The 72,089-nt window shown below is 45.2% G+C and overlaps 2 protein-coding genes, 1 long non-coding RNA gene and 2 pseudogenes across 5 annotated transcripts in view; 4 read left to right on the forward strand and 1 right to left on the reverse strand.

The window, feature by feature from the left end:
• The window catches only part of CRB (chloroplast RNA binding protein), a 4,669-nt gene extending 4,626 nt beyond the window's left edge, over positions 1-43 (forward strand). Inside the window, exon 10 of the mRNA XM_048672236.2 lies at positions 1-43. This exon is cut by the window's left edge and continues 326 nt beyond it. The gene's annotated coding sequence lies outside the window, so the exon portion shown is untranslated.
• A 5,993-nt stretch (positions 44-6,036) lies between these two features.
• Positions 6,037-9,722, forward strand: LOC125555563 (putative glycosyltransferase At5g03795). Its single transcript, XM_048718471.2, has 4 exons — positions 6,037-6,650; positions 7,938-8,164; positions 8,289-8,637; positions 8,757-9,722. Exons 1-4 carry the CDS (start codon positions 6,264-6,266, stop codon positions 9,426-9,428), a joined length of 1,635 nt encoding a protein of 544 aa, XP_048574428.2. The 5' UTR covers positions 6,037-6,263; the 3' UTR covers positions 9,429-9,722.
• A 22,002-nt stretch (positions 9,723-31,724) lies between these two features.
• Positions 31,725-34,189, reverse strand: LOC125506712 (wall-associated receptor kinase 2-like; annotated as a pseudogene).
• A 2,383-nt stretch (positions 34,190-36,572) lies between these two features.
• LOC125507745 (putative disease resistance protein RGA1) lies at positions 36,573-40,608 on the forward strand (annotated as a pseudogene). Its single transcript, XR_015603896.1, has 2 exons — positions 36,573-40,443; positions 40,547-40,608. The product of XR_015603896.1 is annotated as a putative disease resistance protein RGA1 (transcript).
• A 2,315-nt stretch (positions 40,609-42,923) lies between these two features.
• LOC147967882 (uncharacterized) lies at positions 42,924-45,584 on the forward strand. Of its 2 annotated transcripts, XR_015603898.1 has the most exons (4): positions 42,924-43,397; positions 43,471-43,912; positions 44,164-44,281; positions 44,898-45,584. It is a non-coding gene; the product is annotated as an uncharacterized LOC147967882 (long non-coding RNA). The 2 variants fall into 2 exon arrangements; XR_015603897.1 differs by having other exon boundaries at positions 43,471-44,281.
• Positions 45,585-72,089: the final 26,505 nt, after the last annotated feature.

Raw genomic sequence — 72,089 nt, forward strand, 5'->3', positions numbered from 1 at the left:
ACACCTAATTCTCTCCTCGTGCCATTTGGTTTATTTCGGTTCAGTTTATATTGTTTATAATAAATATCAGTTTTCTAAGAACGGAACCCGAATTTGATCACTAATGATTTGGAAACTGAACCTAATAATATCGGTTTTCTAAGAGTGGAACCCGAATTTGATCACTAATGATTTGAAAACTGAACCTAATAATATCGGTTTTCTAAGAGTGGAACCCGAATTTGATCACTAAAGATTTGAAAACCGAACCTAATATTATCGGTTTTCTAAGAACGGAACCTGAATTTGATCACTAAAGATTTGAAAACCGAACCTAATAATATCGGTTTACTAAGAACGGAACCTGAATTTGATCACTAAAGATTTGAAAACCGAACCTAATAGATTGAAATATTCGGTTTAACTGGATTGCGCATAGTCACATGCCAATCGAACAGGGACCTCCTATTCAGGAGGGGGGGGGGGGGGGGGGGGGGGCTCCTTTGTTTCTTTTTTTCGTTTCTATTTTTGTTCTTTTGCTTTTTAAAAAACGTTTGGGATTTCAAACAGTTAGGTATTTCAAAAAAAAGTCACGAATTAAAAAAATGTTCATGCTTTCCAAAGATGTACATTTTTTTATTTGATGAATATTTTTTGTATTTTGATGAACGAATTTCCATCTATATGAATATTTTTCCATTTTTGGTGAATATTTTTTTAATTTGATAAATAAATTTTGAATTCAAGTTTTTTTTTGAATTGTATGATAATTTTTTAAATGTATGAACATATTTTGAAATGGATGACCCTTTTTTGAAATCTATGAAGATTTTGGAAGATGACGAACATTTATTAATATGATGAATAGACTTTGAATTCAATGACCACATTTTGAATTCGATGAACTTTTTTTTTTCAAATTCGACGAACATCTTTTGTGAACAAAAAATGTTCACGGAAATGAAAAAAAGAAAATGAACAAAAGAAAAGAAAAAACGAAAAGGAAAAAAAGAAAACAACAAAAAAAAGATAAACAAAAAACAAAAAATGAAAAACAAAAAAGCCGGTCTGAGAATGTTCCCAAACACCGGACGAGGGATCATGCGATACCTGGGCCGCCCTGAATTCAAATGACCATTGGGGATGGGGGGGGGGGGTGCATTTGATCGGCAAATGTTGACTTACACGGAGAATAGGAATCCAAAGAGATGGTGCTGACTATGGGCCTCAATTGTTTTTGCATGGGACTAGATGAGCCTTAAAAGTCATTAGGGAATGTAGAGAAAAATAAGCCGATAGACATGTATTCAAAACTCAAATGGGCAACACTAGCCGCCGGTCGACCGGCTCCAACCTCGACCAGGGCGATTCCTATTCCCCGCCCGGATCGAGGGATAGAGAGCAAACGCGCACCCCGTCGCGTGAATGGGCCAGACCGTTAGTCTGTTCTGCGTTTTTCTGTCTATTTTTTTTCATTATTTCTTATTTCTTGTTTTCCTTTTTCTTCACGGTTTTTTTTATTTTATGTTTTGAAATTCCCAACAAATTACAAATTTGTAAACCCATTTTTCAAATCATGCGCAATTTTTTAACACGTGAACGTTTTTGAAAATCATATATATATTTTAAATTTTTGAAGCATAGAACATTTAAAAAAACATGAACATTTTTTAAACTTGTGAACATTTTTTAAAGACATGGGTATTTTTTAAACTCACCAACATATATCGAAATTCATGAATAATCTTTGAATTAGCGAACATTTTTTTAATTCATGAACATTTATTTTGGTCACTTACTTTATTACTGGTTTGCCGGTGTTTGAAAGCACACCAAACATGTATTAAAAGATATTCTCGTAGATAGGTGTGAAACATCATTTATTCTTTTTGTGATACTAATATATGAAGTATATTTTCCACCAAAAATATATAAACTATATTTTATCATGTATTAATGTGTATAATACTCCTCGATTCATTAGTGTTGGTAAAATTAGCGATATTTATTTTGTTCTCATGAAAATCATATCTTACTGAAGATTTGAGGTAGAATTTTATTGATGGTTATTTGGTGCAGATTGATAATATGCCATATCTTGGCATCATATTTATTATTTTCTACATTTGGTGTGGAAGCCCATTCGACGTGGGCCATCCATGGCAAACCCTATGTTTGTGTAGACCGTTTCCACAGCTTACATGCGTAATGCGTTGTGTCGCTATGTTCGGCCATTTTCGCTGTTGTATCGAGCATTTTTTTGTTGTTTATTTTCTCGTTTCGTATGGCACTGTGCGTGTGCAGGCGCATATGTGTCACAGGGAAGACGATCTCAGTTTTGATATATAGGTTGAGGTTCACTCACCCGATGAAATGTACTGCTGACACCTAATTCTTAATCTTTCCTCATGGCATTTGGTTTATTTCGGTTCAGTTTATACTGCTTATAATAATATTGGTTTTCTAAGATCGGAACCCAAATTTGATCACCAAAGATTTAAAAGCCAAACCTAATAATATCGGTTTTCTAAGAACGGAACCCGAATTTGATCAGTGAAGATTTGAAAACCAAACCTAATAGATTGAAATATTCTGTTTAACTGGATTGCCCATAGTCACATGCCAGTAGAACAGGGACCTCCTATTCCCCGACCCGTGCAATGGAAAACGAGGTAACTTGGCCCGGCCCAGGTGCAGGGCCAGGCTCCCTTGTTTCTTTTTTTCGTTTCATTTTTTGTTCTTTTGCTTCTTTAAAACAGTTCGGGATTTCAAACAGTTCTGTATTTCAAAAAATATTCACGAATTCAAAAATGTTAATGATTTCCAGAATGTACATTTGCTAATTTGATGATGAACACTTTTTGTATTTTGATGTACGAATTTTCATTTTTATGAATATTTTTCTGATTTTGGTGAATATTATTTTTAATTTGATGAATAAATTATGAATTCAAGAATATTTTTTGAATTGTATAAACATTTTTTAAATGTATGAACATATTTTGAAATGGATGAAGATTTTGCAGATGACAAATATTTATTAATATGATGAAAACACTTCGAATTCAATGACCACATTTTGTATTTGATGATTTTTTTGTCAAATTCGATGAACATTTTCATAATTTTTAAAAAATGTTAACGGAAATAATAAACGAAAAGGAACAAAAGAAAGGAAAAAACGAATATGAAAACAAAAGAAAAACGAGAATGAAAAAACAAAACAAAAAAAATGACAAATGAAAGAAAAACAAAAAAGCAAGCCTAGGAATGTCGAAATCACTAATTAAGGAGTACTTGTTGCAAAGAACACTCCACTTTTCCAGTGGCGTATATGCAGTGCGCCACTTGTCGCAACCTGTGAGTTTTCCCTTTTTTCGTAGATCCGTTTATTCAAAACATTTTATGTTTTAAACCGTGCGTCCAAATCTCGAACCGTTTTCATCATTGGATTCCTCGCGTTAAGATCTTCAAAATTAGATCCCATGTTGATAGGTTTGACGAACTTTTTTTTCATGAAAAAACCGGATAAAAAAAACGGGCGAAAAAACCGAACCGGAAGTACGGTTTTTTCCCTTTCCGAAAGAGGCACGCCCATGCCTCTCGTGAAATCACACCCGTGCCTCTTGTGGAAGCAAAACCATGACTCTCGTGGAAGGAAAAAAAACATAAAACATGTTTTTTTCCCGTTTCCGAGAGGCACGACCGTGACTCTCGTGAAAGCACAACCATGCCTCTCGCGGAAGCAAAACCGTGACTATCGTGAAAGAAAAAAAACAGAAAACGCATATTTTGTTTCCCTTTCTAAGAGGCACGGCCGTGACTCTAACGAAAGCACAACCGTGCCTCTCGCGGAAGCAAAACTGTGACTCTCGCGAAAGAAAAAAAAACAAAAAACATGTTTTGTTTTCCCTTTCCGAGAGGCACAGCCGTGACTCTCGCGAAAGCACAACCGTGCCTCTCGGGAAGCAAAACCGTGACTCACGCGAAAGAAAAAAAAACAAAAAACGCGTTTTTTTTCGTTTCCGAAAGGCACGGCTGTGACTCTCTCGCTAAAGCACAACCGTGCCTCTTGCGAAAAAAAACCGTGACTTTCGCGAAAGGGAAAAAAAGAAAACATGTTTTTTTCGTGCAAAATTTTTTTTATCGAATTTTTTTTATTGAAAAGCTAAGGAAGACCGGGAGAAAACCAAAACGTCGAAAAAAATCAAAAAAAACCGTTTAAAAAGCCGAAAACGCGTGTAGAAAAATAAAAAAACAAAATCCGAAAGAAACATCCAGATGCGACACGTGGCGAATGGCTGAAAGCGCGCCAAATGGCGCTGATCGTTGCGAGGCTCCCGAAGAAGCGCTCGTTAACTAGTTGCTCCCTAGAAATGTTCCCAAGACTGGAAGATGGAGCATGCGCTACCTGGGCCGGCCCGGATTCAAACAGCGACCATCGAAGCGAGTGCATTTGATCAAAAAACATCGACCTAAGCGGAGAATAGGGATGCCGAATAGAATACGTTGAGGCATTGAGAAAGAGGTGGTGCTGACTGACCGTGGGCCTCACTTCCTTCTTCCATAGGAGCAGTTGTGCCTTAAAAGTCAGTCAAGCATGTACTCCTTTCGTTTTTTTAGTCTATATATAAGGTTTGATCAAAGTCAAGCTTTATAAAGTTTGACTAACTTTATATTAAAAAAATATAAACATCGACAATATGAAATTAATTTTATCAGATGCATCATAAAATGTATTTCCATACTGTATAATTTTAAATTTTAATATTGTAGATATTCATATTTTTCTATATAAATTTGGCCAAACTTTATGTAGTTTGGCTTTAACCAAATCTTATATGGGAAGTAAAAAAAAACAGAGGGAGTAGAGAAAAAGAAGCCGATAGACATGTATTCAAAACTCAAATAGGCAGCATGAGGTGCCAGTCGGCCGGCTCGAGCCTCGACCAGGGCGATTCCCATTCCTTGCACGTGTCGAGGGATAGCGAGCAAACGTGCTCCCCCGCCAGCGTGAATGGGCCGGACCGTTAGTCTGTTCTGTGTTTTGTTTGTCTATTTTCTTTAATTTTTTTATTTTCTTCTCTGTTTTTATTTTTAATTTTCTACATTTTTTAGTTTTTTCAAATTGCCCAAATTTTAAGAATTCGTAAACAACTTTACAATTCATGTGTAATTTTTTAATTCATGAACGTTTTTTAAAATCATATACATTTTTTAAAATTTGAACATTTTTTTTGAAATTCATGAACATTGTTTTTCAAACTTCTGAACATGTTTTTGGAAGTCATGAATATGTTTCAAACTGAGAAACACATTTTTAAATTCACAAAACATTTTTTTAATTTGTGAACATTTATTCCGGTCACTTATTTTGTTACTGGTTTGCCGCTGTTTCAAAGCACACCAAACATATTAAGAAATATTCTCGTAGAGAGGTTTGAAACAACACTTATTCTTTCCGCGATACTAATATATGAAGTATATTTTTCACCAAAGATACATAAGTTATATTTGATCGTGTATTAATGTGTAAAATACTAGTCAATTCATTAATGTTGGTAAGATTTAGCATTTATTTTGTTCTTATGCTAATCATATCTCACTGAAGATTCGAGGCAGAATTTCATTGCTGGTTTTTTTGGTGCATATTGATAATACGCCATATATTGACAACATATTTAATATTCTCCACTTTTTGGCGTGGAGACCTATTCGACGTGGGTGGTCCATGGCGACCCCCTATGTTTGTGTAGACCGTTTTCATAGCTTACATGCGCTGTGTCCCTATGTTCGTCCATCTTCGGTGTTGCATTGTGCATTTTTTTTTGTTTATTTCTTGTTGCTATAGGAAGTTTTAGTTTAAAACATGTTTTAGTGAAAGTTGTAAACTGTTTAAGGGCCGCAGTTTAAGTCCCACATACAAGGACCTAAATGCAAAATGGGGCAAGTGAAGGGATCTGGGTCAAAAATCCTGTGGGAGCACGGTGATAAGCCATGTGTTTTCGGTAAATCCTGTGGGGCCGGCCGTGTTATAGTTCCGATGCTATGCTTTTATTTGCTCCTTTCCTTTGCGAGCGAAGAAGGCAAACTCTCATCCTTTTCTTCTCCTCGATGGCGAGCATCAGCAGAGCCTAGGCGCCTAGCATCCAGTTCCATCTCTCGAATACGCCACCCTGAGCCAGTAGCTTGGTGCGGCCGCGATCCGGAGGAGAGGTAGCTTGCTTGTCATGCTCGCCGGCCGCATCCTTGCCTTCACTCGGAGCCGGAGGTAGCCGCCGGCCATGAGAGCTTCTCCCCCCTCCTCCTCGCCGTGCCTGCATGGCCACGGAGGCAAGGTGGCGTGTGCCGTGGCCGCCTGCCTCGCGCTCGTGACCTTCCTGGTGGTCGCCTTGGATCCCAGGACCGGAGCTTCGTCCTGGTTCCTCTCTTCCTCGTCTTCCTTTCTCTCCTCCTTGAGGCCAACCGCGAGGGGTGGCAGCAATGGGGGCGCCGCCCCTCTCTTCGCGACCTCCAGCTACGCTGCTGCCGGCGGCAAGAACAGCAGCGTCAAGGCGGTGCTCTTCCGGCAGCAAGACGCTGCCGGCGGCCACCCGGCCGTGGCTTCCGTCGTCAGCGTCGGCGACCCACCGCCTCACGTCTCCGTCGCGCCGGCGCCGGCGCCGGCTCCGGTACGGATTTCTTTTCTCGAGTAAACTTTAATGTAAAATTATTTCTCACCTTCCTCGTTTCAAGTTACCTCTGCTGCTGCCGTGTGTGTGAACCGGAACTGGTTTCTGGGTTTCCGTGCCGATTGGGTGCGTGGAAGCCATGCATGCGCGCGACGCAACGTTTTCTTGTCGTGGTTTGCTACTGACATACGTATGGGTTACAGCAGTACACTGTTGAAACCAGTTAATTCCGGGCGGCCGATCTCGCGCCCTCGGGTGCGGTGCTGCTCTCTCGCCACGTGCCCCCTCGCGTGGCACCGTTCCCTTTGCTTATCCGCCGTCGTTGACCAGGGCGTTTAACCTATCGCTTTCTCTCACCTTACCCCATCTTCCTCACAATCCACGGCGCATCCACGGCCACCGCTGTCGCACGGCTGGAGCTGACCTAATCGCGCGGCCGATCTGGAGCTTGAACCGGTCGGCCGGCGCCTAGCGCTGCGTAGATAGAAATAGTTCAGATTTTGTTCATATGGGGGCGTTGCCGACTTGATGTTGGAAATTGGTTTTAAAAAAACTTGACATTGGAAATCTGCACATACTGTCTTTATATCGCTTTGTTTCTTACTCCCGTTTGGAGCGCAATAATTGTTTTCTATTCCTATGAGAAATGAACTGCAGCGTATAAAAGTCCCATGGATAGTTTAGTTCATGATTTAGATGCATATACACTCAAGAAGAAAGATGCATTCCGCTTTCTTTCCTTTTTTTTCTAAGAGAGAGAGAAAGATGCATTCCGCTTTCTTTCCTTTGTGAGTGAAGAAAGACATTTTCGTCCCTTCCATGCATGGGCTTGGCTTGAAGGCACATAGTTATGGAAACACTTCCAGATTTGCGAGAGGACCACACAACTAGGCTAGGGGTTTCGACGGTTTGATCCAAGTCGGCTAGAACTTGCCCTCACGCTATTTTTGCACAAGCTTGAAATAAACAACTCAAATGGCATGCCGAATTGATTCCTTCGCAACGTTGTTGATCTGGCTGTTGCAAGGATGATCTGTGTTACTTATGCAGTGAGCATTGCACCCGAAAGTGGAAACTTCTAATTGAGACCCCTGTTTTTGTTTGTGCGTGATTTAGAGCTGTCAATGGGTTTACAATCTTTAGAAAGTAAAGTTTCTCTATAGTAATGTTTCGGATCAACTGGGCTTGAAAGGCTTTGTTATTGTTGTTGTTGTAACCTACTGATGTTGCAAAATGACTTGGACTAGGTCTCTCGAGTTACTTACATCTATATATATTGTGTTGCAGGAAAGTGGATTTGACGATGCCGCTAGCCCCAACGGCACGGTTGAAGTAAGGGTGCCATTAATGCAGGGGAGGGTGGATGCAAAACTGGAAAGGGTAGAACTCGGTCTCGCAAAAGCTCGTTTAGTGATAAGGGAAGCTATCAGAAACAAGGACAAGCGTCCTCCACTAACCGACATGGATTATGTGCCGGTTGGACCGGTGTACAGGAATGCCTACGCATTTCACAGGTACACAAATTCCTTTTGCGTCTACACACTCTACCATTAGTCATTACACAGTATGAAATGGCTAAGGAGTAGTATTGGAAAGACACATCTGACATGGGCGCTGTTTGCTCATTTTGGCACGTAGGAGCTACTTGGAGATGGAAAAGCTGTTCAAGGTGTACGTGTACGAAGAAGGCGAGCCACCGGTGTTCCACGACGGTCCGTGCCGCAGCATATACTCATCGGAGGGCAGATTCATATTTGCCATGGAGATGGAGAACCGGATGCGCACGAGGGACCCCGAGCTTGCCCATGTCTTCTTCCTTCCCTTCAGTGTCGTCAAGATGGTGAAGATGATCTATGAGCCCAACTCGCATGACATGGAGCCGCTGCGCCGGACTCTCTCGGACTACATCGACGTTCTGTCCACCAAGTACCCGTACTGGAACAGGAGCCTCGGCGCCGACCATTTCATGCTCTCCTGCCACGACTGGGTAAGCATGCAACCTCACTCACTGTAGCATTTCAGGAGTTTGTCGAAGACATGCAACTTCACTCACTGTAGCTCAGGTGTGCTAACCGTACCATGCACGTATGTATGATTGTGTATCAGGGGCCATATGTGTCGTCGGCGGACGGCCATCTCTTCTCCAACTCCATCCGCGTGCTGTGCAACGCCAACACCTCCGAGGGCTTCAACCCATCCAAGGACGTGTCGCTGCCGGAGATCAACCTCCGGACCGACATCATAGCTGATCAGGTCGGCGGGCCATCAGCGTCGCACCGCCCCATCCTGGCCTTCTTCGCCGGCGGCGACCATGGCCCCGTTCGGCCACTGCTCCTGCAGCACTGGAAGGGCAAGGACGCCGACGTGCAGGTGAGCGAGTACCTGCCCCGCGGCGTGTCGTACATCAACGTGATGCGGCGGAGCAAGTTCTGCCTGTGCCCCAGCGGCTACGAGGTGGCCAGCCCCAGGGTGGTGGAGGCCATCTACCTCGAGTGCGTGCCGGTCGTCATCGGCGACGACTACGTGCTGCCCTTCAGCGACGTGCTCAACTGGCCCGCCTTCTCCGTGCGGGTCGCCGTGGCGGACATACCCAACCTCAAGACCATCCTCGCCGCCGTGTCGCCGCGGCAGTACATACGGATGCAGCGCCGGGTGAGGACCGTGCGCCGGCACTTCATGGTCAACGGCCCGCCGCGCCGGTTCGACGTCTTCCACATGATCCTCCACTCCATATGGCTCAGGAGGCTCAACGTCAGGCTCCATGCACAAGACTCCTGAAATAGTCTTGGGTTTTCTTCTTTTTTATTTAGGGAGCGTCCAACAACCAGTTTTCAACTGGTTTTGGTTTGGGTCTAGGCCAAATTTCTTGTCCAGTTATGATTTGACACATGTCTACCTGCCTAGTTTTGCATGGTAAATATTTGTTTTTGGTTTGGGTGTTGGGGAGTGTCTAACAACCACAGTCAACTGGTTTTGCATGGTAAAGATTTGTTAGAACTTGGAGTGAGGTGGGGTGTTGGGAATGTAAAAATCAGTTCAAACTTGTCAGGATAAAATGGGTTGCTGATGAAATTCTTGGTCTTGTGTCACCCATCCTGCCTTTGTCAGTTTACCAAACTGTGGATACTGTTCAATCCTACTATTTGTCAGTGGGAAGATGATACAGTTAAGGCTTTCTTCCCGCTTTAGCAGACAAGATTTTGTTGCGAGGACTTTACTATCTGGCCTTATTTTAAAAGTTTTGATATTGGAAAGAAGAGTACATTGATATATTGATAGAGCGTAATTTAGTAGATGTTCGTGCACTTTTAGCTAGCATGATAGTACCTATGATACTAAGAAAATTATGCTCTTCCACTTTTCATAGAATTTACACTTATGGATTGAATTGATTCTTTTTTTGCATGTCTCGGCGTAATTGTCATTGCAATGGGATATATCATTTTTGGCAGATCTCAGTTCAAATCCTATGTGCCTAAACCATTGGTAAAATATAAACAGAGGTAGTAATTAAATCTTCTGCATGTATCTATGATTTTTTTTAAGACATAATATAATAGACCAAGCATTTAGTTTACATATACTCAAATTCCCTTTAGTTTATTTGTATAGGCGATGAGCTTCTTATTTTATCACTACCTTCCTCTGATTTTCTCTCTGTATATTATCATGTAAAATATTTCTATTTATGTCAGACTTTCAAACTATTATATTTTCTGTTATCCCTATTGTTTTTATTATTTGTCTGCATATTTTTCTTTTCAATTTGCGTTTTTGCTGATAATCTATATCTATTATATAATTTGATGAATGATATATATTATTAATCCAATTATTGATCTTTATACAACCAAATCTCATTGAAATATATTGCATCAAGTCCCGCCGTAATGTGCGGGGCATTATCTAGTTTTATAGGCGAACTCAACCTAAAACTGCAGTATGGTTAGATTCAGGCCCGGTTATTCTTTTGTATTTGGACCATGCTGGCCTGGTTTTAATACAGATTACTTTTAAATAAAAAAACAGGAGTATATAAAGTCGACCCGTCTCTTCTGTGAAGTGTTTTATCGAAATTTTCGCAGAGAAAAGAAACTGAGGAAAAGCGGTAATTTAAAGTTACGCTTTCGGAACATCTTTAGCGGCAAGTCAAAATTATCTTTGAGGGATCGCTCTCGCCCACATCGCCGTCCTGCCGTGGAGCTTCCGACCGGCGGCGGCCGCCGCTGCGTCAGCCGTCGTTTAGGGACGGCGGTAACCAAGGCCGCAGCTGCGTGAGGCACACGTCTTGAACCCCGAAGAATGAGCTGCTGCGGCTCCTGCTCCTTGGAGACGCCGGTGCCGGTGAGTTTCGGGCGACTCCCCAGTGTCCGACGCGGCTGGCGGGCGAGCGGTGCGCCGGCTCCGTCGCGCGAACCGCGGCCGTGCCACGCCGTCTCTCGCGAATAGCTTCGAATCAGGCGGATGATCCCGTGCGTGCTGGGGCCGTCGACTGGACCGGCGAAGCCGAAGAAGAGGTCGAGGCGGACGGATGATGAACCTGTGCACGGGGGTTCTGTTACACCGTGGTAAATCCATCTATGTTTATGCACTGTCAATTTGGTCGAGGTTGCCGGGTTTCTGAAGGTAGTCTGCTGAATCTTCAGTGGAGTATTGCAAAGCAACTTGGATCACAGATCTCAACAAGTTAACAATATCTTTGTAGCTCCATTTTGCCTTGGACATTTGGAAATGTGTAGAACAGGCAAGAAAATTTGTTGAATTGATTAGGAAAATCACAGGCGTTCTTTTGCTAGAATCTTTCACTGATGAATTGGTTACCAAAATTTGTTGAATTGATCTAGCAACAACACAGGATTGATAGTTTTTTATCCCCTTTCTACAGGTTAGTGTAGGATTTCTAGTCTCAGAGCGTGGGAGATCACTTAATCGCACACTTGAGTTGATTATATTTATCATGACGGCTGCAAATTCCGGGTTATGGAATAAGTAAGAAATTGGTAAGAAGTGATATGCAGATCTCCTGCATATTCTTGAAACGAAGAATAAATAAGAAGTATTAGTGTCAATATGTACATACATCATAGATTTTTTTCTTTTCGAAAAGGGGGTCTCCCCGGCCTCTGCATCAGAACGATGCATACGGCCATCTTATTAACCAAAAAAAGGCAAAAGTGCCAACAAGGTTCCACAGTCTCCAGCTAAACAAAAAGGAAAAAGAGAAATGCAGCTCACACAGAGCTACAGACGGCTAGATATACAAACTAGCCCAAAAAAGAAGCCACAACCGGCTGGCTAACAATAGATAGGGAAACTAATTGCCTATCCTATTACATGACCGCCATCCAAACCGGTTGAAGATATCCCAAGCGACCATCTCCCAACGGATAGATCCAGTAACCAAATGCTCCCTGGCCTCCATCGGAGTGAGTAGCGACCACGAACGGATCAGTGCCGTAGCTCGGAAAATAACCTGCAAGAAATGAATCCGTGATGTTCTGTTAAAAACCAAATCATTTCTGCAATTCCAGATAGTCCATAACAAAGCGCAAACTCCAACCCGAATATGTCTTGCGAGAACAGGCCCAACCCCATTAAGCCATGTCCCAAATAAAGTATTGACAGAAGTCGGTGGAGTAAGATTAAAAGCAATATGGATCGTCCGCCAAAGAACTCTAGCCAGCGGGCAATCAAAGAATAAATGCTTAATCGTCTCATCCCGATCACAGAAACTACACCTAGTAGGTCCTGTCCAATTGCATTTAATCAAGTTGTCCTTTGTTAAAATAACTTGTTTATGGACAAACCACATAAACACTTTTATTTTTAAAGGCACCTTGACAGCCCAAACAAACTTGGAAGTTGGAATAGCAGTCGAATTAATAACATCAATATACACTGATTTAACTGTAAATACTCCAGAACTAGTCAACTTCCAACGCAATATATCGGGTCGGTGAGAAAGTTGAACCTCCATCAGTCTCCTAACTAGATGAAGCCATTCTTCCCAACGATTACCCGCTAGCGACCGTCGAAACTGAATATTAAGGGGGATAGATTGGAATACTGTTGCCACAAACACCTCACGTCGTTGAGCAATCCGATATAGAGACGGATATTGAATGGCTAAAGGTGATTCACCAAGCCAAGTATCCTCCCAGAAACGAGTACTTGTACCGTTTCCAATAACAAATCTCGTCCTATTGAATATAGATTGTTTGACTTTCATTAGTCCCTTCCAGAAAGGCGAGTCAGTCGGCCTGACTGCGACCTGGGACAATGTTTTGGTTTGGAGGTACTTGTTGCGGAGGATCTGCGCCCACATGGCCTCAGTCCCGGAGGACAGCTTCCACAACCACTTACTAAGAAGACATCTGTTCTTGGCTTCAAGATTTTCAATACCGAGACCCCCTTGGTCTTTCGGTCTACAGATGATGTCCCATTTAGCAAGCCGGTATTTTCTTTTAAGTTCATCACCCTGCCAAAAGAAGCGCGACCGATAGAAGTCCAGTCGTTTCGTAACACCAACTGGGACCTCAAAGAACGATAAGAGAAACATAGGCATACTCGTGAGCACCGAATTAATCAATATCAACCGGCCTCCGTATGACATGAGCTTACCCTTCCAACAACTCAGTTTTTTCTCAAATCGATCCTCGATGCACTTCCATTCTCTGTTTGTTAGCCTACGATGGTGAATCGGGATACCAAGGTTGTGACGCCCGGATAATTAGGCTACAGTAATCCCACGTTAACGATGCCACGTCACTTTGATTACTGTTAGTAATCTCGCGTTAGTTCGAAACCGATTCAAATTCAAAATCAAAATCAAGCAAACAATAAAAGTTTTTCAAATAATAAAACTAAAATGTTCAATAAATAGTAGATAAATCAGGGGCTATGATAAAATTGTAAACAACATTATTGAAATTTGATAAGTGACTTAAACAACCTCAAACAGTGGCTGAAAACATTATTTACTAACCTTTTTATTAAAAAAAAATATATGAAATGATAATTACCCCAAACTAGTTTTTGGTGGTAGGATATATTGTGTTGTGAATTGCGGGCCAACTCTCATATTTTACAAAACTTATTTGGTGTCCAAACAATTAGCTAAAACAGAAAAGAAATATAAAAACAAGACAAAAAAAAAGAAAAGGAGAACCCCCCTGCCCCCTGGGCTTCGGCCCAGCAGGCCACAAGCCCCCCCCCCCCCACTGGGCCCCTTGGCCCAGTCGGCTCAGCCGACCACGCCGGCCCAGCCGGCCCACCCCGCACCTCCCCAGGCCTATTAGGCCACCCCAACCCCCCACTAACCCTAATCCCCCCCCACGCCGCCACTCCCTCTTCTCCCCTTCCCGATCCGATCTGGATCGGGGACGAGCCCGCTCCCCCCACCTCGCGACGCCACCGCCCCGGATCTCCGTCGCCGTTGCCTTCTCGCCCCCCCTCTCCTCGCGCGACCCTCCCCCCCCACCTGAAGCCGGCGCCACCCGTCTCCGACCCCGTCACCCTCGCTCGCCGAGACGACCGCACGCGGGCGCCTCGGAGCTCGCCGACCCCGCCCCACACCAAGACGCCACCCCGCCGGCCTGCTTCCCCTCCGCCGCGACGTCCTCGACTTCCGCCTCCTCGAGCCGCTGCCACTCCCCTACACCGTACGGTGAGGCCCCGGCCTCTCCCTCTCTCCCCGTTCCCGCCGCTCGCGCATCCAGCGCCCCGCTGCCAACCCGAGGCCGCGGCCACCTTCCCCGCGCCGCGCCTGGGCCGCGCGCCTCACCGCTTCCCCTCCCCGCGCTCGCCCGCACGCACAGCCGCGCGCCCGCGGCCGCGCCGCTGCCCGCTAGCTCTGCTGCCGTGTCGCACCCATGGCCACGCCTCGCGCGCGCCTTGCCCTGCACCCGTGGCCCTCCGCCTTGCCTCGCCCCCACACTCGCTGGCGCGCACCACCGCCTGCTGCCATGGCTGCTGCTTGCCGCTGCTGGCCCCCCCTCTCCCCGCCAGCTCCACCCTGCCGCTTTCCTCGCTGACCACCGTCGATGTGACCCCGCGCCGCCTCTCGCCCCAGCGCCCGCCGCTCCGGCCGCCTGACCAGCGCCGTGGCCCCCGGCGCCCCGCAGCGCTCTGTCGGGTTCGGCCATGCCCAGGCGCATGCGCCCGTGACCGCACGGCCGCTAAGGCCCCCACTGGCCCTATGACAAGTGCGGCTGAGCCCCAGAACGTTTAATAAAAAAAGGGGAAAAATAAATAAATAAAATAATAATAAAAATAAAAGTAACTAATTAATTAATTTAATTAAGGAATTAATTAAGTTAATTAATTATAATTAGATTAACCTAATCACTAATTAACCTAATTTTTTAGTTAATTAAAACAGAGTATGACGAACGGGACCCACACGTCAGTTGACCAGTCAACGCGTCTGTTGGCTGCTGACGTCATGCCGATGTCATGCTGACGTCAGCGTGCACTGTTCTGGATAATGTTTAATTAAAATAATTAACTAAATACTAAAAATGATTTTAATCTTTTAAAATTAATATAAAATAAACCGTAGCTCGGATGAAAAAACTTTGTACATGAAAGTTGCTCAGAACGACGAGACGAACCCGGATACGTAGCCCGTTTGTCCGCCACACATCCCTAGCATAACGAACACACAAATTTCCCCCTCCGGTTCATCTGTCCGAAAATGCGAAACACCGGGAATACTTTCCCGGATGTTTCCCCCCTTCACCGGTATCACCTCATACCGCGATAGGGCACCCCTAGCACCGATACTTGTCATGTCATGCATCGCTATGCACCTGCTTGCTTAAATATTTATTGTTTCTTCCCCCTCTTCTCTCGCTAGACACCGAGACCGACGCCGCTGCTACCCAGTACGACTACGGAGTTGACGATCCCTCTCTCTTGCCAGAGCAACCAGGCAAGCCCCTCCTTTGATCACCAGATATCGCCTACTCTTCTCTATACTGCTTGCATTAGAGTAGTGTAGCATGTTACTGCTTCCCGTTAATCCTATACTGATGCATAGCCTGTCCTTGCTACTACTGTTGTTACCTTTACCTGCAATCCTAATGCTTAGTATAGGATGCTAGTATTTTCATCAGTGACCCTACATCCTTGTCCGTCTGCCATGCTATACTATCGGGCCGTGATCACTCGGGAGTTGATCACGGGTATATACTATATGCTTTATACATGATACATGTGGTGACTAAAGACGGGTCGGCTTGTGGAGCACCCGCGAGTGATTCACAGATTGGGGGCTGAAAGGACCTTTGTCCCAACGGCCCTCTGTGTGGATCTTTGAGGCGGAGCGACAGGGCAGGTTCCGACCACCTAGGAGAGAGGTGGGCCTGGGCCTGGTCGGCGTTTGCGGATACTTAACACGCTTAACGAGATCTGGGTATTTGATCTGAGTCTGGCCATTTGGTCTATACGCACTAACCATCTACGCGGGAGTAGTTATGGGTATCCCGACTGGTATCAGCCGAAGCCTTCGTGACGTCAGCGACTGAGTGGCGCGCGCCAGATTGGACTGGAAGGCCACTAGGCTAGGTCTGCTTTCGGCCGCGTTCGCAACGTGCAGGTGTGCTAAGGGCGATGGGCCCAGACCCCTGGGCGCTTAGGTTTAGACCGGCGTGCTGACCTCTCTGTTGGTCTAGGTGGGGCTGCGACGTGTTGATCTTCCGAGGCCGGGCATGACCCAGGAAAGTGTGTCCGGCCAAATGGGATCGAGCGTGTTGGGGTATGTGGTGCACCCCTGCAGGGAAGTTAATCTATTCGAATAGCCGTGATCTTCGGTAACAGGACGATTTGGAGTTGTACCTTGACCTTATGACAACTAGAACCGGATACTTAATAAAACACACCCTTCCAAGTGCCAGATACAACCGGTGGTCGCTCTCTCACAGGCGACGAGGGGAGGATCATCGGTTAGGATTATGCTATACGATGCTACTTGGAGGTCTTCAGTCTACTCTCTTCTACATGCTGCAAGACGGAGGCTGCCAGAAGCGTAGTCTTCGAAAGGACTAGCTATCCCCCCCTTATGCCGGCTTTCTGCAGTTCAGTCCACATATGATACCCTTATTCCATTTGATACCAATGCATACATATGTAGTATAGTTCCTTGCTTGCGAGTACTTTGGATGAGTACTCACGGTTGCTTTCTCCCTCTTTTCCCCCTATCCCTTCTACCTGGTTGACGCAACCAGATGTTGGAGCCCAGGAGCCAGACGCCACCGTCGACGACGACCCCTACTACACCGGAGGTGCCTACTACTACGTGATGCCCACTGACGATGACCAGGAGTAGTTAGGAGGATCCCAGGCAGGAGGTCTGCGCCTCTTTCGATCTGTATCCCAGTTTGTGCTAGCCTTCTTAAGGCAAACTTGTTTAACTTATGTCTGTACTCAGATATTGTTGCTTCCGCTGACTCGTCTATGATCGAGCTCTTGTATTCGAGCCCTCGAGGCCCCTGGCTTGTAATATGATGCTTGTATGACTTATTTTAATTGTAGAGTTGTGTTGTGATATCTTCCCGTGAGTCCTTGATCTTGATCATACACATTTGCGTGCATGATTAGTGTACGGTCAAATCGGGGGCGTCACAAGTTGGTATCAGAGCCGACTGCCTGTAGGAATCCCCCTTCCACACTCCTTGGCCGAAGTTGAGTCTAGTCATTAAAAAACTTTTACTAACATGGCTGTGCGGCTTACGAGCCCACGTCGCCATCTGGGTGGTATTAGGATCTTTTACTCCTCGATCCTTACTCCGGGACTCTGAACTCTCTTCTATTCGGGTTAAATGAATTTTGCTAAATCTAACATTAGGATCTCGTTATCACTTTCACCCGGAGAGCCCCTTATTACTGATGATCGTCTGCTGCACGTGAAGACCCTGAAGATACTCACCGCTGTTAACCCGAGAACTTGTGTTCATCGCGTTTACAATTCCCCTTCCAACGTCAACCCTTATGGATAAATACTTGCAGTTGTTATGCTTGCATACATCCCTAGTTGGTCTTGTTATTACAAGATACCCCGAAATACTCGTCGTATTTTCGAGAATCCTTTGAGCTTACTGCCTTGCTGTTCTTTGTCACCTGAATACCCCTACGGATAATTCTCGCACTCATCGAGTATCCGCTCATCCCCAGATATTCATGCAGTTCACAAAATTCTTCGAAATACCATTCGGTCTTTCGAAAATCCTGAGCAACCTATTGCTCCTGAAATTCTTGCTTGCTTGCATTATGGTTAATCCCATAATTAAGTATAGTAATCTTATTGGCAACCTTTGTCAATATCATTTTGAGTCCATTGACTCAATATGTTGCGAATGCTCGCAATCCTCACTCAGGTCATAGAATTCATCCTTCCAGCTCAGATGTCAGTTAAAACGCGAGCTGGTCCTCGGCCAATCAGATTGCCATCGATTGTACCCCTAAGTCTATTCAACTTGTCCGTCCTTGATCAGAGCGTTTGCTCCTGATCCCTTGATTCGAAAATCATAATTCCTTTGTTATTTAAACGTTGAATTATTCAGATGTTCTATAAAACGATGCATTTGCATTCTTTCTTCCTCTGATTGGGTATTGATACTCACATCAGCTCCATTGTGGATCACCATATCCACTGTTGGATTATTATCCGACAATGTCCTTCATAATTAATCACCTTGTGAGTTCTTTCTCCGATACATAATGCCTTTGGTAAGTTGTATCCTCTCCTTTTGCCAACCATGCTCTGCTTTCGAGCTGGTAATATTTACTCTCAAAGCTTGTGGTATATGTTTCCACGATACCCTGACGGGTTGAACCTATGCCTTCCTTAATTTGTGTGACCTCGAAAGTTATGCGGGTTAAACCCTGCTGACGCTTCGTCAGATAACTTCTCAACACTACAACTTCGAAAAAGGGGAGGTAAATGTAAGGTTATGCATTAAAGAAGTGGGAGTCGACCTTGAACTTTGTGTTCATGCCCATGGACACGATGTAGATCTTATCATTAAAGCTTCTCTTAAATTAATTACCCCCTTGGTATAAGTTCATATTATATCTGGGATCTGGCCTTTTTGCAATCGTGGTTTCGGCCATGTTATCTTTTAGGTACCGTTTCTCGTGCAAGTTTAAGCACTTGTCTTCTGCAGAGCAATACCCCAGTCCAACCTCTACTTTGACCTGTCGTCGAGTATTATCCCCTGGTATCTCGGGGATACCACGGAATACATAACTTCTTATGAGTTCTGCATCAACTAATATTCTTGCCAATTCCATTTTCCAACAGGTTCTCAGTTGTTAGAACCCCTCAAGGACACCGACAACTGAATTGAGTCCGCACTACGATTCAACAACTCTTGGTAACCTTCATTACTTACGAGTCTGAACTCGACCACGTCATTCCGAGCCTACTCGGCTATATCATTATCGTGCCAAATTTTAACTGTGCTACCTGGTCCTTCTTTCCGGAGCACAATTTCGACGAGGGGCTAAGCTCACGCTGATCTTCCTTGTCTTATCGTTTCACCTCAAACAACAAACTTGATTTCAAGTTTGTGTCGTACCCATGGTTCCAATAACCTTTCGCTTCATCATTCGTTTGACTAGATGCCATCACCGATTGATTACATCTTCATGAAATCTCTCGACAAATGTGTTGTGATCATCATCAGCATTCCGAGCTCTTCCAAGATATCAATTGAGTTCATGATGAAGTAATACCATACTTACCCTCGATGATTTGTGTTACCATCGACCACTTTATTGCCTTCCGTTCAACACAAACTTGTTCGTGTTTTGTGTTATACCTTGAGATCCTTGATATCCAGCATTTGTTCTTCTTTACCTTGGAATATTACCACCTTTTATGTCAAGAATGTCGTGGTAATTTTACCACCTCTTGAGAATTCTTGATATAGTAATATCTCTCACCTTTTGCGTTCATTTCTTGGTCTCCGTGTTGTTCTAAACCGGAATACCGACAAATGGTCTGTGATGTGTAAATTCTAAACTTCTAGCAACCCTATTGCTTCGAAGTTAAGGGTCATCATTTCATTTTTAGACCATTGGTTATCGAATCACCATTCTAACATTGATCATGCTACCTAAACCCATATTTCGGGTGCACCTTTCAACCAATGTTTAAACTACGTATGTTCTCCTAGAGCATACCACACTATATCATTTGATCTGACAAATGTTATCTCCTTGTTCACATAAGTGTGGAAATCCATCTTTTGAAAATCTCAATGAATTGTTGCTGAGTCAATCAGCCACCCCCTCACCTCTTCTTGATTTAATGATGAACTCTTGTTTCGGAACTCGCTTCCATAGTTCATTTCTCGAGGATCTTACATTGTCGTCTCGTCTATTTTGTTGCACCTTTTCTTCTCAGGCATCCTGAGTCTGAGGCATCCTGGCACCAATCAGATCTGAATCTCGATCAGATATGATGGTTGGAACATATTTCCAAGAGTTATTACATTGGTCCTTATATATCGGTAAGGTGGGGTCATGCCTATCACACCTAGTCGGAGGACTTGTTGTTATAGATTCCTTTTTAGCAAGGCTATCCCTTCTTCCATCAGGGAATTGTAAGACCTATTCTTCAAGTTATTCCTGATGAATCCTTTGTGTCTCCAGAGTCTGATCTTCACCCGTTGACCATGTCAATGCTATCTCGAAGCATGTCTATGGTATTCCGATTTTCAACAAGAACATTGAAGCTAATGCTAAATGTTTCTTGCTCAATTATCCAAACACCGTTGTATGGGTAATATCATGAGCTTCCTCCCCCTTACTTAAGTGGATTTCTACCTTCTATCCGGTCTTGGATATCATACTATGCTTGTTCTTGGAAGGATATACCCTTGAAATATGTGTTTAAACACATTTTCCTTCCCATTGATCTGTTTAAACTAATAATCATATTTTCCTTTCCATTGTTCTGTTTAACCTTCTTGAGGTTTATATGATCTAAGCAGCAATACGTCACTGTTTTTATAAGCACCTCAGTGTACAACTCTGTCAGTAAGGCCCTGTTACTATTGTTGTTGACATTCTGGTAACCACCGATGGACGAGAACCTTGCCTATTGGCCCGCCTCGTTTCAACAGCAGGAAAGTGGTTCTCTTCGTCCCTCGCCCTTGGTATCGATGTTGTTGCCGACATAGCTGACAGGCTATCCTCTGACATGCCTTCCTTACATGATCGTGCAAATCGTCACCGCCTTCCTACTTTTAACCCACATGGTGGGCCCATAACCCACAGTTCCCAGGATCGAAACCTGACTCTCCTATACAACCCTGTTTCTAATGGTTATTCTCCATGCTTGGCTTCGTATTTAATTCATGGGCCACCTTCCTAGTGCTCTATTCTGGTATCAGACACAATGCTTACTCTCGCCGCTCTGAACCCCTTTCTCACTCTGGTTCAGACTTTGAGCAGCTATCTATCCGCTTGGACCCTCTCATTGTACCTTCGAACTTTACACTCAATGTGTTTTAATTGTTCAACTCGAGAGGCACTCGTATGATCATTCATGGGTTAACCCCAGATTGTTTCCCTCATAAGCACTCTGTCGTAGCCGAGCTGCCCCTTACCTATTCGTGAGTACGGTGAAGGTTCGGAAGGAAGGACGACAATTTCATCATGATGACCTGAAGCAGAGAAATGAAGACCTCAACGTAGTGGATCTACCTCTTCGAGAAGAGCAATCAAGACCGAGAAGATTCGTTAGAATTTTGTTACTAGACCTTACCCCTAGTCCCTCTCTTAAATCTCGGGACGAGATTTCTTGTAGTGGAGGAGAATTGTGACGCCCGGATAATTAGGCTACAGTAATCCCACGTTAACGATGCCACGTCACTTTGATTACTGTTAGTAATCTCGCGTTAGTTCGAAACCGATTCAAATTCAAAATCAAAATCAAGCAAACAATAAAAGTTTTTCAAATAATAAAACTAAAATGTTCAATAAATAGTAGATAAATCAGGGGCTATGATAAAATTGTAAACAACATTATTGAAATTTGATAAGTGACTTAAACAACCTCAAACAGTGGCTGAAAACATTATTTACTAACCTTTTTATTAAAAAAAAATATATGAAATGATAATTACCCCAAACTAGTTTTTGGTGGTAGGATATATTGTGTTGTGAATTGCGGGCCAACTCTCATATTTTACAAAACTTATTTGGTGCCCAAACAATTAGCTAAAACAGAAAAGAAATATAAAAACAAGACAAAAAAAGAAAAGGAGAACCCCCCCCTTGCCCCCTGGGCTTCGGCCCAGCAGGCCACAAGCCCCCCCCCCCCACCACTGGGCCCCTTGGCCCAGTCGGCTCAGCCGACCACGCCGGCCCAGCCGGCCCACCCCGCACCTCCCCAGGCCTATTAGGCCACCCCACCCCCACTAACCCTAATCCCCCCCCACGCCGCCACTCCCTCTTCTCCCCTTCCCGATCCGATCTGGATCGGGGACGAGCCCGCTCCCCCCCACCTCGCGACGCCACCGCCCCGGATCTCCGTCGCCGTTGCCTTCTCGCCCCCCCTCTCCTCGCGCGACCCTCCCCCCCACCTGAAGCCGGCGCCACCCGTCTCCGACCCCGTCACCCTCGCTCGCCGCGACGACCGCACGCGGGCGCCTCGGAGCTCGCCGACCCCGCCCCACACCAAGACGCCACCCCGCCGGCCTGCTTCCCCTCCGCCGCGACGTCCTCGACTTCCGCCTCCTCGAGCCGCTGCCACTCCCCTACACCGTACGGTGAGGCCCCGGCCTCTCCCTCTCTCCCTGTTCCCGCCGCTCGCGCATCCAGCGCCCCGCTGCCAACCCGGGGCCGCGGCCACCTTCCCCGCGCCGCGCCTGGGCCGCGCGCCTCACCGCTTCCCCTCCCCGCGCTCGCCCGCACGCACAGCCGCGCGCCCGCAGCCGCGCCGCTGCCCGCTAGCTCTGCTGCCGTGTCGCACCCATGGCCACGCCTCGCGCGCGCCTTGCCCTGCACCCGTGGCCCTCCGCCTTGCCTCGCCCCCACGCTCGCTGGCGCGCACCACCGCCTGCTGCCATGGCTGCTGCTTGCCGCTGCTGGCCCCCCCTCTCCCCGCCAGCTCCACCCTGCCGCTTTCCCCCGCTGACCACCGTCGATGTGACCCCGCGCCGCCTCTCGCCCCGGCGTCCGCCGCTCCGGCCGCCTGACCAACGCCGTGGCCCCCGGCGCCCTGCAGCGCTCTGTCGGGTTCGGCCATGCCCAGGCGCATGCGCCCGTGACCGCACGGCCGCTAAGGCCCCCACTGGCCCTATGACAAGTGGGGCTGAGCCCCAGAACGTTTAATAAAAAAGGGGAAAAATAAATAAATAAAATAATAATAAAAATAAAAGTAATTAATTAATGGAATTAATTAAGTTAATTAATTATAATTAGATTAACCTAATCACTAATTAACCTAATTTGTTAGTTAATTAAAACAGAGTATGACGAACGGGACCCACACGTCAGTTGACCAGTCAACGCGTCTGTTGGCTGCTGACGTCATGCTGACGTCAGCGTGCACTGTTCTGGATAATGTTTAATTAAAATAATTAACTAAATACTAAAAATGATTTTAATCTTTTAAAATTAATATAAAATAAACCGTAGCTCGGATGAAAAAACTTTGTACATGAAAGTTGCTCAGAACGACGAGACGAACCCGGATACGTAGCCCGTTTGTCCGCCACACATCCCTAGCATAGCGAACACACAACTTTCCCCCTCCGGTTCATCTGTCCGAAAATGCGAAACACCGGGAATACTTTCCCGGATGTTTCCCCCCTTCACCGGTATCACCTCATACCGCGATAGGGCACCCCTAGCACCGATACTTGTCATGTCATGCATCGCTATGCACCTGCTTGCTTAAATATTTATTGTTTCTTCCCCCTCTTCTCTCGCTAGACACCGAGACCGACGCCGCTGCTACCCAGTACGACTACGGAGTTGACGATCCCTCTCTCTTGCCAGAGCAACCAGGCAAGCCCCCCCTTTGATCACCAGATATCGCCTACTCTTCTCTATACTGCTTGCATTAGAGTAGTGTAGCATGTTACTGCTTCCCGTTAATCCTATACTGATGCATAGCCTGTCCTTGCTACTACTGTTGTTACCTTTACCTGCAATCCTAATGCTTAGTATAGGATGCTAGTATTTTCATCAGTGGCCCTACATCCTTGTCCGTCTGCCATGCTATACTATCGGGCCGTGATCACTCGGGAGTTGATCACGGGTATATACTATATGCTTTATACATGATACATGTGGTGACTAAAGACGGGTCGGCTTGTGGAGCACCCGCGAGTGATTCACAGATTGGGGGCTGAAAGGACCTTTGTCCCAACGGCCCTCTGTGTGGATCTTTGAGGCGGAGCGACAGGGCAGGTTCCGACCACCTAGGAGAGAGGTGGGCCTGGGCCTGGTCGGCGTTCGCGGATACTTAACACGCTTAACGAGATCTGGGTATTTGATCTGAGTCTGGCCATTTGGTCTATACGCACTAACCATCTACGCGGGAGTAGGTGTGGGTATCCCGGCGTCGTGGTATCAGCCGAAGCCTTCGTGACGTCAGCGACTGAGTGGCGCGCGCCGGATTGGACTGGAAGGCCACTAGGCTAGGTCTGCTTTCGGCCGCGTTCGCAACGTGCAGGTGTGCTAAGGGCGATGGGCCCAGACCCCTGGGCGCTTAGGTTTAGACCGGCGTGCTGACCTCTCTGTTGGTCTAGGTGGGGCTGCGACGTGTTGATCTTCCGAGGCCGGGCATGACCCAGGAAAGTGTGTCCGGCCAAATGGGATCGAGCGTGTTGGGGTATGTGGTGCACCCCTGCAGGGAAGTTAATCTATTCGAATAGCCGTGATCTTCGGTAACAGGACGATTTGGAGTTGTACCTTGACCTTATGACAACTAGAACCGGATACTTAATAAAACACACCCTTCCAAGTGCCAGATACAACCGGTGGTCGCTCTCTCACAGGGCAACGAGGGGAGGATCATCGGTTAGGATTATGCTATACGATGCTACTTGGAGGTCTTCAGTCTACTCTCTTCTACATGCTGCAAGACGGAGGCTGCCAGAAGCGTAGTCTTCGAAAGGACTAGCTATCCCCCCCTTATGCCGGCTTTCTGCAGTTCAGTCCACATATGATACCCTTATTCCATTTGATACCAATGCATACATATGTAGTATAGTTCCTTGCTTGCGAGTACTTTGGATGAGTACTCACGGTTGCTTTCTCCCTCTTTTCCCCCTATCCCTTCTACCTGGTTGACGCAACCAGATGTTGGAGCCCAGGAGCCAGACGCCACCGTCGACGACGACCCCTACTACACCGGAGGTGCCTACTACTACGTGATGCCCGCTGACGACGACCAGGAGTAGTTAGGAGGATCCCAGGCAGGAGGTCTGCGCCTCTTTCGATCTGTATCCCAGTTTGTGCTAGCCTTCTTAAGGCAAACTTGTTTAACTTATGTCTGTACTCAGATATTGTTGCTTCCGCTGACTCGTCTATGATCGAGCTCTTGTATTCGAGCCCTCGAGGCCCCTGGCTTGTAATATGATGCTTGTATGACTTATTTTAATTGTAGAGTTGTGTTGTGATATCTTCCCGTGAGTCCTTGATCTTGATCGTACACATTTGCGTGCATGATTAGTGTACGGTCAAATCGGGGGCGTCACAAAGGTAAGAGAAGGGTAAACTCCCCAACTCGCACCCAAACAACTGCCTATAAGACTCCTGGTCGTCCTTGGCTCTACCAAAGCAGAACAATTCGCTCTTATGGAAGTTGATCTTTAACCCGGTCAGTTGTTCAAACAGACATAACACAAGCTTCATATTTCTCGCCTTGGCCAAATCATGCTCCATAAAGATGATTGTATCATCGGCGTACTGAAGGATGGAAACACCTCCCTCCACAAGATGAGGAACCAACCCACCCACTTGACCATTTTCCTTAGCCCGGCTTATCAAAATTGCTAACATATCCACCACAATGTTAAACAGGATAGGGGACATCGGATCTCCTTGTCTTAGGCCTTTATGTGTCTGGAAATAATGACCTATGTCGTCATTCACTTTAATTCCCACACTCCCTTTTTGCGTAAATGATTCGACCTGTCGGCGCCAGGCTTCATCAAAACCTTTCATACGCAATGCCTGTTGGAGGAATGGCCACTTAACCTTATCGTACGCTTTTTCGAAATCCACCTTAAAAATTACTCCATCTAATTTTTTGGAATGGATTTCATGGAGCGTTTCATGAAGGACAACCACCCCTTCAAGGATGTTCCTGTCCGGCATGAAAGCAGTTTGGGATTGCTGCACCACAGATTGCGCAATCTGTGTGAGCCTATTAGTTCCGACCTTGGTGAAGATTTTGAAACTAACATTGAGGAGGCAGATCGGCCTGAACTGCTCGATCCTCGCAGCATCCGTTTTCTTCGGAAGCAATGTGATAGTTCCAAAATTCAAGTGAAATAATTGAAGCTGTCCAGAGAATAGATCATGAAACATAGGTAGTAAATCCCCCTTAATAATGTGCCAGCACTTTTTATAGAACTCAGCCGGGAACCCATCCGGACCGGGAGCCTTATTGTTTTTCATTTGTGCAATAGCATCAAACACCTCCTTTTCCGAGAACGGGGCAACCAGGATATCATTATCAGCAGCAGTCAATTGAGGCACGTCCTCAACCCTGGACTCATCGAGGGACACACAATTGGCCTCCGGCGGTCCAAATAACTATCTATAGTATTCGGTAATATAGGTTTTGAGATTATCCTGCCCTAAAATAGTACCCTCATCCTGCTCTAGCTGAAAGATCCGCTTCTTTCTGTGTTTACCATTAGCAATGAGGTGGAAAAATTGAGTATTCGCGTCCCCTTGGACTACTTTGCGGATCTTGGCACGCAAAGCCCACTTCAATTCTTCTTCGCGGAGAAGTTCTTTCAGCCTCTTCTCCGCCTCATTTTTAACTTAGAGCTCGGTGGGCAACAACAACGCGGATTCAGCTTTTACGTCCAATGCCTGTACAAGAGAGAGGAGCCTATCCTTCTCAATCTTATACACCCCACTTAGATGCTTAGCCCAACCCCGTAAGAAACTTCTCAAATGCCTAATTTTATTCTGCCAGCGCTCGACCGCCGTCCTTCCTCCAACACCCTTAGCCCACTCCCTGGCTATGATGTCTAAGAATCCCTCGCGTTCGAACCAGGCCATCTCAAAAGAGAAGGTGTTTTTGTTTCCTATATGGTTCGGCTCCCCTGAGTCCATGAACAAAGGTGTGTGATCGGAGATTCCCCGCGTGAGAGCTTGCACCGTAACAAGAGGGAACTTCTGTTCCCACTCCATGCTGGCGAGAACCCGATCCAGCTTCTCATATGTCGGGTTTGGCATAGCATTAGCCCAGGTAAACTGTCTACCAGTGAGCTCTATCTCCCTTAGATCTAAGCTTTCAATGATAGTATTGAACATAAACGACCACCTGCCGTCGAAGTTATCATTGTTTTTCTCCTCTCTCCTTTTAATGATATTGAAATCACCCCCGACCAAAAGCGGAAGCTGTTCGGACCCACATATCCGAACCAGATCCGCCAAAAACTCCGGTTTAAGCTCGGGTTGGGCAGCACCATAGACCGCTACCAAAGCCCAGTTAAACCCATCAACTTTAGACCTAACTCGAAACTTTACCGCGAAGTCACCCATTACTACACTCCGGACTTCAATGGAATCACATCTCACACCCAGTAAGATGCCCCTCGATCTACCTCGTGGCGGGAGGCAATGCCAATCGAACTCAAGACCACCCACAAGAGAGGAAAGAAACTGAGGCGCAAAATTGTCTCGACCAGTTTCCGATAGAGCAATGAAATCTAACCGATGTTCTAGAGAAGCTTCAGCAAGAAACCTTCTTTTAGCCAAGTCCTTCAGACCTCTGCTATTCCAAAAGATTCCTTTCATAGTTCATCATGGAATTTTTTAGCAGTCCGAATCCTAGCACTCCTACGAACTGCAGAATCGGGATAAATCTTTCGCTTCCACTTACACTTTGGCTTAGTGGGCTCCATCACCCGGTCCTCATAACCGGATTGAACGGAACCGACATCTACATCATCTAAGGGCGCATCATCGCCCTCAGACTCCTGATTAGAAGGTGCTAGATCCGCACAAAGATTATTTAGCACTGTAACCCCTAACGCATCAATTTCATCATCATTCATGGGTTTGACCGCAGCAAGATTACGAATAGTCTCTAAGGCCCGCTCCGCCTCTAAATCTAACATATCATTCACCGAATCGGAGATTTCAATATCAGTATCGCCTAGTGAAACTCCTAATTGGTTTGCATTATGAATAATGTCCTCAGGAGCAAAATGCAATAAAGAATTAGATATGTTAACGGACATACCAGTAGTGATCGCAGCATCGTGAAGCTTGGCCACCCTCATAGCGCACCGCTGCTGCATATCGTCCACCTCCGGAAGGTCTAGAACGCGAGCACTCATCCGTCTCCCCGTCGAGACCGGGTCTGGGATACCGCCGAAGGTAACAACCTCCTCTCGAGAATGAGGAAGCTGCGGGCTCCCAATGCCCTCGGACAAGTGCCCGGCGGGTAGGACAAGGGGCGGGACAACCGGGGCCACCTGCCCAGTCCCTCCTCCTGCCCCGCCCACCGGCTCAGAGCGTATCGTCGAAGGCGCCGAGAGTGCGGTCCTCCTGACCGCAGACGAGGAAGGGATATCTAGGGCCGCCTGCCCCAGCCCCTCCTCCCCCGGCGTCACGGGATCTGCGGGTGCCTCAGCCAGGACGTGAGGAGGAGGAGCCGAAGCCACCTGCCTCGGGCTCCCACTCCTAGCGCTGGCGGGCCCCGACGTAGCCGGCGTCACCGGCGTCGGTATAGGTAGAGAAGAGAGCAAGGCCACCTGCCCTGACCCCGGTCCCCCAAGGCTCACCTCGGTCGAAGATGACAATGCCGGAGTCACATCCATCGGTGAGGCAAGGGAAATAAGAGCGACCTCCGGCTGTACAGCCCGAACTGTAGTCCTCTCAAAGTCCAAGGAGGGAAGCGTGTGCTCAAACACATCATCAGAGTCTACCCTATCGCTCCACATCTTGGGAGGCGCAGAGGCAGGTGCAAAGGACCCAAAACGCAGTGTCGTCGTAGGCACCGAAGGTGACGGCGTCGGCTCAACTCCGGTCCCCTCCCCAGGCAACTGAGCATCTGGGCGAGACCCGGTCGACCCCTCTCGAGCAGACTCGTCTGGCGTCCCCCTGGCTCCTGCACCACCATCACTCTCGTGCATATCAACATCATCCCCAGCAACCTCATCAGCAAACATCTCAACGTCCTCAAACTCTATATCGAGCGGGAATACCTCTCCCCTATATGTCCAGTGGACCACATCAGGCACAAAATCAACATTGAGGACACTCACCAACATCCGAGCCACTCCATGAGCCCGAGTGAAATCCATATCCACTCTCTCCGTCTTTCCAACCATGATACCCATACTGGCTACAACTCGAACGTCCTGCAGAGGCTTAGATGGGGCTCCAGAAAAGCGCAACCAGATCTGCATAAGCGGCTTTCCTTTAGGCTCCACCTTCGTCCACTCGTGAAACTCCAAAATACACTTAGTACCAGGAACTCTACACAAGCCGAAACTCAGTAGTCTCTGTAGATCCTCCACAGAGGGGAAATCCACCTTAAAGACATTAGCTTCGAGGCGGACCAGCTCCCACTGAAAATCCCCCGGTGCCAACTCCTGAAGCCTCCGGATAATCTGAGCCTCAGTCATGTCGCCCTGAGTCGCTTTTACAATCCCGGTGGTCAGGCACTGTGTGTCCTCGGGGATCTCCCTCGCAGCCGGGGACTCGAAGAACAATAACTCTGCACAGTATAGCCCATACATAGTCAGAGCTGGAGCCTGGTCACGCACTAACGGGCACTCTCTCGAATCATGTGCGAGCTTGCCACACGAGTCACACAGCTCTGCAATGCACTCTGCAATAAAGTGGCCCTTCTCACCACACCGGTAACACAGCATCCTTTCCTTCTTGCGCGCCCACTTGGCCGCCCTCTCGGAATCAGACCTGTCTGACACTTCACTCACAGCCCTAGGCACCGAAGCATCAACATTTGCCAGGTCCGTTACCACCTCCATCGCCTGAGGAGGAAGATTCGTAGACTGAACAGTATTTGTCTCAACCGCAGTAGCCACCTGGTCAACAGCAGCCGGAGGCGGAGGCTGTCGACGAAACCTCCCACGGCCACCACCTCGACCACCCCGATGTCCACGGTATCCACCTCTCTGGCGGTGATCCGGACCGGATGCCCCCTCAACAAAGCCACCAGGAGGTCCAAGGAATGGTCTCTCTGCAGACCCGTCACTCTGCCATGTATAGCCTCGGCCTCCACCGGTAGACGAGGAACCGCGGTGCTGTCCGTCTCCATATGCATCCACACCATCATCACCCCACTGACCACGGGGCGACTCAAAGGACTCTCGAACTGTCGAATCTTTCGTAGGCTGCGGAGGCCCCGACCGATACTGAGCCGGCCTCGCGGCATAGTGCGGCGGCGGAGCAGCCCGAGGCGGAGCACCACCCGGGACCGGCACCACCGGTCGAGGGCCGGATCCGCCGCCACGACCCATGGTAGAAGCCACCGGCGGCGGTGGCCCCGGAGGCCGCGGCCCTGTGGGGCCCCCTCTGCCCGCGTGAGACCCCGGCGGCCTGGCAGGCGTTGGTCCCGCGGGTCGGGGACCGGCCGGTCCTCCACTTCCAGTAGGTACCACCGGCGGCCCGGCCGTCGCAGGCACGGGCGGCCGCATCCCGTGGTTGGCGCCAGTCCGTCCCGAAGGGGTGGGAGCGCCACGCCCGGCGCCGGGAACAACAATCCCAGCACCGACTGCGCCACGCCCTGCACCAGGGGCCCCTCGACCGGCACTCCCAGGTGGCGGCTGCGGCCCGACTGCCCCAGCCCTGCCCGCAACCGCATGGGGCTTCGCTGCCGGCGGCCCACCCGAGCCTCGACTAGCCATCGCGCGCAGCGGGGGAATCCGGCGAGCGCGGCCAGAACCACACGGCAGTAGGAAAGGCATCCCGCGCCGACGAACCCTAGGCGCAGACGCAGAACCGCACGCGTAGGAAGAGTCGATCACGTCCGTGCATGCAGCACTAGCATCAATGCATGTGGCTCCCGGTATGGTCTGGGCCTCATACCCAGCCATCTCCGGCCCACCTAGCAAGGCGTCAGCGTTTGGTGAACCAGGCCCAAACCGGCCCAGTAATTCGTTCAAGCGCTCGCTGCGAGCCTCCCGGATCCCGCTCGGCGTCCGCGACTTCCCCATAGCCGCCGCCGCCGGCAGTGATCCAGCTCTCAACCGGCGATATGCCCTACTCTTCTCGACCACTGTCCACGAATTCGGATGAATTAAATCGAAAAGCGTGAGGTTTGGAAGGCGTACCTTAGGGATGGGGCCCTTCCATGGCCGGACCGCCATCGCCGCCGTTCTCCGGTGAACTACACGGCGCACCATCTCGTTCCTCTCGTCCGGATGTAGCTCGATCCGTGCCGGATCCTCCACCGGTAGAACCGAGTCTACGGTTGTGGCTACATCATCCTCGGAGTAACCTGCGTGAAATAGATCGAAAATCAAATCCGATGGAGTAGGCGACGCCGGTGAACCTCCTAGATCCTCGCCGTCCCCGTCGGCATCCTCGTCGTCTGAGTCCAATAGAGCCCAGAAGCGGCCGCCTACGCCTGCCCGTTCCGCCGCCGCGGGGCGGCGCGTCTCGGTGGTCGCCCCCACCGTCATGCCGCCGAGTAAAAGAGCTAATGCCTGACTAATTTTGCCATGCATGCCATGCATGGGAGAAATCGAGTGGGTCTCTTTCTTTCTCTCACTAGATGCAAATAGTTCTTACATTTACATACATGCATAATAACAAACTAGCCAATATACATAAATGCAAAGTATTAACTTGCAAGGTATACTAGTTTGATGAACTTGCTAGTTGCTAGCACCAGCATCATCTTGCATTGTCTACATCCAGTACTAGTTTGGCTGTATCCATGCTCTGGTATTTGATCTTGTCTGGAGTGGCAGGTGTCGTCGATCCTCCATAAGAGTAATGTACTCTGGTAGGATTCGATTTTGTGACTAGCTGCGTCTGGATTCTCCTCAGCATCTGTAGGCACTCTGCAACCTCCTTCATGGTTGGCCTCTTGTCTCCTCTTGGGCTCAGGCAATGCATGGCAAGCTCAGCTAGTTTCCAGAGCACTACCATTACTCCATCCCCTATTATTTCATAGTCCAACAAATTGCTGAGCTTGTTCTGGTGGAACATTGATGCAAAAGTATGAGATAAGGGTTTTTTCCCATTGAAATCATCATTATGTATAGCCTTCTTTCTTGTCATTAGCTCCACAAGAACAGCCCCAAAACTGTAGACATCACTTTTCTCAGTGAGGTGGTGACTGACAAAAGTTTCAGGGTCAAGGTACCGAAGAGTTCCTTGGATAAACATGATGAGATCATCTTTATCTAGAGACTTTAGCGCTGATGCTCCAAAATCTGCAATTTTTGCACTATATTCATCACCCAACAGTATATTGAGTGACTTGACATCTCCATGCAGAATCGTGCGAGAAGTTGATGAATGGATGTAAGCAAGAGCCTCTGCTGACTGCGTAGCAATCTTGAGTCGAAGATCCAAGGGGATTGTTGATCTGCGTTCATTGCCATGAAGGAACTCAAAGAGGGTACTGTTGGATATGAACTCATACACCAACATTGGCACATCTACCTCCAAGCAACAACCAAGTAATTTAACAATGTTCCGATGGTTAATTTGTGACAATATGATTGTCTCATTTACAAATTCTTCTCTGCAGTCATCATCAATAACTTTGGACTTCTTTATGGCAAGTTCTTTGTCATTATCTGAAGTTCCTCTATAGACAGTTCCATGGCCACCACATCCAAGAACTCGATAATCACTGTAGTTATCTGTGTCTTTCTTTATCTATTTCTCTGTATGTATAAGAACAGTATCACCTTTATCTCATTTCATCATATAATTTCAGACCTCCATTCTATTTGAAATACTCATCTTTCTCCTTCATGTGCTTCTTTCTTTGTAACTTCATAACCAACAAACATGTTAGAGCCATCACTACAAATGCAGAAACACCGAGACGTGCAAAGTGATTGTCCAAGATTCTTCAACTTGTCAAATATTTAGAATCTTAGATAAACCAAAAGTATGCGTTTTTCCAATCTCATGTACCTATTGCCACTTGTTCAGCTTTATGAAGCACAGTTTGATATCCATAATTTGTACCGTCTGGTCTTGCTCCTGTCATGCATTTGCATTTATAGCTTCCTGGTAGGTTTTGGCACACTCCATTCTTGCATGGATATAATCGTTTAAACTTTGGATCATGTTTGTGCAGTTGGCACTCATCGATGTCTGTGGACCGTTAAAACAGATTAACACATTAGGGATAAAAGTGGCAAGGCGTGAACTATTTAGTGTAAGGACTAAGGAAACTTAATAAAATTTGAGCAGGTAGCAAAAATATATAGAATCATGCTTGCAATGAAGAAGTTAGCTATTGTTACGCGACTAGACAACTAATTATATTTGAGCAACTACCTAACCTTGATAGCCTGTGGGAAGATAAGGATTCCCTTCATATCCTTCGGAGAAGTTGCATAGGTACCCGAGGCCATTGCTTGGATTCACACAATAGCTGTTTGAACTGACACATGCATAGTCTTTGGGTGCTTTCTCCCCCTCCTCCGGGCAGGAACCCTTTCTGATGGCCCAGTCATGGACGACGGGACACCCCTTTTTGCCTTCTCATTGACAAACCCAAGGTGCGTGACAAGTCCTGCCGCTTGAAGCTGTACCATCCAACCTCTGCAAGCATTGAGTAGAAGCATGGGTTGAATTTCCACACACTATTCAGGTTCTACAACACCGTTGTGAAGTTGATGAGGTTTGGGCCGGTGATGGTCTCGCAGCATCCCATTCCAGTGCAGGGGGCACCATTGGTCGTGCTGTTAAGGCCACCCGCAGTAGGAGTAGCAGCCAGTCATGTACTGGTCGGTGTCACCGTGCATAGACCCGCCTATGAGCCCTACAGTGTTGCAGCCGATGGCCACAAATCGGTTCCGGGTGGTCGATGGGCTGAACTCGCTTGTTATGTTGCCCGACATGGTGCTGTTCGATGTGAAGCAGCCGTAGCTGACGGGACCATACATGCGCATCTTGCCACGCTCTAGGGGGATGTCGATGACCTCTTTGGTTTTTGGAACGCCGCCACTAATCATAGGTCGTGGTGGCTGGAAGGTGTTGTTGCAGGTGATGATGAAATAGCTACTCAGGCTGGTGGCAGCACAACCAGTGCCGATGCTGAAGGGGCAAGGGATGGACACATCGGCACATCGCCACACTTGTTCTGTTCTTGTACTGCAAGTTCCAGGTGATCACTATGTAGCTAGGCTTAAACCACATGTGTGCCACTATGTTGTGTTGACCAACTAATGAATTATCTTAAGCTCCACACTCGCTGCCGTGTGTATCGTGGCAACTAGCGAGACTTATTATTTGCACTTGATTTTTTCCCCCTTCTTCTTTCTCAAGAGGATTTATGCTCTTAGGTGTGGAACAGCCTTATCATTGCTGAAATTCCAGTGTTGTTTGGTTCACAACCATAGTATGAATAAAGTATTTTTTGATGTTGGATATGCAGGAAAATCAGGAGCAGTCCAGCCCCATCCTGAGTGAACAAGCATTTGCTCAGCAGTCCCTGCAACCGGCAGAAATAAGAGGTAGCACAGAGGTGCGTATTCAGGATCACAAAATCTATTTGGCTGTCACAGAAATTGCGAAGTGATACATTCCCAAGTCAAAAGATGCGGGAAAATCTGTTTTGATTTTTTCCATTGTATGTATGTATTTACACATACTGTGCTGCAAATATATTTTAGACTGCTTTCTTGAACTTGGGAGGATTTTTTTATGTTTACTGTTAGGTGATCCCGTGGAGCCATTTAGCTTAAGAAAACGTTCGAGGCATTCAGGGCTAGATTAGTTAGTGTCCTGAGAAGTGGTGCCTGGCATGGGCCTAAATTGTGGCTGTTTTTATACTGGTGTAAGGCCAGCGGATAGAGTTGTTTTGTTGGTGACCAGGCCTGGTATTGTAAAGCATACTCACCAACAACCCTATGTGCCGCGTAGGTCGCTACTTAGCGACCAAACGCGTACCACCTCCCCCCTGCTGCTACGTATAGTTGGGCCGGGCCATTAGCTCTTTCCCGTTTTGGGAAGGTTCTAGAAACTTCCTAGAACCTTCTCAAACAGGTTTTTTCTTTTTGTGTGTGTTTTTCTTTCGGTTTTTTCATGCTTTTTTTCATTTTCGTTCTTTTCTTTCTTTTTCTTTTTCATTTTCATTTCCATTTTTTCTTTTCTTTTTTTCATGTTTTCCATTTACTTTTTTTTGAAACTGTGAACATTTGAAATCATGAACATTTTTCAAATTCGCTAAAATATTGACCATTTCACAAATTTGCGGACATTTTTTGAATTTGTGAGCATTTGTTTTGAAAACTGTGATCATTTTCTTTTTAATCAGCGAACATTTTTTGAATCGATGAGCATTTTTTTGGAAATTTGGGAACAATTTTTGAAATTCACGAACATTTTTTTATTTTGACAAACATTTTTGAAATACTTGAACATTTTTTGGTTAAATTCCGAATCACTTACCTAGCATGTATCAAAAGTAGATAAACCTCTTAGGGTTAGCTCTTTGTTCTGGTTCTTTTTATCTTTACCTTCTCATGTGTAGTTCATCTACATTCTTGGGCAGGGTATAGCTTGATACTCTAGTCTTGGAGGATATGGTGTGCCGCCCCTCATATTTGGGGTATGTTGTTCGAGTACTAAGGGTGCACGAGCACACAAATGGTCCAGGCCAAATGTGGACCTTACTACTACTCATTGTTGAGGAAATCGTTAACTGGTAGCTGCTCGGTTGGCTAGCGAGTAGGGGATTAATCGGCTAATTGGCAAGTTAATCGGTCATTTAATCAATTAATCGGACGTTTTTTCGGTTTATCGGCTGCTCGGTGACCCTATGAGTAGGGATTAATCGGCAAGTTAACTGGTTAATTGGATGAATTCTTGAACAGGGCTACTACTTCAGGCAGGACAGAGTAATGAAATACGAGAAGCAAGTTTAGAGAAGGCTAGCTAATCGTGTTTACAATGGTGCAAGAAACATGCGAACGGTATACTTGGAACAAAGAGCGTGAGTTGGTCACAATGTTACCTAGAAAGCGAGAAGAGTTGCATAGATAGACAATGAGGTGCGAGGAAATCTCTGAAGTTTCAATGTTGTGGTTCCATGTTATATTGGCAGTTGCATTAGTGATATGGTCTTTGTTGACGAGTGTCAACTGGGTTGTGAATATGACGATGACGTGAATCTTCCGTGTGCAACTGCTTGTCCGTAAGTATATCGTTCTTTGTGCATGGGATATGGCTACAAATTCAGCATTTGCCATGCCCCATCAGAGATGACCCATGATGTAGTTGTGTTAGGCACCTAGATCAGCCGAGCCAGGGTTAACAGTTCAGCAGCACGAGATAGTGCAGCGCTGAGCTTCAGAACTTCAACTCCAGTTTTGCTGGCGCCGGGTTATTTTCTTCCTTAAATTTGGAAGAAAGGGTCATTTTCTGCCTTAAATTTGGAAGAAAGGCCCATTTTCGTGGTATTGCTGGTGCATTATAGTCCATCCAGTCTGGCTCAATGGTGACCATGGAAATTTCTTTGAAGTTTCCTTGATATTTGTTAGCAACGACTTGACCCATGACTGTGACCGGTTGTATGGCCATTGAACAGTTGCTTCAGCGATTTCTCCCTATCCACACTAGTGCAGCTCCAGCGCTAGCAGAAGTTATCCTTTGCTAATTGCTGGCCCTCCTCTTACACGAACACACACACAGAAAGAACATGGCTGCCTCTGCTGCACTTGTTTTTGCAGGGAAATCTGTGGCGACTTCGGCCATATCCTTCTTGGTCAACAAGGCTTTCAGCTACATCGATGAGTATTGCAAGTCCGAAAACATGGATGAGTTGAAGAATCGGCTCCTGCGGGCCATGCCACATATCCAGGCGGTGTTCGATGTCGTCAACCCGGAACTTGTCAGGGAGCAGAGCAGCGGCCTCGACGCGTGGCTCTGGCAGCTCAGGGACGCGGTCGAGGCGGCGGAGGACGCCATCGACGAGCTTGAATACTACGAGCTCGAGGAGAAGGCCAAGGACCAAAAGGTTAGTGAATGGGGTTCTCCTCTTGTTAAGATGAAGCACAAGTTTGTCAGGTCTCTTGGCCCTGCTGTCAACAAGACTATCAAGAAAATTAGTCACCGTGACACACTGAAGAGATTGATGAAATCTGTGGATGATTTAGACAAGGCTGCCGTAGGTGTTAGTGATTTCCTCAAGCTCACAGACCATCTCAGTGGAGGTTCTTCTACCAGCAGCCAGCAGAAAGTGCAGAAGCTCATGGACAATGATCGCCAGACTAGTTCAATATTAAGTGCAACCATTTTTGTTGGACGAGAAAAGGAGAAAGAACAGATTATTGGATGGCTAACCAACACGTCAGATGAATTGGGAGAAACTAGGGTCAGAAGGACCAATAGTATTCCAATTATTTCAGTTATTGGTCATGGTGGCATGGGGAAGACTACCTTGGCTCAGAGCATATGCAAGCAAGATGAGGTAGTACAGCATTTTAAGGTCATCTGGACCACCATATCTACTAGCTTTGATGCGACATCGGTGACAAGTAAAATACTGGAAGACGCTACGGGCGTGAAACCGGGCAGCGATCATTTGGAACCACTACAACGGAACCTCAAAGAGAAACTCGCATCCATTAATTTTTTGTTAGTTCTAGATGACGTTTGGGAAGATAAGAAGAGAGATGAATGGGAGAAGTTATTTGCTCCTCTGAAGGAACTGAACACTACTGGGAGCAAAATTCTGTTGACAACCCGAATGCAATCTGTAGCAGACATGGCTGCAAAGGTGATGGGAGTCGAAAGGGATAAGTTCTTGACATTACAAGGACTGGAAGATGATAAAAATCTCAAGCTCTTCAATCATCATGCCTTTTCCGGTTTGAATCCAAGAGATTCATATTTGAAGTTAATTGGAGAACAAATTGCAAAGAAACTGAGAGGATGTCCCTTGGTAACGAAGGTTGTCGCTGAGCATCTGCAAAGCAATATGACACCTGAATACTGGAGAAGATTCTTGCATCAAGGATTGGAACATTTTAAAGGAACCGAAAAAGATATTATGAAGGTTCTCAGATTGAGCTATTACCACTTACCAACAGAGCTACAGATTTGCTTTCGGTACTGTTGCCTATTTCCGCAGGACTATATATTTGAGAAGGAAGTGTTGGTGCAAATGTGGATTGGTTCAGGATTGATTGCAAGTGGCATTCAATCTTTGGAGGATACTGCAGAACACTTCTTGGCTCAGCTAACTAGAAAGTCGTTCTTTGATAAGAAACCTATATGGGCACAAAGAGAATTTTATGTAATGCATGACCTGATGCATGAATTAGCAAGCAATGTGTCCACCGGTGAATGTGCAAGAATAGTTGACCCTGTTCAACTTCAAGATGAGAAGTATACAGTCCGACACCTATGCATTGTCAATATTCACAGTTTCTCTGCTGATGAGGTCAAGAAAATCTCCCATTTTAAGAATCTGCGCACTATTATCATTGATTCTATCCCGCCACTTGAAAATGATACTCTTTGCGCACTTCAAATGATAGTTGAGACCTCAAAATCACTGCGACTATTCCGTGCACAATTATGGAGCACATCCTGTTTCGCTGTCAATTTTGGTAACTTAAAACATCTTCGCTATATCTGCGTGAGTTCGATACCACAAGACAAGATATGTGGGGTCGCAAGACTTTATCACTTGATGGTCCTTCACTATGGTTCTTCTGGGACCAAAATAGATGAAGCAAGACATTTAGGGAACCTTGAACGTTTGCGGTATGTATCCTATGGTGTGCATGGATTTGGTAATTTCCCCATAAGCAGGCTCACTTCTCTTCAGGAATTACATAATTACCGGGTAGAAGAAAGAACATGCAACCAAATAAGTGCAATTGGGAGCTTAAGAGATCTTCGTAGATTGGGTCTGCAGGGTCTTGAGAATGTGAAGAATTGGGAAGAAGCTAAGAATGCCAAGTTGAAGGAAAAACAATATCTCAACTCATTATTTATGGAGTGGTCGACACCTGATCAAATCATGACAGATAACTTAGTTCTTGACCACCTTGAGCCACATGTTAATATCAGAGAATTGCAAATTGAGGGTTATCCAGGTCTCAAAATTCCATCTTGGATCGAGAACTGCTCTGTCAGAAACTTGATATCACTCAAGTTGATAAGCTGCATAAATTGGGACTACATTCCCTCTCTCGGCCAGTTAGTATTGCTGGAGCTTTTAGTGTTGAACAATCTTCCTAAGCTACGGCAGATTGGTCGATCATTTGATATGTCCAAGAGTAGTTCCATGGAGTTGTTGTTACCTCAAAGCCTTAATACTTTGGAAGTAAGCAAATGCCAGAAACTGAGGGAATTACCACTTCTGCCTCCAAGCCTAATATCATTGAATATACAAGATGTTTGGCTGACCAAGTTTCCTATTATTGGCAAGGTATCGAGTCAAAATCATCTAAGTTGATTAACGTAAGGGTCACCAACTGTCCTCATTTAACTTCGTTGGAAGGGAGCCTTTTGGAGCAAAAACTGTACATGGGAACTCTCCGTGTCCTAAGACTTGTTGATTGTAAACATCTGGAGTCCGCATCCATACCATTTGAAGAAATGAAACAACTTAAGGAACTTGCAGTAATGCAATGTCCAAAGTTGAGGACGATGAGAGATGCCAAAGATAAGCTTGTGCCATCGTCAGTAAGAGAACTAGCTATTGGCGGGTGTGGTGACCTGGAACTTCCACTACTTGGGTCACTGCAGCTGCTCACCAACCTATCTACGCTCCAGCTGCTGAACTGCTCGAGCCTGTTATCTCTCCCGTCCGCGGATGTGTTCAAGAATTTCAGGTCGCTGCAGAACATACGTGTAACTCAATGCGAGAATCTCTCGTCCCTGGGAGGGCTCGGATCACTGTCATCCCTTCAGCACTTAGCTATCTCCAAGTGCAGTAAACTCACGGAGGCTGGGTCTTCCTTGCTATCTGGTTCTGGTGATGCAGAAGAGCATCTGGTGGAGACCGGCAACTCACTGCGGATAAGTTCTCTTAGCTTTGATCTGCCGTCCTTGCTGCTTCATGAGTCGCTCAAGAGTCTGTGCCACACTGAATATTTATGCATTGATGGCTGTTCAGAGACGAAGAGCTTACCTGAACGATGGCTGCTACAGAACCGCTCATCCCTCTGATACGTGAAGATAGAGAAAGCAGAATCCTTGGAATCGCTCCCACCGAGCATGCAAGACCTTTGCTCTCTCAAGACATTATACCTTGATGATGCTCTGCTACTCCGATCACTTCCACATCTTCCCTCCTCCTTGAAGAATCTGAGCATTACAGAATGCCATCCAGACCTGGAGAAGAAGATCACCAAACATGGAAGCCCTGAATTGAACAAGATTGCCCACATCCCTAATGTGACAATAGGTACCTGCGCCCTTCCACTCCGTCCTCACTTGCTTAATTTACCGCTCAGGCCTCTGTACTTCTGAAACCTACTGATCCTAATCTGACTGTGAACCAATGACAGGAGGTTGGCATTTCCTTATGGGCAAGAAATTCAGCAGAGAGGCTTACCGTAAACTGAGGTAATTAACAATCTCCTAAGAAAGACAACCAATGTTATCCTCTTCTTCCTCTGAATAAGGGTTGGTGCGCAAAGTGCTATGGCAGACACTCATATATAATGGCACAACAGCCCCGCATGGCCGCTTTGCACAAAATATGATCAACGAACTGACCATACAAAACATATCCATATATAACGGCCAACACATAGCAAAACCTGGTGTAAGCTATGTAGTTTAGTGGCTCACAGACACACTAGATAAGACCCCTATCAAAGAATTGAGAGTTATAAAAGGAGAATAAGGTCGTCTCTTTTGCTTCTCCTTTGAGCAGCATTTTGTTGCCATGGCAACTGTACTGTTGAAGTGAAACTATCCTTATTCATATCTTGGGATATGTTACCATTTTAGTATTTGACACTCCAAATGCATGCTATCATTTATTTCCCATTGCCGCAAACAAATATCTTTGTTCTTGAAAACTGAAACTTCTCTTTTTGGTTATCAGTGATAGTGACCGCAACAGATTTATGTCCGGGTCGTCGCTGCACTAGTGGAAGAAACGGTTCTGACTCAAGAATGCTTCCTATCCTAAGCCTGTTGTTGTTCAACAGAATGCTCACAAGAAGCTTCAGTATCTTCTAATAAAAGGTCTTCCAAACTCTCAATTTACTTCAAGCCAACTCCTTGTTTGTCAGATATTTCATCTTACGCTGCTGACAAGATGCCAAATTCTGCCGGATGATACTCTCTGAATTCAAGAATCTGAGCGAAAGAAGAATTCATGTTCAGCTCAATTCAGCTATATATATATATATATATATATAAATTGCAGCCTCGCTACCTTTCAACCCGTGGGTTGATTAGAAGAATCTCCATTTTGTTGTAATTGTGTGGAACATATGTTCAGGTCAGGTTACAACTAAGGATTTGGAGTTGTAATAGGAACAGGGTAGAGTTTGTGCTGGACTCTCGTTGCTTATTTCTGCAAATGTCTTCAGTTTAGTACGTGAGAGATTGTTGGGGGAATCAATTACCTGGATGAATGACCCCGCTAACACATTTCAGTCAGTACGTGCAAACTTGCGTGCTGCAACAACCCTTGGAATTAATCTGGGTTGGTTGATTGATGAGCGAGTACTGTACTACTGTACAAGGTAGCTTACTGAGACAGTTATGCTGTTGGCCATGTGAAGTTGGTGTGCATGGCTGATGCATGGATCTCTGGAGCGCATGCAAAGTGATGATGCTTCTTGAGCCACTAAAGAGTCTCTGCCACATCGGATATTTGTTGTGACTGTGCCAGAGATGGCTGCTACAGAACCGTTCATCCCTCGCATTCCTGACTATTTCCAACGCAAAGTTCTTGAAGTTGTACCTATTTGACGCTGAGCAACTCCAGTCACTTCCATATCTGCCCTCCTTGAAGGCCCTCAGTCTTACAGGATGCCATCCGGACCTGAAGAAGAAGATTACGAAACATGGAAGCCCTGAATGGAACAAGATTGCTCACATCCCTTTTGCAAAAATAGTTACCTTCACCCTGCCACTCTCACCCTCTTAATTTACTGCTCTGTACCGATGGAACATACTGATATCTCCTGAGTGCGAACCAATGACAGGAGATTCGCTTTTCATCAGTGGCAAGAAGAAACACAAAAGGCCTTCACCAAACTAAGGTAATTTACAATCTCAAGAGAAAAATATGTTGTCCTCTTTTTGCTATGAATAAGGGTTGGTGCGTAGAAGTACTGTGGGCATATCAAGTTAACTTGAATAATAGTTGCTCTGAATATGGTGCTTCTTGGTATCATATCTATGCCTTGCCTTAATTAATACGAGGCTGATGTGAAGTCCGTTTTGCTTGAATGCGCGAACAATGTACACTCCAGTCAAAGCCTGTTAATTCTTCTTGTTTCATTTCCTTTTTTTCAATCATGATATTCTGTTTTCGATTAGTGAAACTACACGTCCAAAAAGAAGCCCTCTGTACAGCACGAAAGGTCAACGAACAAACCATACAAAACATATCCATATCTAGTGGCCAACACATGGCAACACCTGGTGTAAATTAGGGAATTGCAGTGGCTCAGAGACTCACTAGATAAGTACCGGAAGACTGAGAATTAGAAAAAGAGAATAGGCATCCGTTTTGCTTGTCCTTTGAGCTGCATTTTATTGACACAGCAACCGCACTACTGAAGTGGAACGCGTCCTTATTTCTATCTTTGGATATGTTTCCATTTGTAGCATGTAATACTCCAACTGCATGTTATTGAAATTATTTCCGCTTGCCACAAAGAAACTGAAAATGTAACTTTTGTTTTTGGTTACTAGTGATAGTGACCTCAACAGACTTATGTCCAAGTACTCGCTGCACTAGTGGAAGAAACGGTTCTGTCTCAAGAATGCTTCGTATCCCAAGCCTGTTGTTGTTCATCAGATCTTACATCTCGTGCTGCTGACAAGATGCCAATGTTCTGCCGGATGATACTTTCTGAATTCAAGAATCTGAGGGAAAGAATAATTCATGTTCAAGTTCAGTTACATATATATAAAATTGCAGCCTAGCTACCTTTCAACCCGTGAGTTGATTAGAAGAATCTCTATTCTGTTGTAATTGTGTCGAACATACATTCGGGTCAGATTACAACTTAGGATTTGGAGTTGTAAGAGAAACAGGGTAGAGTTTGTGTTGGACTCTCTGCTTATTTCTGCAAATGTCTTCAGTTCAGTACAGATACCGCCTCGTGAGAGATTGTTGGGGGCACCAATCGCCTGAATGAATGATCCCGATAATACATTTGCTGTCAAGTACGTGCAAACTTGCCTTCTGCAACAACTCTTCTAATTAAGATGGGTTGGCTGATTGATGAGCAATTACCAGGTACCCTGCTGAGACGGACACGCGGTTGGCGATGTGCAATTGGTGTGCACGGCTGATACATTTGTCAAAGTGATCAAAGGCGGTCATTCATTTTAGTTATTTTATTTTTAATTTTCTTTTTCGAAAAAAGTTATTTTAATTTTTGAAGGATAGGGGCGGGTATTTGGTGCCTGTGGTTGGATGACCTTTACCCCTATTCCTGTCGCAGACACGTCCATATGTGTACACAGACATTTGATAATGTCTGTTTTGGTGATCCTCGGTGGAGTTGGCCTTGCACCTCACATGGTGGTGCTCACCCACAAGCTCCATGTATAGCTTAGAGCAATTCTAAGCAGAGTCGCCATATATTGGCGCGCTCCATATCCATATGGAGGTTGTGGAGGTTGTGCGCAAGCACATAGTTGTAATTTTTTTTTCTTGTCCCACTTTTCCATCCAAGGTATGATGTGTCTCCTCTCCTCATCATGCTATGTCCAGATCCCTGTTTTTGTACTTTTTGAATTGTGCTCCCTCCATCTCAAAATAAGTGTCTCAACTTTAGTACAATTATGCACTAAAGTTAGTACAAATTTGAGACATTTATTTTGAAACGGAGGAACTAGTAGTTAGCTAGCCAACAAAACCTAGTTGTAATCAGAGGTTTAATGTTATCCACAACACGTTCAAGAGATCAATGGAGACCATTTTCAGGTATTTCAGGCAAGTCTTGTATGTTGTTGGGGAGCTCAGAGGAGAGATGATCAAGTAACCAACTGGGCAAACTCCTAGCAAGATTCGCACTAACCCAAGATGGTATCCGCATTTCAAGGTGAGCTACTCGTAGTTCACGCCTTCACATGCTTATAATATTGTTTTGGTAGAGCCATAACACCATCTTGCCAGGCCATTTTCAGGATTGCATTGTCGTAATAGATGAGACTCATGTGACTACTAGAGTGTCGAGGTCATAGTCAGCATCATACAGGAGTAGAAATCACTACACAAGCCATAATGTTCTTGTTGTGGTTGACTTAGATATGAAGTTCACATATGTGTTAGCTGGTTGGGAAGGATCAACCCATGATGTTGACATTCTATCTGGCAGCATAACTCGACCTGATGGCATCAATGTCCCCGATGGTAAGTTCTACGTGGGAGATACTGGCTATGCATGTCGGCCTTGTGTTCTTCTACCCATCCGGAAAATGTACCATCTGAACGAGTTCTTTGGTAGGAACTATCGTAGGACTGCATATGAATTGTCTAACCTTAGACACTCTAGCTTTAGAGTTATGCTTGAGAGGACATTTGGAGCTCTAAAGAGTAGATTTAAGATCATGGATTAGAAGCCATTCCACATTTTCCCACCCAGGATAAACTTGTTCTTGCATGTTGCATCCTTCATAACTTGATACTACAACGGGGTTGCGATAATTTTGTGCCAGAGGAGGAAGATGTGACCGTTGATGACGTTGATAGCTTTGATCATGGTGTGGATGCATTTGACAATGAGGCCTGGAAGAACAAATGGTTGGAGTGGGCTGAGGCTATGTGGGAAAACAGAGTCAGCGGCGGTAGAAGAAGAAAAAGAAGCAGAAGAAGATGATGACGAGGATGGACGTAACCCTAGTTCGACATCGATGAACTTTTCCCTATTGAGCCATAAGAATTTCAATTTGTACTGCTATTTGTTAGTAACTAGGATGAACTGCCATTTTTCCTAGCTAGGACTGAAACGATGTCTATTTTGTGTGTTGCAAGGTCATCACTAATGAGAAGAGCTGAAGACACCTTATGCCGTGCACAACCAAAGACCGTGTAGTGCATGAACCCAATGGAACACATATAAACCAAACGACATGTCAAAATTGGTTCCCTGATGCAGGCAGCCTACATGCAGGCAACCAAACAATATGCAGATGATGGTTTTTGTCGTGTATTAACTCGGCCAAGCCCAACTGAGTCACACATGCAAAGTGCCCAAAAACGTTGCAGGTAACTAAATGCGTCCGTAGGGAAGCTGGATCTATGGAGTTTTGTGAAGATGGAGGCAATCCGAACATGCCCTAAGTTGGAACCTGAAGTGGGTCCCTCGACCATGCAGACTAACCAAGTGGTATGAGAGGCCTATAACACCGCATCCTCATCACGGTCGACAATGGTACGACCAGCAGGATGGGGTTTTGTTAAGTGGGAAAGAGGGAGACGGGGCATGGGGGAGAGTGGAAGGATGAGAAGAGAGAGTGAGAAAACGGAGGACTTGTTCCGCGCGAGCGCGGGCCGACGCGGCGGTGGACATGTGTACACCTAGACACCTGTGATGCCCCTCCCTGACCATGCACTAATTGTTGGGAAACATTGCATGGAAGACAAAAAAAAATTCTACGCGCACGCAAGATCTATCCATGGAGATGCATAGCTACTAGAGGAGAGAGTGTGTCTACGTACCCTTATAGACCATTAAGCAGAAGCGTTTATCACGCGGTTGATGTAGTCGTACTCTTCGCGATCCGATCACGATCCAACCGATCTAGTGCCAAACAGACGACACCTCCGAGTTTAGCACACGTGCGGCTCGATGACGTCTCCTTGTTCTTGATCCAGAAAGCGGGAGAGGAGAAGTAGATGGAATCACAACCAACATGACGTCCTGGTGGTGATGGTGGTGGTGGAGTACCGACAGTGCTTCGCTAAGCGTCGCCGAGATGAGGCGGTGGAACTACGGAGTAACATGACAGAAAGGGGCGCCAAGGGCTTGGTGTATCCTCTTGGGGCGCCCCCTCCCCTCTATATATAGGTGGAGGAGCGTGGGAAACATCCCCTCCAAGCCCTAGGGCGCAGCTAAGGGGGAGAGGACTTGGACTCCAAGTCCAATCCTATTCCTACTAGGACTCCTTCCTTTTTTGCCTTCCCTAGCCACATGGACTTTTGAGGACTTGGTGAGCCTAGCCCAATAAGGCCAAGGCTCCCCCGCAGCCCATGCTAGCCCTTTGGGTCATGGTGGAACCACTTGTGGACTTCCGAACCCCTCCAGAATCCTCCGAAACCTTCTAGAAGCTTCACGGTACAATACCGAAAAAACTGCACCTTTTTCCAGAACCCAAAATATGACTTAACATATATAAATCTTTGCCTCTCGACCATTCCGAGACTCCTCGTGACGTCTGGGATCTCATCCGGGACTCCGAACAACATTTGGTTACCACTCATCAAATATCCCAATACTACTCCAGCGTCAACGAATGTTAAGCGTGCGACCCTGCGGGTTCGGGAATTGTGTAGTCATGACCGAGACACCTCTTCGGTCAATAACCAATAGCGGGACCTGGATGCCCATATTGATTCCTACATATTCCACGAAGATCTTTTATCGGTTGAACCATTATGACAACATACATAATTCCCTTTGTCTGTCGGTATGTTACTTGCCAGAGATTCGATCATCGGTATCTCTATACCTAGTTCAATCTTGTTACCGGCAAGTCTCTTTACTCATTCCGTAATACATCATCTTGCAACTAACACCTTAGTCACTTTGGTCGCAAGCTTCTTGTGATGTGTATTACTGAGAGGGCCCAGAGATACCTCTCCGATACACGGAGTGACAAATCCCAATCTCGATTCATGCCAACTCAACAGAAACCTTTGGAGATACCTATAGAGCATCTTTATGATCACCCAGTTACGCTGTGACGTTTAATAGCACACAAGGTATTCCTCCGGTATCCGGAAGTTGCATGATCTCATGGTCAAAGGAATATGTATTTGACATTAAGAAAGCAGTAGCAATAAACTGAACGGTCATATGCTAAGATAACAGATGGGTCTTGTCCATCACATCATTCTCCTAATGATGTGATCCCATTATCAAATGACAACTCATGTCTATGGTTAGGAAACCTTAACCATCTTCGATCAATGGCCTAGTCTAGTAGAGGCTCACTAGGGACACAGTGTTTGTTCATGTATCCACACATGTATTTAAGTTTCCGGTCAATACGATTCTAGCATGAATAATAAACCTTTATCATGATTAAGGAAATATAATAATAATAACCATTTTATTATTGCCTCTAGGGCATATTTCCATCACTAATCATACATGGAAACATCCACGATCAAGGCCAGAGACTCACGGAAAGATATCACAACACAACTCTAGGCACAAATTCAAACAAAAGGGAGTTATATTACAAACCAGGGCTGTTGGGGATATACCCCATGGAATGACCCGACCATGAGTATGACCGACCATCTTCTCGCGGCTTGTAGAGATTCAGTAATCTGGGCCATGGTAAGCCATGAGAACTGATACGTCTCCAACGTATCTATAATTTTTGATTGTTCCATGCTATTATATTATCAATCTTGGATGTTTTATATGCATTTATATGCTATTTTATATGATTTTTGGGACTAACCTATTAACCTAGAGCCCAGTGCCAGTTTCTGTTTTCCCCTTGTTTTTGAGTTTTGCAGAAAAGGAAAACCAAACGGAGTCCAATTGACCTGAAATTTCACGAAGATCATTTTTGGACCAGAAGAAGCCCACGGAGTGCTGGAGATGGGCCAGAAGAGTCCCGAGCCCACCACGAGGGTGGGGGGGCGCGCCCTACCCCCTGGGCGCACCCCCTACCTCGTGGCCGCCTCGGGACTCAGACTTGTTCTCGATGCCAAAACCTCTTATATATACCCAAACTTCCAGAAAGAAACCTAGACTGGGAGTTCCGCCGCAGCAAGCCTCTGTAGCCACCGAAAACCAATCTAGACCAGTTTCTGCACCGTGCTGGAGGGGGGAATCCCTCTCCGATGGCCATCTTCATCATCCCGGCGCTCTCCATGACAAGGAGGGAGTAGTTCACCCTCGGGGCTGAGGGTATGTACCAGTAGCTATGTGTTTGATCTCTCTCTCTTTCTCTCTCTCTCTCTCTCGTGTTCTTGATTTGGCACGACCTTGATGTATCGCGAGCTTTGCTATTATAGTTGAATCTTATGATGTTTCTCCCCCCTCTACTCTCTTGTAATGGATTGAGTTTTCCCTTTGAAGTTATCTTATCGGATTGAGTCTTTAAGGATTTGAGAACACTTGATGTATGTCTTGCATGTGCTTATCTGTGGTGACAATGGGATATCATGTGATCCACTTGATGTATGTTTTGGTGATCAACTTGCGAGTTCCGTGACCTCATGAACTTATGCATAGGGGTTGGCACACGTTTTCGTCTTGACTCTCCGGTAGAAACTTTGGGGCACTCTTTGAAGTTCTTTGTGTTGGTTGAATAGATGAATATGAGATTGTGTGATGCATATCATATAATCATACCCATGGATACTTGAGGTACATTGGAGTATCTAGGTGACATTAGGGTTTTGGTTGATTTGTGTCTTAAGGTGTTATTTTACTATGAACTCTAGGGCTGTTTGTGACACTTATAGGAATAGCCCAATGGATTGATCGGAAAGAATAACTTTGAGGTGGTTTCGTACCCTACCATAATCTCTTCGTTTGTCCTCCGCTATTAGTGACTTTGGAGTGACTCTTTGTTGCATGTTGAGGGATAGTTATGTGATCCAATTATATTATTATTGTTGAGAGAACTTGCACTAGTGAAAGTATGAACCTTAGGCCTTGTTTCCTAGCATTGCAATACCGTTTTAGCTCACTTTTATCATTAGTTACCTTGCTGTTTTTATAATTTCAGATTACAAAAACCTATATCTACCATCCATATTGCACTTCTATCACCATCTCTTCGCTGAACTAGTGCACCTATACAATTTACCATTGTATTGGGTGTGTTGGGGACACAAGAAACTCTTTGTTATTTGGTTGCAGGGTTGCTTGAGAGAGACCATCTTCATCCTACGCCTCCCACGGATTTATAAACCTTAGGTCTTCCACTTGAGGGAAATTTGCTATTCTCGTACAAACCTCTGCACTTGGAGACCCAACAACGTCTACAAGAAGAAGGTTGTGTAGTAGACATCAAGCTCTTTTTTGGCGCCATTGCCGGGGAGGTTAGTGCTTGACGGTATATCTTTAGATCTTGCAATCAAATCTTTTTGTTTCTTGTTTTATCACTAGTTTAGTATATAAAAGAAAACTAAAAAAATATATGGAATTGAGGGTACCTCATATGCTTCATCTTTTTAATATCTTTCATGAAAATAAGGATTCCGATAATTGTGCCAAAGTGTTAGAAGAAAAATGCATTAAAATGTTTGGCACTAAATCTTTGAATGATGAGCATGATGGCAATGTTCTTAGTACGAACTCTTTGAATATCCATAGTACTAATGATGATTGCACTAGTCATGATGAAAATGTCTCTTATAAGCATGTCAATTTTTGTGGAGTGCATAGGGTTTGCAAGTACACACCAAATAGGGAAGATAGAATTTACAAGAGGCATAAGTATTTAGAAACTGAATGGTTGCAAGAAAGGCTAGATGTTTGTGCTGAAAATTTAAATTTTCTTAGCCATCCTTGTGAACTGTGCAATGAACGTGGTCATTTAAATATCCAATGCAAATTGTTTCATGATCGAATCGTGTCCAAAAATTGTGATGACTTGATTTCCCTTGCACATCATAATGAACTTAGTTTGCTTCTGGGTTATGAAGAAATGAAACGTATAACTAAGGATCTTCTAGAATTTGTCCTTGATAAAGTTCTTGATTTTGATCTAGAGGAAATTTATATCTATTGTGTGGTGAATTTCATTGAAAATCCTTATATTGCCAATTACATAAAGACAAGAAAACAAATAGAAGATGAAGAGAATACTAATAAAAGGGAAAAGACTTCCCAATATCCTCCTATTATTTCTTATGATGAGTCAGGTAACGAGGATGAGCCTTCTATTCAACCAATCTCATTAATAAGGAGCTCCAAAAAGAGGGTTAAACCCATACTTAATGTGAAGAAGAAAAAGAAAAGACAGATAAGTAAAGGTAAAAAGGTATCCCTCCCAAATGATGTTGCTCCTGTTACCCATTGCAATGATGATAATTGTTATACTATTGGTGCTATCCATACTATTAATGATGAGAGTGATTATGCTTATGATATGCAAAGGCCCAAGCTTGGGGATGCTATGTTTGATGAGAATGACATGTTTGATAATTTATTTGCTGAAATTAATGTTTGCCCCAAGCTTGGGGATGCTATGTTCCATGAAGATGATAGTTTTAACCTCCCAAGTTTTGATATGCAAATTTATTATGATGATAGCATGCCTCCTATTTATGATGGTTATATTGATGAAAGTGGGTTTGGAAGAGTGTCAACTTTAGGAAGTAATGATCCCACTATTTTGGAGGGTGTTGAATCTTATTGTGACAATTATGAAAGTGGATTTGGAGAGGTCATGACTTTATTTAGTAATGATTCCACTATCTTGGAAGAGGTTTCAATTGATTATGATGAGAACAAAGTTGCTAATTATGATGATTATTGTGATGACACTTATGCTATAAAAAGTAGTGATGATTATATTTATAAAACTTGTCATGATTATGATTACCCTTTTTCTGAACATTACTCTTTTAATGTGGAAACAATTTATAGCATTCGAGTTTCTTATGATGCTCCCACTATTCCGATTGCGAAGAATCTTGTTTATGTGGAGACTAGTAAATTTTCTATGCTTGTAGATCATGAAAAGAATGCTTTATGTGATGGTTATATTGTTGAATTCATTCATGATGCTACCGAAAATTATTATGAGGGAGAAACATATGCTTGTAGGAATTGCAATAATATCAAGTTTCCTCTCTATGTGCTTAAAGTTTTGAAGTTATGCTTGGTTTACCTTCCTATGCTAGTTGATTATTGTTTCCATAAGCTATTTGCTCACAAATCCCTATGCATAGGAGGTGGGTTAGACTTAAATGTGCTAGTCATATTCTTCATGATGCTCTCTTTATGTTTCAATTCTTATCCTTTATGTGAGCATCATTGAAATCATCATGCCTAGCTAGGGGCGTTAAACGATAGCGCTTGTTGGGAGACAACCCAATTTTGTTCTTGTTCCTTGCTTTTTGTTCCTATTTAGTAATAAATATTTCATCTAGCCTCTGTTATGGTTGTGTTTTTTTATGTTTAACTAGCACATATGCCCGTGCGTTGCAACGGGAGAGATATTTCTTTGCAAGAAGCAATGTGAGAGATAATTGATGTGTCCACCAAAAATGATCTCCATGGCGGTGCGATGGTGCGATCGAGAGAGGAGTTGTGATCTTCTTGCAGGCCATGTTTGTCCCATGAGATCTTGATAGTGGCAGGGTTAGTCGGCGTGGCGGTAACCATTCAACTCGTGTCTTTTTTTTCCTCCGGGCCCGCCTCTGTCTCCGGGTTGTGTATGCCTCCTCAGTTGATAGCTATGCGGCAACCTTCGAGACACGGTTGCTTCGACCACTCTCTATTACAATGGTGTACAATGGCGTAACCAGACAGATTACTAATTGTAAGACGTAAATCCCATTTCATTAGCATATTTAGCGCATAACGAGACATTAATGTTCCTTCTTTATTAGGGTTTATTCTCTTTTATTATTTTAGCGCTCACGTGCCCACATTTTTTTATTCGAGCCAAACCAACATATTCCCTTTTATTGGCCCAAGAAAAAAATTTCTCCCTCGAACAACCCCCAGTACGAGAGTGCGTGAGGCCCAATAGTGCATGTGCGAAGGACCAAAATTTTCTATTGGGCCAACTGCGTGTGGGCTAATATATGATGCTAGTAGCGTAAAATAGCGTGTGAGACGCACATGAGTTCATGTATGGGCCAACACACTGGTAGGCTCCAAGACGACTTGTGTTTGTAAGACGCGGAAAAATCCAAAAAATGATGAGTTGAAGGATCGAAATCATGCCCTCAAAGGCCCAACTACGTGTTGCTAGCCACTTGAAGAAACGAGTCCTATCAACCAGTGGCCAACTTAAACCTTTCAGAACATACTCCAATGTCAGATTTGATTTTTTTTAAAAAATATATAAATTACAGAATATTATTGGGAACATGAATAATTTTGAAAATCTCAAACATTTTATAAATTCTTTACATTTTCAGAAATACACAACAAAATTTGAAACGTTCGAAATTCACAATTTTATTTGAAAACATGAACATTTTATAATTACATGAACATTTTTATATTACTGTTTTTTTGAAAAGGGAAACTGAAAGTGCGTTATATCGACTAGAGGGGGGGGGGGTGAATAGGCGATTTTTATGAAAGTCTTCAAAACGTGAGAGTTATGAAGACAAACAGTGAAGATTATGTCTATTACTATGCAGCGGAAGTTAGATTACACTAGGGCAGCCATGGTCATTTATTCAATAGAGTGAAAGCGCAATGACAAACAGCTTCAGTGTAATAAGGATCAGGTAGGAAGAAGTTATGAAGCCGAACAGATCATACATTCATGTTGTGAAGACAAAAGATAAAGCAAGCATGCAATGGCTTCACAATGAATAACTGTAAATGAAGGGAAGTGAAGATGAAACCAGTGACACGTTGAAGACAATGATTTGTTGGACCAGTTCCAGTTGCTGTGACAACTGTACGTCTGGTTGGAGCGGCTAGGTATTTAAACCGAAGGACACACAGTCCCGGACACCCAGTCAAGGACACTTAGTCCAAGACACCAAGTCCTCACCGTTTTCTCCTTGAGCTAAGGTCACACAGACCTCGCCCAATCACTCTGGTAAGTCTTCAAGGTAGACTCCCAAACCTTCACAGACTTCGTTCACCGGCAATCCACAATTTCTCTTGGATGCTCAGAACGCGACGCCTAACCGTCTGGAGGATGCACAGTCCTCAAGTGTAATAAGTCTTCAAATCACACAGACACGAAGACTTACGTGATGCCCAATTTACTCTGGCTCTGGGTGGTTAGGGCTTTTCTCCTCACTGGGAATTTTTCTTTCAAAGGCTTCGAGGTGGGTTGCTCTCAAACGATAAAAGCCGTGCACTGAAATTTGAGCAGCCAACCATTTAAGGTTGTGGGGGGGGGGGGTGGACTATTTATAGCCACTTGGCAACCCGACCTGATCTGTCCGAAATGACCCTGGGTCACTAAGGAATTGACACGTGTACCAACGGTCGGATTTCGAACTCACACGGCAACTTTACTTGGGCTACAAGTAAAGCTGACTTGTCTGACTCTGGACAAGATTTTCTCTCATAGGCTTCGCTCGAAGACATAGGATTTGAATTAGGCATCACTTCAGTCATTCTGACTGGTTCTCTTCGACCCCACTTAACAGTACGGTGGTTCCTATGACGCAACATGAATAAAATAAAACTATGAAGGATCTAGGTCTTCGAGTTTCAAAAGCTTCATAGGGAGTCTTCTCATGTCATTGTCTTCAATATGAATATCTTCATAAACCACCATTGTCTTCAATGTCTTCGTACATTTTTAGGGGTCATCTCTGGTAGTAAAACCGAATCAATGAGGGACTTCTACCTGTGTTTTCCTGCAATTCTCACAAACACATTAGTCCCTCAACTAGGTTTGTCGTCAATACTCCAAAACCAACTAGGGGTGGCACTAGATGCACTTACAATCTCCCCCTTTTTGGTGATTGATGACAAACTAGTTGAAGTTTTCAACGGGGAGCATAATTTGTGAAATAGTAAAGGAATTTGTCTTCATAAGTTGCAAGGGCTCCCCCTGAAGATGTGCATATAAGTAATTTGCTTCTTGAATGCAAATGCACATGGCAGGTTGTACTTGTGGAGATCCACTTCAACTTATGACAATCCACTATGCATGTGAAAGTATATGAAGATAATGACATGCATAATGGAAAATGGACGTCTGCAGAATGAGATGAGTGCGGAATTTATCGTCGCACATGCGGAATTTATCTTCGCATAACGGAGTGACAAGCAGGTAGCAGACGACCATCAAGGCTAAGTGTTACAACTCAAGGAAGCAAATGTAGCAAAAACGGGAGTTGTAAGCACGAAGCAAAAATGTAGCAAGATATGAAGGCACCCGCCCATAGTGACCCGCTTGAAGACTATTACCATCATATGCTTCTCCCCCTTTTGTCAGTGATGACCAAAAAGGTTTGAAGACATAGAGATTTCTACGCGTTCCCAGGCGCAGCAGGGTCGGTGGAGTTGTTTGGCGGCGGTGCAGACGAGCTTGGTGCAGATTCGACGCGCGTTGAAGCAGGTGGAGATGATGTCGCGTCGTCTTCTTCTTCAATAATCCGGGCAGACACGGTGGCAGCAGAAGAAGAGAACTCTGACTCTTCAAGTGATGGTGTGCTGCGCATCACCGCTCTTCTCGGAGGCGTGGAGTCAAATTTGAAGTGCTCTGTGAAGCCATCCTCATGCAGTTCAGCTTCAGGGCACATCATGGTGAGGCCCTTCCAAGTGCGGCGACAGGTCTCGTGTGTGACAAATGCATTCTTGGTTGCCATATTTCTGAGGCGATTGACGTCTTGCATGATGCTTCTCATCTGCCTCTTGAGCCAGTTGTGATGCCTATCTTGCTTTTGGTGAAGCGCCACAAGAAGCTCTCTGTTATTGAGTGCACGAGTGCGCTTCTTGGGTCTCTTTGCAGCTGTGCTGTTGGTGGCTTCAGTTGAGGTAGGGGCACGTGTGGTGCCAGCCATTGGATACACTCGGGAGAGAGCTTCAACACCTTCAATATTTTGAGTGAAGCTCTGGTGTTCTGCATTCTGAAGACTTAGTGGTTGCTTGGCCGGCTCGGGATATATGGCTTCAGCAGATGTGTCCACATCTGGCAAAAATATCCTATGATTGCGGGCTGAGGGTTGATAGGAGATTGCAGAGTGAAGCTTGATCAGCCTCATAACCCAAGGAGCATAAAACTTTAGTCCAAACAGTTCTGAAGCAGATGCTGCAAATTGACGGATGAAGAGATCCTGTGCATTGAAGCATTTGCCATGAAGAATGCAGAAGAGGAGAGTCTTCATTGCACCATCAATCGTTGCATATCGAGAGTGTCCCTTGACTGGCCAGAGAGTCCGCCTTATGATGTGATATATTGTTCTGGGCAGGTATTCTAAGTCTTCAACGAAGAACCTAGTTGGATAGGGTGCATTTGGAGGAAATGGCTTCATCATTGAGAGCATCTGACTCATATCTAGCTCAGGACGCTGAAATATGCTCTCAATTGCTTCAGCATGGAGTTGGCACCCTTCTTCAAAGAATTCGCCAGGAGTGGGAAGGCCTGTAAGCTCAATTAGGTCGAAAGCATTGGCTTCATGATGGATATTGCCTGTCATCCACTCCAGGATCCATGTCTTCGGATCTCTGTTATAGCCTTTGATATGCAAAGTGGCATAGAACTGGAGCAGAAGCTCGTCGTTCCAGTGCTCTTCATCAGTGATAAATGGCAGCAAACCCACTTGCTTGAAGCAATCCAATGCTTATTCCAGACCAGGCAGACCTGCAACAGCTTCAACCTCAAGGCGCTTGTGAGGAAAGATGCGGCCTTGGTTGTAGAGGATGCATGAATAATAGCTGCACTGTTGATGGCTCCAGAACCTATCTGATACAATCCGTTCCCTTGAATAAGGGTTCTTGGAGCGGTCAAAAAACGTGTTATCTGCCCTGAAGCCGTTGATGTTGAAGGAACCAGGAGCTGATGCAGGACCTGGGAACCTTGGTAGTCGTGGGATCGGCTTCTGGACCTAGGGCCTGTGCGCAATATGATAGTTGAATTGTGGTCCGGCAGCAGACTCAGGCACAGAATGTTCAGGAGCAGTAGCTTCGGTGTCTTCTGAAGCTGTTGTTGGGGAGGGCTCCACATTTGCTTCGGCGTTGTTTGTGGCAGCCTCAACATTTTCAGCTTCAGGCACATTCTCCTTGAGAACTGCTTCTTGTTGGTGCGGGGGAGTTGGAGCTTGTGGTGGTATTTCTGCTTGCTCTTCGGCTGATGCAGCCGGAATGTCTTCAACAGCCTGAGCCCTTGGCCCTTTGCGAAGCCTATGGAGTGTAGGCGCTGGTGGAGTTGCAGTGGGATGGGGCTCATCTTCCTCATGTGGGCTATCTGCCCATGACGCATTTTGTGTGATTGGCGTCAATGGACGACCAATACTGATCTGTTCGCTTGTCTCAAGCTGAGGAAGGGCTGCATCACCTTGCACATTGTCTTGGGGATCAATGTCTTCAGCAGCATTGGGGTTGGCTGCTGGAATGTCTTCAGCGTGCGGAGCCTCTATGTAAGCAGGCTCATGCACTGTCAGCTGACGATCAGCGTCAAGATAGCGGACGCAGAGTGGTTCAACTATCAGGGGCTCTGTGGGAGCAGCCCGAGATTTCTTTGTCTTGCGCTTCTTGATAATGGGTTCAGAAGGAGAGGCTTCAGAATGTTTTCTCTTCTTAGCCTTAGCCTCTGCAGTCCGTGTCTTCTTGTGCTGTGAGGCTGTTGATTGACTCTTTGGCTTCGAGCCAGTCGTTGCAGCGGGGAAGACAATCGGAGCATTAGGTTCTAACTTTGGCGCTTCAGGTTCGGGCACAGACTCCTTCTTTTTCTTCTTCGCGGCCATCCTGGGGTCAATGCCGGGACGCCCAAGTGCCTTGCGCTTTTCTACCTCATTGTAGGCTTGCACGCAACATTCAGCCAAAGTCTTCATGCGTTCTCGTGAGCCTTGAGCTTCGGCACGCGTCTTCAGGAAGTTTTCTTTCAGCTCGTGCAACATGATCTTGAAGTTTTTCACTTCTTGCACACTGAGCTTGGCCACGTGCTTCTTGAACTGAGCCTTTTCATGATCAATTTTCTGCTTCAGTTCTACAACGCGCTGGGCTATTGCAAGTTCTGAAGCAATTGCACCTTGAAAGGCAACGCTGAGGCCTATGGGTAGCTGCAGATCATTGAAGCTTATGTCTGGTGTGTCAAACCATTCATCGATGAAGTTGTGGATGATGGCGACATCAAACAGAGGTAGATTGTTGAAGATTTCAGCCTCCTCCTTGCTCTTGATGAGCTGCTCAAGAGCATCATCTCCAAGATCTTCATCGCTTGAGAGATCAATGGCTTCGCAGCGCAGAATGTCAACAGCTGTGAGCTCTTTGCCTGTGTGTGGCTGAGGCTTCTTGGCTTTTTGGGGCTTGGACACTCGTGATAAGCCTTCTGACTGCACACTGGCTTCAGGAGGTGCAGTTGCTAAAGGCTTCACTCTTGCGATCTTGGGAGAAGCGGCTGGCTTTGAAGCTTTTGGAGCTTTTGGCTTCTTCTGCTTTGTCTTCAGAGCAGCAGGGGCGTCATCTGACTCAGTATCTGCTGGAGGGTCATTCACAGCAGTCCCTTGGATTAGGATGCGAGTGATGAGGCCTGCAAGATTGGCATACGGCCCGATGATATTGGGATTGGCGTTGCGTGTGCCATCTGCCCTTGGTGAGGAGGGACCAGGGTTGAAGTCAAGCCCAAATTTCTTCTTGTTTATCTTCGCTGACTGTTGTGCAAACTGAAAGTTGCGCTTGAAGAGATTATCATCGCGGCACCAGAGAAGTGATGACGGATGTGCCTCAGCTGGCTGTGGTCCTCTCACCATGCATGGATAGAATCCTTGAGCAATGGCTTCGTCTTTGGACTTGGGTACGAGATTTTTGTATAATACATCTCCCCACAGTCTCTTGATGGCGCACTTCTCCGCATATTCCTGAGTGACGAAGCGGTAGTGGAACCATTGCTCTGCCCAATATCTTCGAATCCATTGGATTCGTGTCTTGCGCTGACCATAGCTTTCTTCAGGATCAGTTTTGTACATCTCTGCCAATTCATCAGGCAGATCTTTGGACGTTTCACCACATCGCTGTCTGCCTCCCTTCCTTGCTGCTGTTTCTGAAGCCATGGATAACTTGGAAGGCTTCAAGATATTCAAAGGCTTCAAGGGCTTCCTTCTGCAAGAACTGGCTTCAGGCGAGTTGATGTGATGCTGCAAGTACTCTGCAAATGAATGCAGACTATGAGAACCGAAGGATTCTCCCACGGACATGTACCTGTGACAGCATTAAGGTGCGAGGGAAGGGGAAGAGGTCATATGCATTCTCAGAAGATTTTGAAGATAAATCGGTTTAGAAGACATTGACCTCATTATGCGAAGACATTCACTTATAGATAAGAAGTTGGTTCCAGATTTGTACGAACCCATAGATCAGTACAAGTGAGGAATCTAACTACTTTATGAAGTACAAGTGAATATACTAGGCATGTTATGAGATGCAGCGAGAGATTTAACTGGTGTGAAGAGAAACTTCTTATGGCAGAAAGTGACTGAACTGTAGGATCAAAAGAAGCTGTAAAAAGAGGTTTTATTTACCACACTTGGAACTGCTAGACGAAGTGAGATTTGAGGCCGAGCAGTTCGATCCTCCGTGCCCTAACTTGGCGACGGAAGACACCTACGGCAACGGCGGAGAGAGCGATGTCCGCTGTTGGCGTGAAAACGGCGTCGGAGAGGTTGCGGCAGTGAAGCGCTTCGTCGCCGGCGTCGTCGAGTGCTAGCGGTGGCGCTAGGGTTCGTGCGAGGGTGGAAGAAGGAGATAATGACCGCAGTGAATCGTATATTTATAGGGATAGAGGCGGCACTGCGCTATTACGCAGGTACCCCTGGCGGTTCGCATTTGAGGCACGCGTGGCCAGTTAGATTATCGGGATTTGTTCCACGTCCCACGCATGCCTAAATTATCGGGCGGTCGTTTCTGCTTCTCCGGATCTTATGTGGAGGAATGAGCATTAAAACTGACTTTTATGGTTGTCTCAATGTCTTCGGCTGACAAGGACACAGTGAAGACATTCGACAGTTTCAACAGAATGCATATGACTTGGAGAGATAGAGTTTGAGATAGAAAGCATAGAGAGGTTAGGGTCCGATCACATTCACTTAGTTCAAAAGATTCAACCAAGAAGACATAGCTATAAGTGAATGCTGTAGAGGACAGAACATCAGTACATATATATATATCCATATAATCAACGCAGTGAAGATAATCATGAAGACATACAGAGAATGAATCCAAACCAATTGTGAAGACATTGAGAGGTGACGCCATGAGAGAAACACTTCAAAATGGAACGTTTGGTGGTGGCGTTACCCACCGTATAGGAAGTATTAGACCCAGACACGACGCACAATTATCGTGGCGCTCCGAAGTCAAATTCCACATTAATGTATTCACACTTAGAATGTATGTCTTCATTGATTGAAGATATACGCTACTTCGTGTGTTGCACATCTAAGTCATCAATATGCATAAGTGTTAGGATGTGTGCCTGATCACAGGACATTTGAGGATTCCAAGATATTTAGCTCACACCGTAACTTGCAAAATCTCTTCTCATCCAAGGGCTTTGTGAAGATATCCGCCAATTGCTCTTCAGTGTTGACGTGTATGATATCAATGTCTTCCTTCACAACATGATCTCTAAGAAAGTGATGACGAATTTCAATGTGCTTTGTCTTCGAGTGCTGAACTGGGTTGTTGGCAATCTTGATGGCGCTTTCGTTGTCGCAGTAAAGTGGCACTTGCTTCAGATGAATGCCATAATCCTTGAGTGTTTGCTTCATCCACAGAAGCTGAGCGCAGCAAGATCCAGCAGCAATGTATTCAGATTCAGCAGTGGAGAGAGATACACAGTTCTGCTTCTTTGAAGACCAACATACAAGTGATCGTCCCAGAAAATGACATGTGCCTGATGTAGATTTGCGATCAACTTTGTCACCAGCATAATCAGCATCCGAAAATCCAACCAGATCAAACTCTGAGCCCTTTGGATACCATAATCCTAGAGTTGGGGTGTGAGCCAAATATCGAAGAATTCGCTTCACAGCTAAGTGATGCGACTCCTTTGGTGTCGCTTGAAATCGAGCACACATGCAAACACTAAGCATGATATCTGGCCTAGATGCACATAAATAAAGCAAAGACCCAATCATGGAGCGGTATACCTTTTGATCGAACTCTTTACCATTGTCGTAGGGACCCAGATGATGCTTGGCTGGCATTGGTGTTGTGAAGCCTTTGCAGTCTTGCATACCGAACTTCTTCAGGCACTCTTTAAGATATTTCTCTTGAGATATGAAGATGCCGTTGCGTTGTTGCCGTATTTGAAGACCGAGAAAGAACTTCAGCTCCCCCATCATGGACATCTGATATTGCTCTTGCATCATGTATCCAAACTCTTCACTATACTTCTGATTGGTGCAGCCGAAGATAATGTCATCCACATATATTTGGCACACAGACAGTTCACCATCATATGTCTTCGTGAAAAGAGTGGGATCCAGGGAACCAGGTATGAAGCCTTTGCTTTTCAGAAAGTACTTGAGTGTATCATACCAGGCCCTAGGGGCTTGTTTGAGGCCATACAGTGCCTTGTTGAGCTTGTATACCATATCAGGATGTTTTGGATTTTCAAAGCCAGGTGGTTGTGCAACATACACTTCTTCTTCAATCTTGCCATTGAGAAAGGCACTTTTCACATCCATCTGATAGAGAAGTATGTTATGATGATTTGCATAGGCTAGTAGTATGCGTATGGCTTCAAGCCTAGCCACAGGAGCAAATGTTTCATCGAAGTCAATGCCCTCCACTTGAGTATATCCTTGAGCAACTAGACGAGCTTTGTTTCTGACAACTTGACCATGCTCATCTTGCTTGTTGCGGTATATCCATTTGGTGCCTATTATGTTGTGCTTCCGTGGATCAGGGCGCTTAACCAGTTCCCATACATTATTCAGCTCAAACTGTTGAAGCTCTTCTTGCATAGCTTGAATCCATTCAGGTTCCATGAAGGCTTCTTCAACTTTCTTGGGTTCTGATATTGAGACGAATGCAAAATGCCCACAGAAGTTTGTTAGCTGAGTTGCCCTTGAACGAGTGAGTGGACCGGGTGCATTGATGCTGTCTAGTATTTTGTCAATTTGTACTTCATTTGCAACACGAGGGTGTGTGGTGCGAAGACTTTGCTCTTGCTGATCTATGTGGTCATTTGAAGGTATATCTTCAGTCTGAGCATTGTCTTCATGTGGATCAGGGGCTGAGATGATAAGTTCTTCTTCAGGTTGAGCTTCAGAAGGTACAATTTCTCCAGTTCCCATAAGCTTGATTGATTCATTTGCTGGAACTTCATCTAGCACATTTGGCAATTGCTCTCTTTGTGATCCATTGGTTTCATCAAATCGCACATCCACTGTTTCAACCACTTTGTAGTGGAAGAGATTGAAGACTCTGTAGGAGTGTGAATCCTTTCCATATCCAAGCATGAAGCCTTCATGTGCTTTTGGTGCAAACTTTGAGGTGTGGTGTGGGTCCTTGATCCAGCATTTTGCGCCAAATACTCTGAAATAACTGACATTTGGCTTCTTGCCAGTTAGGAGTTCATAGGATGTCTTGTTCAGAAGCTTGTGAAGATAAACACGATTGATTATATGGCATGCAGTATCAATGGCTTCAGTCCAGAATTTTCTTGGAGTCTTGTATTCATCTAGCATTGTTCTGGCCATCTCAATGAGTGTTCTGTTCTTGCGTTCGACGACGCCATTCTGCTGTGGCGTGTATGGAGCTGAGAATTCATGTGTGATGCCCAAGGTATCCAGATATGTATCAAGGCCAGTATTCTTGAATTCAGTGCCATTGTCACTTCTGATGTGCTTTATCTTGGCGCCAAAATTGTTCATAGCTCGATTTGCGAAGCGTCTGAAGACATCCTGCACTTCAGTCTTGTAAAGGATTATGTGCACCCAAGTATATCTAGAATAATCATCAACAATTACGAAGCCATAAAGGCATGCAGAAGTAGTAAAAGTTGAGTAGTGAGTGGGACCGAAAAGATCCATGTGAAGCAATTCGAAGGGTTGAGTAGTGGTCATGATTGTCTTCGAAGGATGTTTTGCCCTTGTCATCTTCCCTGCTTCACAGGCACCGCATAAGTGATCTTTCTTGAACTTGACGCCTTCGATGCCTATGACGTGCTTTTTCTTCGCAAGGGTGTGGAGGTTCCTCATGCCAGCATGCCCAAGCCTTCGATGCCAAAGCCAGCATTCTAAAGCTTTTGCAAGAAGACATACTGCAAGTTGTGGTCCTGCTGAGAAATCTACCACATACAAATCACCTTTCCTATACCCTTCAAACACTAGAGATTTGTCAGATTCCATTAGCACCAGGCAGCGATATTTGCCAAACATTACAATCATATTCAAATCGCAAAGCATTGAGACAGACATTAAGTTGAAGCCAAGGGATTCAACAAGCATGACTTTATCCATGTGTTGATCCTTTGAGATTGCAACTCTACCTAGACCCAATACCTTACTTTTACCAGTGTCAGCGAATGTAATGTGGCTCTTGTCGGATGGACGTAAAGTTGAGTCCATAAGAAGGCTTCTTCTGCCAGTCATGTGATTTGTACACCCACTGTCAATAATCCATTCTGAAGACTTTGAAGTCGCTGGTATCGTACCCTACAGTGCAGTTAGGGGGATAGGCTTCACGAAGAGTGTTGTGAAGCATAAACATTTGACGAACCAGTGGGTTATGAAAACTTAGATCCAGACTAGGACTAATGGGGAGAGTAGCATGCGATTCAGGAACGAAGTACATAATGATGCCATTTGGGCATTTTATCTTGCGCCCACAAGTTTTTTATGGTCCCCAGCAATAGCATCAGAAGATTTTGTTTTTGTGCTGGAGACCTTTCCCTGCAAAGGAGAGTTAAGCTTTCTTAACCACCCACATCTTCAAGGGTGGCTTAGAAGCTATAAGTCTAAGTGCAGCATCTGAGAATTTTGGCTTTGAAACCTTAGCAAACAGTCCAGCAGGTGGACAATAATACTCATAGGAATAAGCAGAATAATTTTTGGTCATATGAACATGACGGTTCGACGAACCACTCTCATATTCATATGCCTGAGTATGGTTCCTGCAAAACATTTGCGTTAGTGCGACTCAGGTGAGTCCCCTGTTTGTATGAAGCATTTGGACCATATGAAGCCTTTGGTCTGAGGTTTGTCTTCTTCAAGTGAGGTGTCATGAAGACGTTCACAGGAAGATTTTCCAGACATGTTTTCGGAACCCAGATCTTCTTCATAGGCGGTCCATTCCTGCAGTTAGTACCAATGTACCTGGCAAACACTTTATCATTCTGATTCTTAAACAGTTTATAGTTTGCATCAAAGGATTCATCAATGATAATTGGGTTAGCACAAGTGAAGCCAGACAGATTGGATGGATCTGCTGAGGATTCCTTTGCAGCAACCCATGTGGTTTTGGGGTACTGCTCAGGTTTCCAGTAAGACCCATCTGCATTAATTTTCCTCACGAACCCAACACCCTCTTTCCTAGGGTTTCGGTTCAGAATCTGCTTCTTAAGGACATCACATAATGTCTGATGCCCTTTCAGACTTTTGTACATCCCTGTTTCAAGCAATGTCTTCAACCTAGCATTCTCATCAGCAATAGCAGTGGTATCCTCAGCAGAGGGGTTAGTTACCACGTCAATAGTTGAAGATATTGAAACAGTAGTAGCAGTGGAACATTCAGCAATAGAGGCAGCATTATCACGCTCAATGCATTTAAGACATGGTGGTTCAAATCCTTCCTGAGCGGGACTGATCTGTTCAGCGCGAAGTGACTCGTTTTCCTTTTGAAGATCTTCATGAGCCACCCTCAATTTCTCAAGTTCTTGCTTCCTTTGAAGATAATCATAGGAAAGCTTTTCATGAGTTGTTGAGAGAGTATCATGACGATCTTCAAGTTCCTGATACTTAACGTGAAGGTTTTTTATGTCTTCAATTAAGGATTCAGATCGAGTCATTTCAGCACCCAACAGATCATCGCTTCTGTCTAACAATTTTTGAATATGTTCCATTCCTTTCTGTTGTTCAGTTGCAATTTTAGCAAGTTTTTTGTAGCTAGGTTTTGAATCACATTCAGAGTCATCGTCACTAGATGTTTCATAGCGAGTTGTGCGTGTGTTTACCTTGGCACCGCGTGCCATGAAGCAGTAGGTAGGAGTGGAGTCGTTCTTGTCATTTGCGTCGGTGTCGGTGATGCAGTTATTGTCTTCAGTATTGAAGATGGACTTGGCGACGTATGCTGTAGCCAGACTCGCAATGCTAGAATCAGACTCCTCCTCAGACTCCACCTCTGCCTCCTCAGATGCGGACTCCTCCTCTGAATCCATCTCCTTTCCAACAAACGCACGTGCCTTGCCAGATGAGCTCTTCTTGTGTGATGAAGACCTTGATGAAGTTTTGGAAGAAGACTTTGAGTATTTCTTCTTCTTCTTGTCGTCAGAGTCATATTCTTTGCTCTTCTTCTTCCTTCTGTTCTCATTGTCCCACTGTGGACACTCAGAGATGAAGTGCCCAGTTTTCTTGCACTTGTGACATGTTTTCTTCTTGTAGTCATGAGCAGAAGCTTCATCATTCCTTGAGCTTGATCGTGAAGATTTTCTGAAGCCTTTCTTCTTGGTGAATTTTTGAAACTTCTTCACTAGCATTGCAAGTTCTCTTCCAATGTCTTCAGGATCATCAGAACTGCAGTCAGATTCTTCTTCAGATGAGGAGACAGCTTTTGCCTTCAAGGCACGAGTTTGCCCATAGTTTGGGCCGTAGATATCTCTTTTCTCAGAAAGCTGAAACTCATGTGTGTTGAGCCTCTCAAGTATGTCAGACAGATCGAGTGTCTTGAAATCAGGACGTTCTTGAATCATCAGGGCCAGAATGTCAAACGAACTATCAAGTGATCTCAGCAGCGTCTTGACGATTTCATGTTTGGTGATCTCAGTAGCGCCGAGGGCTTGAAGCTCATTTGTGATGTCAGTGAGCCGATCAAAGGTGTGCTGGACATTCTCATTGTCATTTCGTTTGAAGCGGTTGAAGAGATTGCGAAGGACACTGATTCTTTGATCTCTCTGGGTTGATATGCCTAAATTAACTTTGGAGAGCCAATCCCAGACCAGTTTGGATGTCTTCAAGGCACTCACACGGCCATACTGTCCTTTGGTCAGATGACCACAGATGATATTCTTGGCAGTAGAGTCCAGTTGAACGAACTTCTTGACATCAGCAGCAGTGACACCTTCTCCAGCCTTGGGAACGCCGTTTTCGACGACATACCATAGGTCGACGTCAATGGCTTCAAGATGCATGCGCATCTTATTCTTCCAGTAGGGATATTCAGTTCCATCGAAGACGGGACAAGCAACGGAGACTTTGATTATCCCTGCAGTCAACATAGCTAAAACTCCAGGTGGTTAAACCGAATCACACAAAACAAGGGAGCACCAAGCTCTGATACCAATTGAAAGTGCGTTATATCGACTAGAGGGGGGGGGTGAATAGGCGATTTTTATGAAAGTCTTCAAAACGTGAGAGTTATGAAGACAAACAGTGAAGATTATGCCTATTACTATGCAGCGGAAGTTAGATTACACTAGGGCAGCCATGGTCATGTATTCAATAGAGTGAAAGCGCAATGACAAACAACTTCAGTGTAATAAGGATCAGGTAGGAAGAAGTTATGAAGCCGAACAGATCATACATTCATGTTGTGAAGACAAAAGATAAAGCAAGCATGCAATGGCTTCACAATGAATAACTGTAAATGAAGGGAAGTGAAGATGAAACCAGTGACACGTTGAAGACAATGATTTGTTGGACCAGTTCCAGTTGCTGTGACAACTGTACGTCTGGTTGGAGCGGCTAGGTATTTAAACCGAAGGACACACAGTCCCGGACACCCAGTCAAGGACACTTAGTCCAAGACACCCAGTCCTCACCGTTTTCTCCTTGAGCTAAGGTCACACAGACCTCGCCCAATCACTCTGGTAAGTCTTCAAGGTAGACTCCCAAACCTTCACAGACTTCGTTCACCGGCAATCCACAATTTCTCTTGGATGCTCAGAACGCGACGCCTAACCGTCTGGAGGATGCACAGTCCTCAAGTGTAATAAGTCTTCAAATCACACAGACACGAAGACTTAAGTGATGCCCAATTTACTCTGGCTCTGGGTGGTTAGGGCTTTTCTCCTCACTGGGAATTTTTCTTTCAAAGGCTTCGAGGTGGGTTGCTCTCAAACGACAAAAGCCGTGCACTGAAATTTGAGCAGCCAACCATTTAAGGTTGTGGGGGGGTGGACTATTTATAGCCACTTGGCAACCCGACCTGATCTGTCCGAAATGACCCTGGGTCACTAAGGAATTGACACGTGTACCAACGGTCGGATTTCGAACTCACACGGCAACTTTACTTGGGCTACAAGTAAAGCTGACTTGTCTGACTCTGGACAAGATTTTCTCTCATAGGCTTCGCTCGAAGACATAGGATTTGAATTAGGCATCACTTCAGTCATTCTGACTGGTTCTCTTCGACCCCACTTAACAGTACGGTGGTTCCTATGACGCAACATGAATAAAATAAAACTACGAAGGATCTAGGTCTTCGAGTTTCAAAAGCTTCATAGGGAGTCTTCTCATGTCATTGTCTTCAATATGAATATCTTCATAAACCACCATTGTCTTCAATGTCTTCGTACATTTTTAGGGGTCATCTCTGGTAGTAAAACCGAATCAATGAGGGACTTCTACCTGTGTTTTCCTGCAATTCTCACAAACACATTAGTCCCTCAACTAGGTTTGTCGTCAATACTCCAAAACCAACTAGGGGTGGCACTAGATGCACTTACAGAAACATATTTTGAACATTCGGAACAATTTTTGAAAATGTGTTTCCTTAACTCGGACATTATTCTGAATATGCAAACTTTTCACCAAAACAAGAATATTTTACGTATTTGGAACATTTTTAAAATGCTATTTTTATTGGGAAATCTCTAACACCTTTGAAAAAACACAAAGAAAAGCGGAACATTTTTTTTAAATCTGAACCAATTTTGGAATGACAACCAAGATGTAATGTTCTGAACATTTTTCAAAACAAAATATTTTTTAAAATGATAAACATTTGTAAAAATTCGATTTTTTTTGAAATCATGTTTTTTTTGACAAAAGATACATGAAAGAAAGGGAAAAAGAAAAATAGAAACATAACACAGAACAAAATAAAGGAAACTGGTTCAACCCAGGTTGGGCGCCCTGTGCGAATTTGCGACTATTTCACGCTCGATGCAAGAAATAGGGTCATCTTACGTGTGTGGGTACGAAAATAAATGGGCTGGCTCGGCTGGGCCACACTGTGGGCGGCCCATGTATGAAATTCTAGCATTTTTTCCTTTTATAATAAATCAACGGACACAAATTTAGTACCACCTCGAATAGAAAAAAATCTTTTAGATGGTGAACGGATGAAAAAATAGGAGAAACACACCTTGCTTTATTAGTAGGTATAGATATAGATTAGTGTTTGTGCCAACACTACAAAAAAAATACACTTCCGTGATGACACGTGTTTGTCACAGTAGGTCACGTTTTCTGTCATGCATGTACATCCATGACAATTTTATGACAGAATCAAGATAGTCATACCTGTGCTGTCGTAGAAGTGTTCATGACATTACCAAAATTATCATCACGGAAGTGTCCACTTCAATGAAGATAAATCGCGCGTCACAGAAGTGCTTTCGTCAAGGGTGACCGACACGTGGCATCTACCGTAACAGAACGCCGTTAAGCTATTGGGTCCGGTTTTGGATCCGATAACCCGTTAACAGCCCCGACCAATAGGGATTTTCCACGTGTAAAATTGATACGTTTCCGTCATATCTACTTTTCCAAACACTTTTGCCCTTATTTTGGACTCTAACTTGCATGATTTGAATGGAACTAACCCGGACTGACGCCGTTTTCAGCAGAATTACTATGGTGTTATTTATGTGTAGAAACAAAAGTTCTTGGAATGACCTGAAACTTCATGGAACATCTATTCGGAAATAATAAAAAATCCTTGCAAAAGATGAAGACCAGGGGCCCACCACCTGTCCACGAGGGTGGGGGGCGCGCCCCTACCTCATGGGCCCCCCTGGAGCTCCTCCGACCTCAACTCCAACTCTATATATTTTCTTTCGAGGAGAGAAAAATCAGGGAGAAGGATTCATTGCGTTTTACGATACGGAGCCGCCGCCAAGCCCTAAAACCTCTCGGGAGGGCTAATCTGGAGTCCGTTCGGGGCTCCGGAGAGGGGAATCCGTCGCCATCGTCATCATCAACCATCCTCCATCACCAATTTCATGATGCTCACTGCCGTGCGTGAGTAATTCCATCGTAGGCTTGCTGGACGGTGATGGGTTGGATGAGATCTATCATGTAATCGAGTTAGTTTTGTTAGGGTTTAATCCCTAGTATCCACTATGTTCTGAGATTGATGTTGCTATGACGTTGCTATGCTTAATGCTTGTCACTAGGGCCCGAGTGCCATGATTTCAGATCTGAACCTATTATGTTTTCATCAATATATGAGTGTTCTTGATCCTATATTGCAAGTCTATAGTCACCTATTATGTGTTATGATCCGTTAACCCCGAAGTGACAATAATCGGGATACTTACCGGTGCTGACCATAGTTTGAGGAGTTCATGTATTCACTATGTGCTAATGCTTTGTTCCGGTACTCTATTAAAAGGAGGCCTTAATATGCCTTAGTTTCCATTAGGACCCCGCTGCCACGGGAGGGTAGGATAAAAGATGTCATGCAAGTTCTTTTCCATAAGCACGTATGACTATATTCAGAATACATGCCTACATTACATTGATGAATTGGAGCTAGTTCTGTGTCACCCTATGTTATGATTGTTACATGATGAACCGCATCTGGCATAATTCTCCATCACCGATCCATTGCCTACGAGCTTTTCATATATTGTTCTTTGCTCATTTACTTTTCCGTTGCTATTGTTACAATCACTACAAAATACCAAAAACATTACTTTTGCTATCATTACCTTTTGCTACCGTTACCACTACTATCATATTACTTTGCTACTAAATACTTTGCTGCAGATATTAAGTTTTCTAGTTGTGGTTGAATTGACAACTCAACTGCTAATACTTGAGAATATTCTTTGGCTCCCTTTATGTCGAATCAATAAATTTGGGTTGAATAATCTACCCTCGAAAACTGTTGCGATCCCCTATACTTGTGGGTTATCAAGACTATTTTCTGGCGCCGTTGCTGGGGAGCATAGCTCTATTCTTTGAGTCACTTTGGATTTATATCTGTTTATCATTATGAAGAACTTGAGAGATCCAAAAACCAAGATTTATTCCTCAACTACGAGGGGAGGTAAGGAACTGCCATCTAGCTCCGCACTTGATTCACCTTCTGTTTGGAGTAAGCTTGCGACACCTAAACCTGCTTCTGCTATTCGTTTTGATATGTCACATGTTATTGATGATGCCACTTCTGCTATGCATGCTACTTATGATGAAACTACTTCTATGCTTGATACTACTGTGCCACGTGGTGAATTTCTTGATGAACAACTTGCTAGGGTTAGAGAGAATGAAAATATTGAATCTGATAACATTGATGAAAGTGATGATGAAGACTTGCTCGTTATTCCTAATGGTTATGTTTTTGATAAAGAAGCTTCTTTAGCTATTTTAGCTTGCAAAGATAGTTATGAACTTAAGAGGTTATTAGCTAAATGGAATAAGCAATCTCTAAATGCTAGGATGAAACGTGACCCTACTTTTGCTACTTCACCTATCTTTGTTATTGATAAGGATTATTGTCGGTGTCAAAACCGGCGGATCTCGGGTAGGGCGTCCCGAACTGTGCGTCTAGGCCGGATGGTCACATGAGGCAAGGGACACGAAGTTTTACCCAGGTTCGGGCCCTCTCGATGGAGGTAAAACCCTATGTCCTGCTTGATTAATATTGATGATATGGGTAGTACAAGAGTAGATCTACCACGAGATCGAGGAGGCTAAACCCTAGAAGCTAGCCTATGGTATGATTGTTGATGTGTACATTGTCCTACGGACTAAAACCCTCCGGTTTATATAGACACCGGGTAGGGTTAGGGTTACATAGAGTCGGTTACAATGGTAGGAGAACTACATATCCGTATCGCCAAGCTTGCCTTCCACGCCAAGGAAAGTCCCTTCCGGACACGGGACAAAGTCTTCAATCTTGTGTCTTCATAGTCCAGGAGTCCGGCTGAAGGTATAGTCTGGCCATCCGGACACCCCCTAATCCAGGACTCCCTCAGTAGCCCCTAAACCAGACTTCAATGACGACGAGTCCGGAGCGCATATTGTCTTCGGCATTGCAAGGCGGGTTCCTCCTCCAAGTACTTCATAGAAGATTTTGAACACGAAGATAGTGTCCGGCTCTGCAAAATAAGTTTCCACATATTGCCATAGAGAGAATAATATTTACACCAATCTAATCTGCTGACGTATTCCATAGCGTGTTACACCACGGCCAAGCCTTTATCCGAGTCGTTTCATTATCCCACCTCAGTGCGTCATGCGAGGCGGTTTCCTTGGCATGTCTTGTTAAAGCAGAGATCGTGTCCCCTTATCCCGGGATTCTCATCAATACGGGCGTGGGTAACCCAACCGCTTCTAGGATTCCTAGATTATAGGCAAGTCCAAACGAACACAGAGAGGACGCTTGATATTCACCCTCTTTATAAAGGGGACAAGGCTTTTATTTTTCCCTCCCTTGCTCAATCGAATCCTTCCCCTACCTCAAGCTCAAACGCCCGAAGTTCAGGTCAGGCGCCCCGAACCTTCAGTCATGTCCGGATCTAGCCTTCAAGGCCGATGGATGCCTTCCTCCGTCACGGAAGAAGACATCAAGAAGTTGAGGGACGCCAGATATCTGACCGCCGAGATTTTGCATCGGCTGCCTCCCTGAGGGCAGGCCGTGCCCACCCCCGAACCCAACGAGAACGTCGTGTTCATTTCCCACTTCCTCCGAGGTCTAGGCCTTGCCCTGGATCCTTTCGTCAGGGGTTTGATGTTTTACTACGGGCTAGATTTTCATGATCTAGCTCCGGGCTTCTTTCTTCATATCACGACATTTATTGTCGTGTGCGAGGCCTTCCTCCGGGTTACCCCCCACTTTGGCCTATGGCTCAAGACCTTTGAAGTGAGGCCGAAGCTGGTCGAGGGGCAACATGCAGCATGTGGAGGTGCCTCAATACGCAAGATTACGGGAGCTCCGTGGCCCAAAGGTTCCATCCAGAGGTGTCTGAATTGTGGCAACAGGAGTGGTTCTACATCACGGCTCCTAGAAGTGCCAAGTGGGCAGCCCCCCTGTGTTCCACTCGGGCCCCCCACCACAGCTGATGTCGTGGATCAACAGAGGTCTGAGCTGGGGTCCAGTCAAGGACGTGCCTATACTGCAAGGCCGCATTCGAGATCTCTTCAATGGAGATTTCAGTTTGGTTGCGGTGATACAGGTTATGCTGGTTCGTCAAGTCCAGCCTTGCAAACGCCGGCCTCTTCGCCTATGGGAGTTTAATCCCGAGGGACCGCGTGCTATTCAAAATTTTCTCGGCCTGATGCACGAGGAGATGTAAAAGTCATTCTTCGGACCTCAGATGGAGTGTCCAGAAATCACCGAGGACGTGGGTCTGAGTAGTAACCGCGCCGCCGAACAGGTAAGGCATCTTCCGGCTGAACATACTATATCTACTTTGTTACGAAGTTATTTCTGAGAGTTCGCTTTT

Source organism: Triticum urartu, chromosome 5A, assembly GCF_056163025.1.
Source record: "Triticum urartu cultivar PI428250 chromosome 5A, HENAU_Tu73, whole genome shotgun sequence".
Classification (NCBI taxonomy): Eukaryota; Viridiplantae; Streptophyta; class Magnoliopsida; order Poales; family Poaceae; genus Triticum; species Triticum urartu.

What these genes read in the sequence shown, in the direction of transcription:
- LOC125555563 (XM_048718471.2), top strand. Translation starts at nt 6,264, where the DNA reads ATGAGAGCTTCTCCCCCCTCCTCCTCGCCGTGCCTGCATGGCCACGGA. An exon ending in AATGCCTACGCATTTCACAG is followed by an intron (nt 8,165 to 8,288) that starts GTACACAAATTC and finishes TTTGGCACGTAG; the next exon opens with GAGCTACTTGGAGATGGAAA. An exon ending in TGCTCTCCTGCCACGACTGG is followed by an intron (nt 8,638 to 8,756) that starts GTAAGCATGCAA and finishes ATTGTGTATCAG; the next exon opens with GGGCCATATGTGTCGTCGGC.